Raw genomic sequence first — 72,089 nt, 5'->3', positions numbered from 1 at the left:
GGAGGCATGGTGAGCATGAAGGATGAGCTGATTGGTTCCACGGTGTTCTGGTGTCTTTCCTGGTTCATAGCCTCATACCATTTCCACGCAGGGGATTTCATTTAGGCTATATAAAAGGAGAAGAAAAACAACAGGAAGCCAGAGCAGGAACCAACACTGCTTTCTGGTGTTCTGGGCCTTGGGCCACGACAGAGCCAAGGACATCCCTGACATATGTATGTATCTGGGTGGGAAGGCTTGTGCACACGTGAGTGCAGATGCCTGAGGACTCCAGAAGGATCCCCAGGAGCGCATGCACATGGTGGGGGGCACACACAGACTTCTCCAGAGGGCAGAGGAACTGAATTTGGGTCCTCTGCAGGGACAGTATTTGCTCATGGCCACTGAGCTGTGACTCCGCCTCTGAGGGCAAGAATTACAAATGCTGGTTTTGGGGGGTCCTTGCTGTAAAAACTGCCTGAGCGGTTTCTACCCCTGTTCTCCATCCCTGAAAGGATGGGAGAGGCCGAGGAAAAGCAGGGCATGAGAAAAAAGCTGGTCTTGTAGAGGGTAGAAAGGTTAGTGAGGTAAAAGGGGACCAGAGTAGGCTCCTGGGAGGTGAGAGGCTGTGGGTCTGTAGGGCTCTGGGCTAAGCAAGGGTAACCCTGGCAGGATGTCCTAGGCATGTATTAAAATTTCCTGGGCCCCACTCCTGCTTCATTTTACCCCAGTTTCTGCCATGTTGACAGACTCCAACTGAGTGGCACCCTAGCCATAGCTATGGGAACTCTGCAAATATGCAGCCTGAGACTCCTTGCCTGCGCCTTGAAACATCACACTCAGAGGCCTGGATTCTGACATTCAGGTTCCCTAACTGAATGAGTGCTACCACCCACAAGTGTAGGAGAGCTGGCATGCCGTGGGGCAAGCTTTCCCAGATAAGTGAAGACCTAGGGTAAGTTCTTTCTACAGCTTGTCCTGCAGCTGGATCTTCAGGGATCCTTTTCAGATAAAGCGCTGATGCCCTGCACCTGGAAGGCGTGCCGAGCACAAGCCTTCGGCCACACTTATTACAAAAGCGTGTGTTAGCTCGGCTCAGGAGTGTGCTCATCACATTTGTTCACCGGCTCTCCCTGTCACATCCCCCCACATCTCACTACCCCGGATTACATGCTCCACTAATGTGATCATCTAAGTGTTCAGCCGGAGCTTCCAGCTCACTCCTGCGAAACCCCCACCCCTCTCTCTCCAAACTCTGCCCTCTCAGAGAATCGCCACCAAAGAAAAGGCGCCAAAAGCCCAGTTCTCCATTCTTGGTGACTGCAGTGGCTCCTCCCCTGGAGTTGCCAGCAGTCCAAAGACCCTGCTTTAAAGCATACTTGGGCACAAACCCAGCTTTGGAGGACATGTCACCATTCCTCACTTACAGGGTATTTAAACGCCCTGTTTCAGTTCAGACACGCGGTTTCTCCAGCCGCTTCAACTGCCTTGATTTTTGGGGACTGGAAGACTCACCCAGGAGTTGCTTTGCTCAAAATAAACCTATTTTTTTACTTTTTGAATTCAGTTTATCTGGCTTACTATGTCGGTGGAGATAGTAAGGAGGTGGTAGTAGGAGAAACCTACTATCAAGGTACAGAAAACCTATTAATAAGCTCAAACCACGGAATCTCATTTCTGGGAATCATAATTAATGTAGTTGGTAGTAAGCAGGGTCTTAGAGAGTAACCCTAGAGATCGGGTTTAGGAATTGCATTGCCCATCTAGAAAGGACCTCATTGCTGGTGTGGATCCTGGGACAGTGACTGTCTGTGGGACTCAGTTTCACAGATACTTAACTGTGGTTCATTCGGTGCAGGAGGGCCATGATTTAAATATGAAATGTCCCCCACAGGTTCTCATGTTAATAGCTTGATCTCCAACTGGTAACACTGGTAGGTGCTGGAAACTTTAGTTGGAAGGCCTAACTGCAGGAAGTTAAGTCACTGGGAGTCCCCATCCCTGCTTCCTGGCCACTATTTCTATGCCTCTACACTTGCCCTACCCTGGGTGTCTGTCTTGTGAAGGGCCCATAATGATGACGTGAAACTACTAGAGTACAAGCTGAACTTGACCTTTTCCTCCAAAAGTGTTTCTCTCACAGTGATGAAAAATCTGATTGGTTTATGGAGGGAGGTAAGACAATGGACTTGCAAAGGCTGAAGGGCTTCATCAGTTTGGAAGAAATTATAATTACAAGGATTATGGGGGAAAAATGTTTGCTTTTGAGAGCCTTAAAAGTCCTGCGAAATATAAAATGGGAAAAAGAAAGCATAATCAACAAATAGTGCTGGCATAACTGGATATCAACATGTAGAAGAATGAAAATAGATCCATATCTATCACCATGCACAAAACTTGAGTCCAAAGACCTCAACATAAAACAAACCACACTAAATCTCATAGAAGAGAAAGTGAGAAGTATACTTGAATGCACTGGCACAGGAGACCACTTCTTAAATATAACCCCAGTAGCACAGACACCGAGAACAACACTTAATAAACAGGATCTCCTGAAACTGAGAAGCTTCTGTAAAGCAAAGGACATGGCCAACAAGACAAAATGGCAGCCTACAGAAAAAGATCTTCCTCAACCCCATGTAGGACAGAGAGCTGATCTCCAAAATATACAAAGAACTCAAGAAACTGGTCATCAAAATAACAAATAATTCAATAAAAATGGGGTACACACCTAAACAGAGAACTCTCAACAAATGAATCTAAAATGGATGAAAGACACATAAGGAAATGTTCGATATCCTTAGCCATCAGAGAAATGCAAATCAAAACAACTCTGAGATTTCATCTTACACCTGTAAGAATGGCCAAGATCAAAAACACTGATGACAACTTATGCTGAAGAGGTTGTGGGGGAAAGGGAACACTTCTGCATTGCTGGTGGGAGTGCAAACTGGTATAACCCCTTTGGATGTCAGTGTGGCGATTTCTCAGAAAATTAGGAAACAACCTACCTCAAGACCCAGTAATACCACTTTTGGGTATATATCCAAAGGATGCTCAATCATGCCACAAGGACATGTGCTCAACTATGTTCATAGCAGCATTGTTTGTCATAGCCAGAACCTGAAAATAACCTAAATGCCCCTCAACTAAAGAATGGATAAGGAAATGTATATTTATACAATGGAGTACTACACAGCAAAAAAAAAAATGACATTTTGAAAGTTGCAGGCAAATAAATGGATCTAGAAAACATCATATTGAGTGAAGTAACCCAGACCAAGAAAGACAAATATAATATGTACTCACTCATACATGGCTTTTACACATAAAGCAAAGAAAAATCAGCCTACAATTCACAACCCCAGAGAACCTAGCCAACAAAGAGGACCTTAATAGAGGCATACATGGATCCAATCTACATGGGGAGTAGAAAAATGCAAGATCTCCTGAGTAAATTGGGAGTGTGGGGATCACTGGAGAGGGTAGAAGGGGAGGAGGGAGGAAGGGAGGGGAGCAGAGAAAAATGTATAGCTCAATAAAAACAAGCATAAAAGAAAATAAATCTTTTTCTCACATTAAAAAAAGCCCTGCAAAAATGAAAATGGTGACTGCAGGGAAGTTAATCATTAGGAGGCCAGAGGAGGGTCCCATGACATTTTAAAACAAGACATATTGCCAGCAGTCACAAGGTAGGTTGTACTGAAAATTGGACCGAGAATCTAATTATAAGGGGTAGACCCACAAAGAAAATGAGTGCATAGTCTCACAAGTGTTTTTATAGACTCTGACAGGTAAAGCTTGAGACTCTGACCACAGTCCATGAGCACATTTGTGTAGACAAGCCTGGAGATACTGAACTTCAGATTCCTCTTAAGCTCTCTATGGCAGAAGAGGCAGCCCTTCGCCTTTGCAGGTAGAGAGCAGCCTGCTAGAGATCATGCAAGGACATCACCCACAGTAGGGTCTGTCATCAGGGATGTTCAGAAAGCAGAACACTTGAGACCTGAGAGCCACTTTTAGTGATCAGCAGATGTGTGACCTTGGGAACCTGGGACACCAGGGAAGTGAGACCCGAAGCTATGAGAAAGGTCATGTCTTTAGCTATACAAACCACCGGGAACTGGGGCAGGGCAGTGTTGGAGGAAGAGTTCCCAGGACTCAGACATCTTCAGGAAAAGCAGAGGAGAGAGGCTGGGGGTCTACAGATGCCAGGAGAGGAAGCCTCAGAGTGTGATGGCTTCAAAGCAGCAGTTTGGGAGGATGCATAGGAATGCGTGTCATGAGAGCAGCAAGGAGTGGGGAGGACGCCAGGCCCACCCCCAGGCCTAGTGGTTCTGAAAGACCTGGATAAATCCAGGTCTCCCCAAAGAAAGCCCTGGATAAATCCAGGTTTCCCACACACACACCCCAAGCAGGAAGAAAATAGCCAAAAATCTAAGCAGGAAGAGAAGAATCAGAAATCTAGGATTAGCCAGTTCAGTGACTGTGTTTCAGGAACTAGCTGAAGATAAAGTTAGATTGTAATCTTGAGAATAATCTTAAGAAACAGGGAGTTCCCCCCTTGTGATTATCATTGGTATTTTGGAATACTGTGTTTCAGGACCTAGCTGATTATGACCCTGAGAGTGATCTTAAGAGGCAGGGAGTTGCCCCCCTGGTGATCATCACTGGTATTTTCGGAATTTTCTACACCCTTCCTGCCCCTTTCGGATCACTGGGCAATGGTTTCTTCCCTTAAAAACTCCTTCTCCCGGCCACTCGGGGTCGAACTCTTCCCCTGCATGGGTTATGAGTCTCGGCCCCAGTGCACTGGTTCCGTCTCATCTCATCATTAAACCTCGTGTGATTGCAAGGACGATCTCTCGTGAGTTACTGGTGTGTGTGGGGGGTCATGTTATCCCGAGACTTGAGTGAGAGTCTCCCCACACTGGGGGTCTTTCAGTTCAGAGGTTAAAGAAACAAGAGCAGTCACTACTTGAGAAAGCACAGGTAGGCAACATCCTGGCAGGGGGGAGGGGGAGCTATGTTTCCAGAAGAACAAGCAGGCTCAGAGGATCAAGGATGAGGATGTTCAGTATTTTGCTACTAATTAACAGTAGAAAGTTCTCATAAATAGGAAAAGGAGAGTACTGGTGGTACCCTCCTGGAAACATTGAGGGCCAAATGAGGACTAAAGAGGAGGAGTATCCTGGAAGGGAGGAATAAATGAATGAATGAATGAGTGAGTGAGTGAGTGAGTGAGTGAATGAATGAACAAATGAACAAACGAATGAATCCTAGTTTAGTTTGGAAGACCTCCCAGACAGATGGTGGGGGAAGCTGGGAGGAAGTGCTGAGAAAGAGCCTTGAGGAACATGGGGCCCAAGCTCCCTTCTTTATTCTTGCCAAGTGCACATAGACTCCGTGGCTGGGGTCTAATTCCCAGGATCAGAGAGAACAGGCAGCAGGTCCCGGATGAACTGTTGGTAGTTATGAGCTGTAGCCGACCCCAGAGGTCAGAATCCACATACTTAGACTGCCTGGGTGGCTTTGAGCTGGGCAGCCCAGACTCTCTAAGCTTGTCTTGAATGGAGAGTTAATCTCCCTTCGTGGAATTACTATGAGATGAGTAGCAAAGGCACAGGGTGTGGGGCATGAGGCGTGGGGCACCGCTCCTACCAAGCATCCCACTCCATCTGACCCAGAACCCTGACGGCAGAGTTCAGAAGATCTGCCCTGTTCTGACCCATGTCTGGACGAGTTCTCTGGACTCCGAACATTTATTTTGTTGCTTATTTATTCATTTATTTTTAAAACATGGGTATGAGGTGGTAAGTCACAGCATGTGCTGGTGTCTGTGCACACGTATGCAGAAGGCACAGGAAGCCACTGAGTATTGACCAATCGCTATTGCTCTCTACCTTACGGCCTTGAGGTGTCAGTCTGACTAAACATGAAGCTCACCATTCTGAAGAGCCTGACTGGCCAACACGCTCCCAGGATCCATCTGTACGGCACCCCCCACAGCAATCGGGTTTAGAAGTGTGCATAACCACGCCTTGCTTTTAGGTGAGATTTGAACTCAGGTCCTCTTGCTTGCAGAGCAAATGCTTTTTACCCTCAGCACCATCTCCCCAACCCCTGAATATTTTTTTTTAAATGCCTGATCTGGGAAAGGATGCCACCTACACCTGTATGAACAACACAGGGTTTCTCTGTCAGTATTGACAGGACATACGCACCAAAGGATGCCTCTGAAGAGTGTGCCCGCCCCTCCTCACTGGGGCTTGAGTAAACCAGCCGACAGAAATGATGGCGGTCACAGCTGCTGAGGCTGCTCCTTTGTACTCGATACAGGTTCCACCCAGTCACTTCCTTGTACTTGAGCTTGCTCGTGCATTCACAGCCATCAGTGGCCCCTGCAAGTGGGGGACACAATGCAAGGCCTCCAGTGAAGACCCGAAACTGCAGATGGCACCAAACCCTGTGTTACATCTACATGATGTTAGTTCCCCCTCTGTAGTTGAGTGCACATTGCAGGCCGGCTGCAAGGAAGGGTTCTTCCAGCACAGTGAGGACAAGCCTCTTTTTCCTTCTCACGGTTTCATGGATAGGATATTCGTTACCCCCATAGATCCTCACAACATCAGTATAGGGTTTTTATAAAGTAGCAAACATTTGCTGTCTTACTTAGCGTGCTTCATCACAACTCTCTGGCTGAATCGGCCGCGTCCCCTGCGCTTTGGGACAGCTAGCAGGGAAAATAAGCCCTGCCTGGCTGTGAGATCAACAGTGCACGTTCATCCAATAACTACTGAGTGGGGAACGAACGGGTGGGTAGCATATACGGCAGGGACACGTATAACTAAGGTGGGAGTCACATCCCAAGTGAGGACAGGGCTGGGTGGTGTGTGGCGTCATCACGCTGCTGAGAACATCGTATACTCTGAAACTGAAGAGCTAAAAAAAAAAATGAATAAATAAATACAGCGTTGCTTGTTCTGGAACTTTCCATCTACTGGTCAGATTGTGGTTGGGCACAGGGGAAGGAAACGCGCGTAGGTAAAATGAGAGTGTTAGAAAATATCTGTTGAGTGCCAGCTGTGTGCCAAGACTTATTTCAGACAGTTCCATCTGGAAAACAGCAACTATTGCCCCAGTTCTCAGGAGGAAGCTACTGACTTACAACAGGCGATCAAAGGACATACATGAACGCAATCCCTTGCTAGATCATAAGAAGCTGCATTAAAAGAAATCGTCCAAACAGCTGTAGTTGAGAGGATTCAGAGTTCAGGGCAAATCCAGACTTCACAATGAGACTTTCTCTCTCTCATTCTCTCTCTCTCTCTCTCTCTCTCTCTCTCTCTCTCTCTCTCTCTCTCTCTCTCTCAAACAAAAACAAAACAAAACCACACTAGGTGAGTGGTAGAGCCTAGAATGCCCCAAATTCTGGGTTTGATCCCCAGCTTTGCAAAAAGAAAGTCTGTTAAAAAAAAAAAGTAAGAGCCCCTTCATCCCCACACTAAGCAGCATGATCCAGTGGTCCAGTGGTGCTCTTGACAACTGTGGCTTCTGGGAGTACAGACTGACTGTCTCTGATCCCCAACCCCCAAATCCGAAATATCCCACAATCTGAGCACAAGCACTCCCAAACATTATGGATTAGGGGGTCAGTCTGTACAAATCGTACTTCGAGATGTTTGTAACAGCTATGATAGCTGTTGTTGACAAAGCTGTGGAATGACTGGTTCCACGGCAGTGTGTTGTCTCTCTAATGCAAGGAAGTGCTGCTCTCAGGTGCTGAAATAAAAAACACTGTTGTTTTGTCCACTCCCATTCAGAAGCCCCTGTGTTTCCCCATGGATCCTTCGGCATCGCTGGGACCCACACGCAGAAGCCCTGTGTGGAATGGAACATGACATCATGGTGAGGAACCTGAACTTTGAGAGCAGAAGCCTGGCTTCTCCTCCAGGCACTATCACTCACTGACCTCATGGCCCTTCTGTGTGACAGACTCCTCTCTGGAGAATGGGAAATCTGGGACATTGCTCAGTGGTTCTGAGGCTAAAGGTATATTTAGTGGGCCAACTCCTGTTACACAGTGCCTGAAACCTGGTATATGCAGAGTGGGCATTGAGTCTGTCAATGGGGAATCTGGTCATGCTGAGTCTGTCTGAGCTGCCAACTGGACTCCAAGCCCAAAAGGACCCATCCTGTTTCCCTGAGTCAGAAGGATTCCTCAGCGACTTCACATTCAAATCAGCTTCCTCATTCTGAATGATGAGGTCCCCAGGAGACCAGCCTCCACTTCAGGAAGGGAGAGTCAAAGGGGTGTTGGTTAAAGGGTGGGGAACCTGTAAAAACCTCCCAGAGCTGGGACAGCCAGCTCTGAGGGTTTACACAGACCAACCAACCTGCCCAGGGGCAGCCCATGGAGGGCCGGCAGAGAAGCAGAGGTGGTCTGAGGCCAGCCCATAAATATGTCATTCCCTGTTCTCAATGCTTCTCCGGGAATCCTAACTGCTCCCCTTCTGTCCCCTCCCTGACAAGATGTCCACTAGAGAGATACCCAGGTCTCTTTTCATCAGTCTCATAATGAACCCGGTCTCCATTTCTGGGAAAGGGACACACAGCCCAGAATTTTCAATTCTGACCCTTTCCACCACTGGTTTCTGCCTGACAGCTCGGGTACCTTCCCCAGTCCACGTCCTCCCTGGCCCAGACAAATGACCCTGTCCTAGGATTGGCCTGCTCGCCTCTGAGCTCCCAGGCAGGCCTTCCTGATGCCCTGACTTCACTCTGCACATCCTCCTCCTTCTTTCTCTCTCTCCCTCCTTCTCTCTGTTGTTGTCTTAAGAAGTAAGCTCTGGGCTACTGCTATAGCACCATGTCTGCCTATCTGCTGCCATGCTCCCCACCATAATGGTCTCTAACCCTCTGGAACCACCATCCCCAAATTAAAAGCCTTGGCCATGGTGCCTACCACAGTGGTAGAAAAGTGGCTAGGACACACTACGTCTGACTTCCTGACTCAAGTGAACAGCTCTTTGGCACGAGACCATCCCACCTCAGATCTCGCCCAACTTCCATTTCTAGCTCCATCCCCAGAAAGACACAGAAAGGAGCACTGGACCTCAGCTCTCTTCAAATGGCCTTAAAAGAGTAGGTACCTGACTGGCCCTGGGAGCCCAAGCATTTCCCACCCAAGGCCTCTCGACCATCTACCCATTCATATATTCACTCAACAAGAATTACTGCAGGCTGACTCATGCACTAGGCATTGATCTAGGAGCTAGAGCAGAGGCCAAAAATGGCAAGGAATCTGTGTTATTGAAACATACCTTCTAATAAGGAAAGAACAGAAGCACTGACCCCCATGGACCATGTGGTGTACCCAGTGTCTGTCAAGGTCTCTAGAGACTATAAAAACAGAGGCACTTGGGAGGCAGAGGCAGAGGAAGTCTGTGAGCCTGAGGCCAGCCTGATCTACAAAGTGAGTTCCAGGGCAGGGCAGTTGTAACACAGAGAAACTCTGTCTCGAAAACAAAACAAAACAACAACAACAACAACAAAAAAAATAAAACCAAGTGAAATTATTTGTCTTGAAACATGAAGACTTGAGTTCAAGAGTTCGAGACCCAGACCCCACATAAAAAGGCAGCATGGGCCGGGCGGTGGTGGCGCACGCCTTTAATCCCAGCACTCAGGAGGCAGAGGCAGGCGGATCTCTGAGTTCGAGGCCAGCCTGGTCTACAAGAGCTAGATCCAGGATAGGCTCTAGAAACTACAGGGAAACCCTGTCTCGAAAAACAAACAAACAAACAAACAAAAAAAAAAAGGCAGCACGGTGGCATGCATTTGTATCATCAGCACCAGGGTAGTAGAGACAGGATTTGCCTCAGGCCAATGAGAGACCTTGTCTTAAGAAATGAGGTGGATATTACCTGAGGAACAACACCCAGGGCTGAACTCTTTCCTCCATATTTACACATGGTTCACACACAAAGGCTCTTCCTTAAAGTGATGTCATTTAAAATCAAAAATCACTAGAAGATCCAGTGTCTCACAGAGGGTGTAGCAGGCTTGCCCAAGGCACTCAATGGCGGGCAAAAGATTAGATAGAATTCCAACTCACTTCTAGCATTTGGTCTTTCCTAGAAATACTAGAAATACTACAGATCCATTACATCAGAGAAATGAGTTCCATGTATGGTGGTTCCTCAAGGTTTGATGAACTTACACCCCAGTAAGTCCACCACAAACTGAGGATGTTGCAAAATGTGCCAGTTAGTTTGTCAACTTGATACAGACTAGAGTCTCCTCGGAAGAGGAAACCTGGGCGAATTGTCTCCATCAGGCTGACCTGTGGGCCTTTCTATGGGGTATTTTCTTTACTAAAGGTTAACATAGGAGAGTCTAGCCCATTGTAGGTGGTGCCATCCCTAGGTAGGTGGTCCTAGCTATATAAGAAAGCAGGCTGAGGGCTGGAGAGATGACTCAGCAATTAAGAGCACTGACTGTTCTTCCAGAGAACCGGGGTTCAATTCCCAGCACCCACATGGCAGCTCACAACTGTCTATAACTCCAGGACCCAACACCCTCACACAGACTTACATGCAGGCAAAACACCAATACATAGAATAAAAATTAAAATTAACAAAAAAGAAAGAAAGCAGGCTGAGCAAGTATGGTGAGCAAGCCAGTAAGCAGTAATGCATCAACGCCTGTCTTTGAGCTCCTGCCTTGGCTTCCGTGATAGACTGTAACCTGTAAAACAAAATAAACCCTTTCCTCCCCAAGTTGTTTTTCCTCATGATGTTTCCTCACAGCAACAGGAAGCAAACTAGGACACAAATCATCCGCACAGTCAACAGAACCTACTGAGCGTCATAGAATAGGCACACTAAAGAGTGGGAGCCATTATCCCATCATCCCAGGGGCAACCAGGAGTCGAAGCACCCCACATCATGACAGAATAAGTAACTAGGTGCCGTCAGCCCAGGAAGAGATATGGATGTAAAATCTAAAGTAGGGTTTACATGGAACAGGCATCACTCTTGCGGCATCGTGAAGTTAGGAAAAAATGCAGTCAAGCCATTGCAAGTTGGGTGTGTTTGTGTGTGCATTGTTTGCCATGACCAAGTATATAAAGTATTTGAAGAAGGTCTTTACCCTCCAAAACTAGTTAAAGTTTATGGTTTTGAGCTAATTAAGAGTAAAACACCTAAGCCAGGCGTGGTGACACGCGGCTGTAATGTCAGCACTTGGGAGTTAGAGACAAGAGGGTCAGGAGTTCAAGGTTATCCTGGACTCAAACACATTTGAGGCTAGCCTGGGCTACCCAAGCCCTTGTCTCAGTAAAACAGACCAAATAAACCAAAAAAAAAAAAAAAAAAAAAAAAAAAAAGAGTAAAACGTTTGCTATTGGTAAAGCTTACCTCATGACTTACTAAAACATAAAACAGGACCAGGGAGATGGCTCAGTGGATAAAGGAGCCTGGTGACCTGAGTCACATCGCCAGAACACAGGTAAAAGGCCAAAGAGCTGGCGAGAGATACACATCTGCAATCCCAGCACTCCTGTGGGGAGGAAGTGAAGATGGGAGGTGGAGATAGGGAGAATCATCCAAAAAGCTGGAGGGCACCGTGCCTCAGATAGAGACGCCCTGCTCAACAAAGTGCAAGGCAAAAACTGACTTTGATAGGGATGCATGCGCATGCGTGTGCGCACATACGCACACAAACACACAATTAGTTCAAAGAAAGCATAAAGGCTGGGCATGTAATCTATGGATTTGAGGTGCTGAGGCAGAAGGACCCCAAGTTTGAAGTCAGCCTAGAATAAGGGCAAGACCTTACTTCAAGAGTCCAAACACATCAAACAAAACAAAAGGAACAAAAAGTCTGTAAGGTGACCTGGTAGGGGAAGGAACCCGCCACCAAGTTGTTCCCCAAGATGGAAGGAGAGAGTTGACAACCACAGCTGACAGCTGACTTCCATATGAACTCCACGGTACTTGTGCAAATAAATAAGGAAATGTTTTTTAAAATAAAATAAAAATGTCAGATGTGGGTGGGGATGAACAGGTAGGTTAAGAGCTGGGATAGGGTGTTATCTCACCAGGAACTCTGACAATTACCTTCCAGAAGCCTCAACCTTGTCAAGTGTAAAGAGGCCACTTATCGCTGACCTCACAAGGGTCACCCAGCGCTGGATTGCTGTGTTGAGACACAACTCAGGTCCAGCACTCTGCCTGGGCATGAAGCCCCCACCTGATAGATATTTGCTATTATTATAACTGAAAATACATGAAGTGGCTTCTTCTGCGTTCTTTTCCTTCTCCCTTCCTTCCTCCCTTCTTCCTTTCTCTCAAGTTGGCATGAAAATCACTTTCCGTTTCTTCACCTCCAATTAGATATTGATCAGAGCGTCTGATTGAGAATAAGCACTTAATAAAAGTAAATAAGTTCTGACATTTTATTTTTACTCTCGAATAAAAGTGCTCGCCACCGTCCTGAAAATGAGCCGTCACATTTTATTTAACAGCAGAAAAAGATTTGTACATTTGGCCCTGCAGGAGCCCAGGAATCTATTTTCATTATAACAAACATTGATTTTGCATTAAAAAGTCTCATTATTTGAGATAATGACTGCTGGGCTCCTTAGTTATTCTTCTGGTTCCTAAATCATTAAAACTCTAACATTTAAAGAGCAAGTGGGACAAACCTCAGTGACTCCCAAATTGTCACCAATGAGTGGTTCCCTGGATACCCTCCTGACGGACAAGATTCCAGATAACTGAAGTGTAGGAAGCCAGACCATTAAGCCTAGCTTGATCTCTTGAGCTTCCACAGCCCCACATTAAAAAATGGACCTGATTCTTGAACAATCAGTTCACAAAAAGAAAAAAAACGGGGCAGGGCATTGGGGGCTCTGTTTTCCACGTTCCCGTTCAATCTGTTCTTCAAACAAATCTTAAGTTTAAAGGAACAGAAGCAGAGTCTGTCCCCCGACTGGGCGTTGGAGGCCCATCAGTGTGGTCAGGCGCTTAGTCGAGGTACCTGGCAGGGCCAACCCTCCATCCTCAGCTGGATAAATAATTGACTCCCACAGTGGGCCTCCTGGGTGTTTGCACCGCTCCTCTCTCTCTTCCAGGACATTCATGCTGCCGGAGACCTGGCTGGACATCTCATTGGCAAGCCACGAGCAGCAGGGCTGAGTTTTGCAGAATTTCAACCGCATGGGCCGATTTGGATAATGTATTCGTTCAGAAGCCAGGGCTGAGCTTTAAACAAAGCATACTCCTGCCTGCATATCAATTTCCCCAGGACGACGAAGAGGGAAAGGAAAAAACCCAGAACTACAGTGCTTTCTGCAGCGGCATCTCCACGTGGGGTTTAGCGGTGGGGATGTCCGAGCAGCCTGCGCAGTCTCCGGGTTCATTAACAGGAGCACAAGGCAGGCGGGGGAAAGGTGGGGAGTGAATCATAAAATATGAAAGGACTTCCCTGGAAATTGGCATCAATGTGATTTATTCAATCCAGATCCTGGCTCAACTATTTGAAAATAATTGAATAGTTGATACCCACTGCCACTTCTAAATGATGGGAACACGGGCTGGGCTGGAATGAAGGAGGCACCAGGAGGAATTCAAGATGCCCCAGCCTTCTGGAAGATGTGAGAGCGTTCTCCCTGGGCACCCTCTGCAGCTTCTGGTCTCATCAGCTAGGGTGTGACTCTCACTGGCTTCCTGCTTCTACCAAGTCGTGACCTCCGTGTGTAAGCACTTCACATCCTGCCGTTTGTCCTTGGCACTGTGCGCTAAACATTCTTTGTAGAAGTCATAGATGTAAAAATTTTAGATAAACCAAACATGTTCATGGTAAGAAATGCAAGCTTAGAAATATAGGGAACATGTTCCCTCTCTCCATAGACATGTATCCCTAAGACTGCTACCACTAACAGTTTAAAGTTTGACCTTCCAGAGATTTTTCTATATCACACACAGACACATGCACACACACGCACAGAGACACACATGCACATACAGACACAGACACACACACACATTCACAGACAAGCACACACAGAGACACAGACACATATACAGACATGCACACACAGACATACAGAGACACACACACACATACACAGACAAGTACATACACACACACACATACACAGACACAGAGACACAGACACATACACAGACATGCACACACAGACATACACACACACACATATAGACTTTAAAGCTTTTTTCTTTCTTTCTTTTTTTTTTTTTAATATGTCTCACTGGGCATAGTGGCACAAACCTGCAATCCCAGTACTCAGAAAGCTAAGGTAGAAAAATCTTGAAATTAGTTGGACCGTAGTGGTGCACACTTTCAATCCCAGCACTCAGGGAGGCAGAGACAGGAGGATCTCTGTGAGTTTAAGCCCAGCCTGGTCTACATAGCAAGTTCCAGGATAGCCATGACTACACAAAGAAACAGTGTCTCCAAATATAAAAAGGAAAAAGGAAAAGAAAAGAAGAACTTGAACTTAAATCCAGGCTGAGCTACAGTGAGAACCTGACCTGAAAAAAAAAGTATATATGAGCTGGGTCTGGTGGCGCACACCTGTGATCTCAGCACTCAGCAAGCAGAGGCAGGTGGATCTCTGAGTCTGAGGCCACTCTGGCCTACATAGGGAATTACAAAGACAGCCAGGGCTACAAAGAGAGACCCTGTCTCACAAAAGGAAAGGAAAGGGAGGGGAGGGGAGGGGAGGGGAGGGAAGGGGAGGGGAGGGGAGGGAAAGGGAGGAGAGGGGAGGGAAGGGGAGAGAAGGGAAGAAGGAGAAAGGGAGGGAGGGAGGGAGGGAGGGAGGGAGGGAGAGAGATAAAGAGAGAGAGAGAAAGGGAAAAAGGGAGGGAGAAAGGGAAGGAGGGAGAAAGGAAGGAAGAAGGAAGAAAGGGGAGAGAGAGGAAGAGAGAGAGAAAGGAAGGAAGGAAAGCAGGCAGATTGCATATGCATGTTTATATATCAATGGAGGATATACATATACACATAATCTACTTGCAATTTTTTTCGGTTAACAATGTGTGAATATTTTTCTAGGTCAGTATATACAAGTGTATTACCTACATATTCTGAAGATTACTTCACTTTTCCCTCTACTGCTGGGAATTAGGGTGTATCCTGTGTTTATCACAGGCATTACAACCGTACCACCATGTACGAACATATCCAGACACGTGATCAATGTGTCTCCAGAACTCCCTGCATTGACAGCACAAAATCTCCATCTGTAACCTGTAAGGAGTTTCTGTATTGTTGTAAGTATCTCAATTATCACACTTAATATTCAGACCCATCTGGTGATTGCGACTCGTGTAGCAGAAAGAAAAATAGATCTCTACGAAGTTATTCTATATGAAGCTGGGGTTGTTTGTGTGTGATCCTTTGCCTGTGGAGGCAAAGGAGCACACACTCTCTCACCCTGCACAAGGCATCAAGAACCAACCTCACCCAGGTCTAGCTTTGTGAACCCATGTTTGTGTTCATGGGATTATTTAAAGCAGTATAGGTGAGGGGTTACTTCCAGGAGCATGGCTGATTCAAAGGCATTTATGGGACTGGAGAGATGACTCAGCAGTTAAGAGCATTGACTATTCTTCCCGAAGACCCAGGTTCAATTCTCAACACCCACATGGCAGCTCACAGCTATACCAGCTCCAAGGGATCTTACACCTTCACACCAGTGCACATAAAATTAAGAAAAAAAAGTTAAATAAATCAAAGGCATCTGTGTCACCAGAAAGCCTGTTCCAGTGTAGGTCTTACTGCCTCTGAAAACTGTAGCCCTAACACTCCTATAACTTCACTGAAAGCTTCCTCTGTCTCTGTCAAACATTTTTCCCTTTTTATAAAGACGGGGCCAGATTTTGTTGAGCTTGTAAGTTTCAGGAATTTCCTGAGTCTTATGAAAGTCCCTCCCTTCAGGAGGGAATGCTTCAATTCAGAAGCAGCAGCTACATAACAGCCTTCAGAGAGAAATATTATATTCCAATTCTGTTTGGAATATAATGGGCTTGGAAAAGGATACTAATGCCAAGAAAGGATTGAATGGAGCTTAGAATATAGTTTCCGAAGGACCCGGGAGAGATGGGAATGGGCCAGGAGTTCTGGGAAGAGAAAAAGGGTAACAGTGTGGCAGAAGATAGAGGCGGTTCGGCTGATGGGTTTTCAGGACAGAATGTTACATCTTCACTCATGAAGTGTAGGGAAATTCCTTCTAGCTTTTGCTGGTTTGTGTGGAACAGCCAGTCAGCTTTAGCTACCTAGAAATGCTCCTGGAGCATCCTATCCACTGGTAAAAGCCTGGCTCTCCTGACAACCAGAGACCAGAGGACTCTCCCTGGGCAGACAGAGTCAGAGAGGTCCAACCTGGAGCTCAAGAATCACCAAATGAAGATGAGCTCCAAGATCCCCAGGCAGGTTCAGAAGTACGAAGTATAGGCAGAAAAGGACTACAGAAAGCCCTGGGGAGCCTGCAGAAGCACTAAGAGGAACACCCGCTGCAGAGACAGCGGCTCCTGCCTGGTTTCTCTCTCAGTTTTGTAGTCTTGAGCTGCACTGGTTGCTCTTTAGCACCACAGCGAGCTAACTCCTTGACGCACCCCTCCCCAACTTGTGCTACACACAGACGGTAACTGTGCCTGTCCCCGCCCAGGACGCTAACGGAAACTGCTGCATTTATGCCCTTCCCTCTCTCTGCACGTCCTTCCCCACCATCTAGGTTTGTTCCTCCGTAACAGATTCTCAACAGAATCTGTCCCCCTGCCTCCCCAGGTCTCCGTCCTGTTAACCAGCTGATCCCTCACAGTCTAGACAGCTCCCAGAGGAAGAGACCCTTGGTCAATCATCCTCCTGACCTCAGACAGGAGGCAGTTTCCAAACAGCTGACCTTGAGTTAGAAAGCCCGCTGAGCACGCTGAGCCCTGTCCCAGCCCTGACAACATCCATGTGGCGGTCCTGGGGACCTGGGCACTGGCAGGTTTATTTCAAGGAGACCATGTGTCCTCCATTTGCATATAAAGGGGAGAAGAGGAAGGTCACTGTGGCTGTTTGCCTCTCTTTTTGTTGTTGTTTCTTTTTTGATTTTTAATTTTGTTTTCCTTTTTGGTGCTTTTTGTTATGGTGGCAAGCTGCTTTTGTTTTAGTTTTTTATTTGGTCAGTTTTTTTTTCTTGTTTTGATTTTTGTGTTGTTATTTCTTTTTAATATTTATTTACTCATATATTTTTGGGTTTTCGAGACAGGATTTCTCTGTGTAACAGCCGTAGCTATCCTAGAACTTGCTCTGTAGACCAGGCTGGCCTCGAACTCACAGAGATTTGCCTGCCTCTGCCTCCCGAGTGCTGGGATTAAAAGCATATCACACACACACACACACACACACACACACACACACACACACACAAAGCATGTGCCACCACCTCCTGGCTGTTTACTTTTTTATAATATAGGCTCTCTCTATACACCCCTTGCTTACCTCAAACTCGTTATGTAGATCAGTTTGATCTCGAACTTGCAAATGATCCCCCTGCCTCTGCTTGCCCAGCTCTGGGACTAGACTAGGCACCACCATGGTAAGATGTTTTTTGGTTTTTGTTTCTAGCATTGAAATAGGACTTCCTGTGAACTCCATCCCTCACATTATAGATGAAGAAGGAACTGAGACTCACAGGTACACAGTGAGTGCTTCATTAAGTCAAGCTAAAACTGCATTTCCCAGGGTTCCCTTCAACTTGAGGGTCTGGTTAAGGTAGCCACCAGAGGCAGGTATGGAAGACCCGGAAAATGGAAGTGGAACATAACCTTGTGCTCTCAGTTTACATGGCTCAGGTGAGGCCACCCTGCTCCTGCAAGTGTAGCCCAACTGTTGGCTTACCTGTGAGCAGACTCTCCTGGATGTCCTCTCTTCTGGCTTCTCCAAACTCAGGGCCAGGTGGGTATGCAGTTCCAGGGTGAAGCAGCCAGTTCTTCTGTGTATTGTCTTACGATCTGTTGGGGCACAGGGGCAGCAGAAGGCTGACGAGAGGCCCTCTTGCATCTGCCATGGGTTCCGACAGGTCTACTTTCCTCTAGCGCCTTCTCGGCAAGCCACCCTTTCAAGTGTGTTTGTACCTCTCCTCTCTACTGTCTTCACTCACAGACCACTAGCCCTGCTGTCTCCAGGCCCAGACTTCCATCCAGCCTACAAAAGCCCTAGCAGGAAGGCCTGAGATTTCCATCTAGGGGAATCACTGCTGACATAGGGAGCTGGCTGCAGAACTGGTAGCCTGGGATTCCTGTCCCCCTGACTGACAGCACTATGCTAGAGCCAGACAGGCACCTGGAACCCCAAATCCCAGGCGCCTCTCAATGAGGTCACTACTTTATCAAGAGGTGGCTCTCATATCTATTTCTGCAAGCTGTTGGTTGAGGGAGACATATCTGGCTCTTCCCCAGACCGTGAACATTGCCCCCAGCAGGCTCTAGGGACACTTGCGTCTGCCTGCTCCGCCTACTCTCAGGGGACTACAAGACAGGCCCCTTGTCTGGAATCCATATTTCCAGAGGAGAAGCCTATATTTTTCCTGGTCTCTAGGCCCTTAACCTTGGAGCTGCCTCGTATGCGTACTGTACAGAGGACTCTATTAATCAGACGGTAAAGATGTCACACCACCAGCTCAGGCCATTGCCCACACAAGTCCCAAGCCAGCCCTTCCTCACAGTCACCGGCACTTCCAAGCTAAGCTATGACTTATTGCTGCTCGCCATGGCCAGCGTCCCTGCCGGCTACAGCAGTAAGGGATCTCCACACATGGAGGAATGGACAGGGTTCTCAGGGCCTGCTTGCCCCTTCCCCTCACTCACTTTCCTTCCTGCGGAAGGCTCCAGGGAGTCTCAGAAGGAACTTCTGAGAACAAGGTGCGAGTGAGGCTGTGGAAACAAATGGCTCTGGGTTCAAGTTTCTTGGTCACCACCCACTGGCTCTGTGACCATGAAGGAGCTTCATCCCCTCTCTGAGCTTTAGGCACTGTGGTTTGAATGAAAATGGCCACCAGAGGCCCATAGGGAGTGGCACTATTAGGAGGTATGGCCTCGCTGAAGTAATTGTGACCTTGCTGGAAGAAGTGTCGTCACTTGGGGCAGGCTTTGGGGTCTCAGATGCGCAAACCAAGGCCCAGTGTCTCACGCTCTCCTCCTGCTGCCTTTGGATCCAAATGTAGAACTCGCAGCTACCTCTCCAGCGCCATGTCTGTCTGCACACTGTCATGCTCCCCACCGTGACAATAATGGAGCAAATCTCAGCTGAATGTTTACCTTTGTAAGAGTTGCCGTGGTCAGTTCAGAGCAATAGAGCCCTAACTAAGATAAACACCTCAACTCTAAAATGAGGATCTTAATATTAACCCAATAGGTACGCTGTGAAGATTCAGAAAAGTGTCATGTATGAAGGGCAAAGTCCAGAGTCTGACACATTATAATGTGCCTTTTAAATGGAAGCCATTATTCTTGTCATCAATATCGTTATTGAGATTTCTTTTAAAAAAAATTATTATGGCCACTAACCTGTGTGCTCCATATGGGTAGGGACTGTATCTGACTTGTTCTCTCTACTACCCAGATAGGTGTTTAGCATATGATAACACTCAATGCCTAGTTGTTAAACGAATGAATAAGTGCTTAACTGCTGGGCTGGGGAGAGGGCTCAGCAGGTAAAGTGTTGCTGCACAAGCATGAGAACCCGAGTTTAGATTCCCAGCATCTATGTAAAAAACCATCACAATAGCACGTGCCTGTAATCACAGCACTGGGAGACAGAGACAGAAGGGTCCTAGGGGCTTGCTGGCCAGTCAGTCTAGCCAAGCAGTGAGCTCTAGGTTCAATGAGAGACACTTCCTCAAAAAGTAAGGTGGAGAGCAATAGAGGAAGATGTCTGATGTTGACCTCTGACCTCCACGTGTATACACGCGGGCACATTCAACCACCCACACATGCACACACGCGAATCTATAACTACAAACTGGGAAGGAAAAGGAAGGGAGGGAGGGAGAGAGGGAGGGAGGGAGGGAGGGAGGGAGGGAGGGAGAAGGAAGAAAAAAAAACAAAGAAAGAAAGCCTTCTATAAAGGCTGTTCTGTGGCCTCTTCAAAGCTTTTCTTTGACCATCTGCCAACTTCTGACCAGCAGACAAAACTGTGCTGTGATTCCTCCATGCGCCAGGGACACCCACACCTACCAGACACCAAACCACACCTCCTAGCGCTCTACCCCCCTTTGGACGGCTGTGATCCGGTTCATGTCCATCCCTCATGGCAGAACACAGATAGGGTTCAGCCTGATTCAAAAGCACGCCTTAACAGGTGAAGAAACCGAGGCACGAGAGTTTAAGTCACTTTCCTGTGATCTGAAACTTGGCTTCTACCGTACCAAATGCTTGCCATCGACAGATCATAGGCAGCTCATACACCCTGCAAGGTGGCTGCTCACATCAACGTATACTGCTGGGGCTCGGAATGAGTATCTTGCCTAAAAGCACACAGTTAATACAATCTTATAATGCCCAGCAGATTCTAAAATTGGTACAAAAGTTACATTGAGTTCAACTTAAATTGCCTCTGAGCTGCTTTGCATGTCACCCAGCACAATCATTTTTTGCCTAACTAACACTTGAGTTTGAGAATTGATGTCAGGACATAAAACCATTCTCCTACTTAGTCTGTGGGTCTTCAGTTGCCCCTTGGCCCAACAGAGGCAGGAGAAGAGGATTTGGAGTGTCTACATAATGGCAATTTCTTGGCAGTGTCTACTGGCCTTATGTATGAGCGGCTATCATTGCAGGGCAGGCTTAATGAGTAGCTTGTGTAAAGGCTCCTACAGAATGACAGGCATGCAGCAGGTGACAATGTGTTTGTGCTAGAGTTAAATCTGAAAGACTAATTCACTCCATAATATACTCCATACTGCACGGGTATCAGGGGGACCTCAGAGATGGGACAGATAGGATCAGGGCTCTTCTACTGAGATGTACAGGTCAAGAAAACGCACAATGAGCAGGTGAGCTAATAATTAGTATACAGTAAGAGTCAGGCTGGGAGAGCTGTGTGGTGGGAAGGAAACACGGTAGAGAGTGGGAGATGACCTTCAGGTCATCTCCTTTGCAGGAAGATGTCTCAAAGGAGGTGGTGACCTTTCAGCAAGGAACTGGGCTAGCCTAGGGAAATGGGTTCACATGCCAACAGAGGGATGAGGTGAAAGCTGCTAACGTCAGCGTTCAGACTGAAACCCATTCTGCTGTGACAGTTGAACAGAGTTCAGAGCCCAGCCGGTGCGCTTAGCACCAGATCTGTGGTGACAGAGCAAGGAAGGTTTAAACCAGAGAATCTGGTGTGTGTGTGTGTGTGTGTGTGTGTGTGTGTGTGTGTGTGTGTGACAGAGAGAGAGAGAGAGAGAGAGAGAAAGAGAGAGAGAGAGAGAGATTGCACGCAGAGCCAGGTAGCAATCACTCAACCACTGAGCTATATCCCCAGTCCCGCTCCTTTTGTTTTGAAATAGTTTCCTAGGCTGGTTTCCAAGTCCACCTGCAACCAAGGATGTCCCTGAACTTCTGATCCCTTTCTTTCCACCTTATGCTTTGTATCCCAGTGGAATGAGTGTGGTGTGTACATGTATGTGTGCATGCATGTGTGCATGCCTGAGTGTGTGTGTGTGTGTGTGTGTGTGTGTGCGTGCGTGCAAGGCTGTGGGTCAGTGCAGCACCAGGTGAATATGGTGATAGTGACGGAGGAGAGACTGAGGGTAGCATTGGTTAGGTGTGCGTCTAAAGCCTAGGGAACTGCCCTCCGTGTGGGCAGTGAGGTAGAAATCTAGTCAGCCCCAAGCAAAGCAGAGCAAATGAAAACAGAACAAACATCCTTCTATATCTGTCCAGCTTTGCCTTGCTCCCTCCCCTCTGGGTCCCAGCAAATGAAAACAGAATGTCCTTCTCTATCTACCCAGGTTTACCTTGTTCCCCAGGCCTCAGGGTCCCAAATATCCATGTCTTATTCCTAGTTCACAAACTGCCTGGCGGCAAGCAGGGTACTCTCGCAATCTCTGGGGGATGCCTAGGGGCCATGTCTAGCCACTTCTCCATCTTCACGTCACTTCATGCAACCTCGTAAGGTGGGAGATTCTCCTGTTTTGCAGAGGGGACCCACAGCTCACTGTGGGACAGCTTCCAGAGAAGTCCCCTTCTCACCCCAGGCTGCACTCAGCGCCACAGCTCAGACTCCCCCCCCCTCCCAGATTAAGAGGAGTCTCCCACGTGGCCAGCAGGAGGGATCCTCCAAGACTCCAGACATCCAGTTATGGGGATTGATAGCCAGCTCCCGGCATCCCATCCTGCAGCCCCCTCCCTACTGGCCTGTGCCCACCCTCCGGATACAGCAGGAGCCAGGCTGGGCACTAATTTACACTTGTTTAACTACAGCTGCCGCCCACCCGCCATGTGTCTATCCGCCATTTATTGCGCTTTCCAAAGCCCTGCCCGGCACTCAGGGGCATTTCCTGCCTGCGCTAATGGAGGAGAATAGACGCATTATATGTGAATAATGGATTATGATGATACAATTTGGGTCTCTTAGCTCTCACCGAACCTAGGCTGGCCTTGCATTATTGATAACTTACACACACCTTCCCAAGCGTGTTTATGTAAATATTTAATAGGGAAAGCAAGTTAACCCATTGGTTTCAGCCTTTTCTAGAGCACCAGAGTAAAGGCTACGAGGGGTTACTGGGGGACCTGGGGCAGATGGAGACTGTGAGTCCGATCCCTTTGGGAAAGCCGGGATGTTCCTAGGATGGTCACATAGTCACAAGGAGTTTGTGGCCTGGAAGTATGAGATTTTCCAAAAATGGAAAGCAAAAGATGGGTCATCCTGGTCCCAGAAGACATGCCTCTGGTCTAAAACGCTGCCGTGAGGGACACCCAATGCTGGACCACAGCCAGGGCAAGTCTTACTGCTGGGTAAATCAAACCACAGCCTTCCACTTTACACGTCTGGTTTCCCAGCTTTTCACCGGCTTCCCACCTGGCTTCCATGGTTCACACTCCATTTCCTTGTGGAAAGTGGTGTTTCATAGAGCTCTTGGGTTTCAACCTTCCCGTGCCCCTTGCTGGATGGACAGTTCCTTAATCTCTCCGTTCATTGGTTGTTACATCTGTACAATGGGGAAATAGTGCACTTGCCTCCAGGGTGTTCACGGGTTGGTACAGGATACCTCACCAATATATCATGTATCTGAAGGAACTGGGGCAGAGCCCAGTGTACAGTGAGGTCTGGGTGCCACCCATTATCACCTAGCTTCAATCATGAGGTCTGTGCCTTCCCCCAGGGTCTTCGTGCCACGGCACACGTTAATTGGGAGTGTTTCTCAGCAGTATGGAAAATACTTGCGCCTCCTACACTTAATCAAACACTGCAGTTATTTTGCTAATATTGTTTCTGGCAATTAAATTACTTCGTTCCCCTCTGGAGACTCACAAGGGTGGGCATATGCCACATCTGTTCATGCCGAGGGGAAAGGGTCAGACAAAATCGAGAGAGCCATGTGGCCTCCCTCCGAAGTCCACCATCAGCACCACTCCCTAGATTCCTGCTTGTTGGGACTAACGAGTCCTGGCCTTCAGCTGCTTTTCCCTCCTAGAACCTTCTAATTGAAGTTACTAGAAGCTGTGCCTAGTTTAGAGGATCAGAGGGTGGGATTTTCACCTGTTGGCCATTGACTGCAGTGTATTTAAGCCTACATGGTGTTAAAGGGGGGGGGGGGCTTTGGTATCAGTGTTTAAAGGTCTGCACGTCGGTCTGTCTCTGCGTGTGTATTCTCAACCTCCAGCCCCTTGCCCGAAGTTCCCGGACTGGGGTCTAGTGCATAGAGCACAGACGGGGCCACGGTGCGCGGCACTTGCTTTCTCATTGGTTCATGTTTCCTACCTCTCCCTTCCAGGCTGTTCCCGACAAGCCATCCTTTATGGAGCATGTATCCTTATGCTCCCAAACCTTCACACGGGCACACTCCTCTGCCTAAACACTCCTTGCCCCTGTCTTCCTAGGAGTTCCAGCACTTTCAGAATGTGGTTCATCCATCACCTCTTCCACCATGCCTTCCCTGCCTCTCTCAATTGGTCTCATTTTAACTTGAAACTGTCAGCTTGTTCTTCTGGCCAGACACCAGACTTGTAGTTCCAAAATCCCCAGAGGCAGACCCTGGGTTTGACAGTTTCTCTGTAGGTCCAGCCCCTGCTCCACACAAGCCCTGTGCTGAGTGTTATGGGAAGGCTGCAGTGCACAAGTTGGATCATGGTCTGTGCCCTCAGGATCCCACATGCAGAGGGAGAAGATGGCAGAACCCAGAGACACATGCAGGTAGATGGGTTAGGCGCTGTGAAGGAAAGAAGATGGTACTGAGCAGAGGCCATCAGAGGCAGAGGAGGCCACAGAAAGAGTGACACCCAGCTCAAAGACCCCAGAGGCGGTATGCTCAAGAAAGCACCAAGGTGTCTGCCACACAGGGAGCCAGGGACTGCAGCACACACTCCCGTAGGGAGATACGGTGTTGCTGAAGGACAATAGCTAGAAGACTGAGTGGGCTGATGGATTTAAATAAATCATCCTGTGGGTCACAGGCTACTGGGGACATGTTCTGTTCAGAGTGGAGACACTAACAAGGAAGCTATTCTTAGAACCCCAGTGAGGTGTGATGGTGACTTCTCCTGGGACTGGGGTAAGAAGATGGCAGGGGAAGGTGGGTGGCAGTGAGAGGTGTCCAGGGGAAGGCGGTGGGAGGTGATAGGAGGACAGCCAGGCATTGAGGGTATAACGAGGTGGAGGGTGGGAGCTGATCACATTTCCTGGAGGTTCACGTATTTGATATGAATGGTGAGTTGAATCTGGGTTCTGAATGAGGAACTCTGCCCATCGCAGAACTATGGCGTTACCATTCACTGGGGTGGGGAAGGTGGGAATGGGGAGGTTTGAGGATGAGGGTCCCACCGGGATGTGATATTAGACATAGAAGATTTGAGATGTCCCTGTCCCTTAGATGTCTGCCCAAGGGGGCAGTTTGGGAGAGCAACCGCACAGAGGAATATCAAGTGAGGGACGAGAGCTATGAATGGGGTGTGGCATCACCACCGTACAGACAGTTTATGACAGGTACAGGGTGTGAGACACTGGAACCTGAGTTCATATACTGCGTGAGTCTCTGGGGCAGGAGGAAACCCAGCAAAAGAGGCAGGGACAAAGTAGCCCATGGAGTCACAAGGAAACTCTTTGCTGAAACTTCAGTACCTGGGAGCTATGTAATGAAATTGCTTCCATACATACTTCAGGTATAGTTTTTTTCCTCTTATTCCGATACTAAGGAATTGGGGTTCCCATTTTATGAATCAGAAACATGAGACCCAGCAAGGAGAAGCTGCTTGGCTAAGGTTTCATGGCAAACCATTATATAATAGCAAGAGGTTCAACTTCACATCAGCCTGAACTAAGGTGTGTCTACTGAGAGCTGGGTTATGTTCGCTTGCTTGCCTTGTTTGTTCATGGTTTGTTTTTTGTTTTTCTTAAACACAGTCTCATATATCCACAGCCGGCCTTGAGCTCCCTATGTAGCTGACAGTGGCCTTGAATCGTGCCTCCACCTCACAAGTGCTGGGATTACAGGTGTGCACTACTACACCTGATGGATACAGTGCTAATGGATACAGTGATGGACTCCAAGCCAAGGCTTTACGAGTGTCAACACTGAACCACCACAGCAAGAGCCCTACACCCACGGGTGCTCTTTCTCCAGCAGAAATGTCACCTACCCACTCTGCAGATGCGAAAACAGAGGTTTAGAAGCTCATTGAAGGACCTCCTCCGAGCTGCCCAAAGAAATAGCTGACAGAAACACAAACCTGATCACCCGTCTTCCAATAGACATTTAAGACTGTCCTGAATTGCATTTGCAGAAGGGGCGACAGTTGAAAAGCAGTGGCTTTTCTTCTGGCAATGCTAGATCCCTTCCAGGAGTCACAGGCCAGGCTGGTGTCATGTAACCATTGCCTGGATCCTATGCTGGGAACGTGGAAGGAAAGGGAACCCGTTCCCACAGCCAAGCTGGGTGTTCCCAGGAAGTCCTTTCCCTTCCACCACCCCAGCATCTGCCCTGTGCCAGCTCCTGCCTGGCTGCCAGATGTGCCAGCTGCGGCTTCTTCTCCACCGAGAGCCTCATTTATTAATTAATGTGGACGCCAAGGGGGCAACTTCTCAGGCCCAGCCTCAGAGCAGATCTTGGCACATTTTTCAGACTTTGTTTAATAATTTATCATCTTTTAATCATAAAAATAATTAGCACAAGAGCGATAATCTGTGTTCTGCTGAGAGCAGACCAGCGGAGGAGGTTTTTCTTTTTTTTCTTTTCTTTCTTTCTTTCTTTTTTCTTTCTTTTTTTTTTTTTTTTTTTTTTGACAGTGCCAGAACCCAGAGAGCCACGCATTGGCAGAGATGCAAAGGAAGGCTGGCGCAGGGCCAAGTGTCCTCTCTAGAGCTGGCTCAGGGGAGCTGGCACGGCAGAGACACTGCCTGCCTTTGAGCAAGACTTTGGGGAACCTTGAGGTCTTGCCCGACTCACTACCATAACCTTGGGGAGCTTCCTCCGCTCTGCTTCTTCATTTTTTCTCATCTGTCAAATGAAAGTTACCTCAGACAACACCTCAAGATCATTTTGTTCAAAGTGTCATGAGATGGTGATACAGGAAATATAAATACAGTCATTTGCGGTAATGAGGTGACCAAGCAGGAGAGTCCATAAGAGCCATGTGACCCCCCACCCCATGGCCAGCAAGAAAAAATGCTCCCTTCTTGGTACCCACAGATGTTCGAAGGTCCCTGGCACAAGCATGAGCTGTGCGGCTTGGAACAAGTCTCCCTCCCTGTGCCTCGGTTTACCCAAAGGGAGGTATTGTCATTCATGGCATACAGGTATTCCAGAGAAGACCCAATGGAAAATATAAAGTCTTCCCTTGGAGACACTGGTCCCATTATTCCCTAAACATAACGGTCATTTTAATGTGTCCATTACGTGGATTCTAGGCCATGGAGAAGGCAGCTACATGCTTGGTGTCCTATACACCTGAAAAAGAATGGACAATTTCAAAGACTCGTCAGGTCCAGGGACCTATGTTGAGAGGCCCAACCTGTACAGGCAGGCACACCCTCCCCCAGGGTGATGGTAAAGTTGGGGTGAGGGGAGCTCCAAACAGGACCACAGCAGATCATGGGGGTGATTTTGGGTTCTTCTGCAGGTTCAAATGCAAGCCCCTGACCTCCAGACACCTCGATCTCTTCACGTATAATTTGGGATACCCATTTTATCTTAAGGATCCCCAGAAGCAGACCCTAAGGCAAACATTTCGGAGTCAAATACCATGTCACCATCAAAACCTGAGAGGTTTCCTCTCTGTCCTTTCCAGATAGTGTCCACTGGCCCATGGTCTAGGACATAGCAGAGATGTCTCTCAGAGCTATCTCCTCTGAAGGAGAGGAAGCTGCGTTCTTGGTACCCAGCTTTTTCCCATCACTCTGACAGCCAGAGAGGCTCCTGAGGGATTGCTCATGTGCAGAGCTGGTATCTAGGGCCCTCTGCACCCTGAGCTGCTCTAAGGATGAGGTAGGGCCTGAGGTGCTAAGGAAGGATCCCCAGTGGGCCCTCCCTGAAGTCCACCGTGAGCTGCTTTCGCTCGCATCTTCACAGACATCCACCTGCCCATCCTTCCTGGTTTCCACTCATGGCTGAGCTCCCAGGCACTCAGTCCCAACAGGGTGGCTCCTCCTCCGGCCCAGCTCTACCTGTCTAGTCAAAACCACACCCACACTGGCTCCTCCCTGGCCTCCTTTCCTGCTCCCTTCCCAGCTGTCTTCCACAAGCTCTGACCTGGCAGTCCTTGCTTCCTGGGCTCCATTCTTGGCCTGCCATGGGAGTCGGGACCTCCTCTGGCCGTCACCTAGGCAGTCAGGGCTTCTCTGGTCCACTATGTTGCCTCATGGTCTATGGTTCTTGATTATTGCTGCCTTGCTCCCTACGCAATACAGACGTCAGTGCAGCTGGACCCCGCCTTTTATCTCCCACCTCCCAGGGCCTATTTTGGGCAGCTGATTCTAAGGCCCTTCTGAAGAGCTATATAAGAAAGCAGATCTTCCCAGAAGACCACTGGTGTGAACACGGTTCAGTCAGCAACTGAGATCAGGGCTCAGATTAGTCAGGGTCAGGGCTCAGTCTGTTCAGTCAAGACCACAGTCAGGACTCACATCTAAGTTCCAGCTCAGGAGTCATTCTGAGGAATTGAGGCAAAACCCAGGGTCAGGTTTCAGGTTGTACCTGGCCAAGGTCCAGAGGCTGCTATAACCCAGGACCCTGCTGTGTCCAATGGCTTTTCTGACAGTTCATCCCAGGCCATGACACCTACCCTTGGTCCCCTACTCTGGTGTCTGTAGAAACCTCCAAACCATTCCTCCCTATGGGGGTGCCTGCATTCCTTTTCACGTGTACACCCTCCTGGCCAGGCGGCAGGGATTCCCAAGTCCATCTGTCTGCTGAGCTGTCGTGGGAACCGAGCTCAGCAAATGGGCCCGAGCCGTCTCCCTCCGGAGCCTGCCTCCAGACTGTTGGCGTTCACGGCTCTGCCTCGCAGCCTCCGAGCTGGGCTCGTGCTGCTGAGCCCAAACACCGTCCACTGCTCAGTTCCAGTCAGCACCAAGCACTACCCAGATGGGCAGAGACCGCACGAGCCTGCCTGCCTCCTGCCTCAGGCACTGCTCGCTCCCTGCCAGAGGCCCAGGGAGATGCCCAGTCCCCAAGACCACAGCCTTGGGACAAGGCGGGGCCAGAGGAGGGCGGGGAACCAACCATCAGCCAGCTCTAGGGACTCATATATCATTTAACCAGAGTCCCTGCAACCCCGACCCTGGCCCTGGTAAGGGCCAGCCTATCTCCCATGATGGGGGGCTGCCTGCCACTCCCCACAGGACTGTTCAGGGGACTTGTGGAACCCAGATGGACACCATGGTCAGTGTATGCTCCCAGGGCAATTGGCTAGACAGCTGAACTGGTCAAATCTTGGTTTCAGTACCAGGATTACCACTTCACACTGTATGACCTGCGACAAGCTATCCCACTTCCTCATGTATTAGGAGACTTACCAGGACCTTACAGTGGGTCAAACCCCAAGTAGTCCCAGACTATCTCAAGCACTGAATCAACCTCTCCCCTCTGGCTGAAGAGACCAAGCTGAGCCTCTGTCCCTGGTGACTGGGTTCAGAAACAGAAAGGTAGCAGCACAAGCCTTTATCAAGAGCCCACCCTGAAATTCTACTATTGATGTTCAAATCCCAGCCCTGGCACTAACGAACAAACAAATTGCTTAACATCATGGTGCCAACTTGCTCGTCCATCAGTGGGAATGATGCTGGTACCCACCTCCTGAGGCTCTGAGGTTTTAATCACTATTCATGTGAAACACTTAGAACAATGCCTGGCGCTTAGTAACTATTGCCCACATATTTGCAAGTGGTTTTATTATTATACTTATCATTTCCTGCTCAGCTCCTCTCTTCTGCAAACTAGAAAATAAAATCAGATACATGACAAATATTTCCAAGGCCCCTACTCAGAGCTACATCTAGGAGGCCTGTCAAATCACCAGAGTCTGAGTAAGGCTCCCAGCAACAATTTGTCCAAGAAAACTCTGAGAGCAAGTGGAGTCTTCAAGGCCTGCACACCAGGCTTGCCCTCTTCCGTCTGCCATCATCAGCCCTCAGCAGGCTGGAGGACAGGGTGCACCCTAGGGAAGGGACAGGATGCTGGGATAAGTGGTCCAGAAAGCCTCACCAGGACCCCCCCCCCAAGGGATACAAAGTGACCTTGGGGTCACTATAGGAACAGGAAAAAAAATGAGAAAAAAAAAAGAAGCCAGACTCAGTAAGTACCCTGCTCCAAGCTGTGTCACCGAGATGCTCCGGATGGACAGAAGCCCTGGGTGTGAGAGCCAGTGATTCCTGGAGAGCCAGACATCCCAGCCTGAGCCACGGGGAGGCAGACAGGCCCAGCCCAGTGGACAGAAGAAGCAAGCTAAGGAAGTGTCAAAGCCTATATACAGCTACCAGCTTAATGTGGACACCATGCCTGACTGGATTAACCAAACATGGCAATATAATTTATGAAAAAAATCATAAGATGGTTAGTGATAAAGGTTACTAATTACTAACACCCATGGCATAGGGAGAAGCCATATGGCATGATGGTTGAGGCTGAGGACTCTGAGCTCAGGCCACCTGGGTTTGACCTCCACTTCAATACTTAATGGTGTTTCCCCTTGAGCAAAGCGCTTAGCCTCTCTGAACAAAGGTTCCCTCGATAAATGGGAACGATGGGACAAGAGTTCCCACTTGGCAGCTGTTAAGAGAATGACATAATCCTTACATAAACAGTCTCAGAAGAGGGCCTGGTGCACAGTAAGAACCAGCAAATGGACGACATACTGTTTTGCCCTCACTCTGGATCAGATAAGGGGCATCATGTAACAATCTTCACAACAATCTAAGGATGGAGCTGCTGTCACACTGGTTCTTTCTGGTTTTGAGACAGCTCTTGCTGTGCAGCCCAGGCTAATCTCAGCTCTGACTCTTCCTGCCTCTGCCTCCTGGTTTGACTGATGAGAAATGCCTGAATCCCATAGCTCTTACATGGCTGAACTGAAATTCAGAATTACCTGGCTGGAGTAGAAACTCTCCTTCCTTTGTTTGCTTCTGTGTGTTCTTATGGGGTCTTGTTATACAGGCCAATCTGTAGTCGCCCCCCCCGAACTGCACCCCTCCCTAGTGCTGGAATTACAGGCTTGCGTCACATCCAACAAGGATTTAACTAATCTAGTGTCAAAATGCCAACAGGACCCAGGAAAGAAAAAAGAATCAGCCTAAATACAGTAGAGATGTGGCGTCCGATAGAGGACTGGAGCACTTTGCTTCTACAGAGCCACTGAAGGTCCCAAACACTGAGCGACAGCTCTCCCCCAACTAAGTACATCCACTGGCAATGGAGCCTGGAGCCAGCCAGCTTCAGAGAACACTGGCTCCAACCTTCAACCCCTAGGACCTTGTGTCAGTGACCAAAGGATCCCTAGATTATTAGCTTCTTGCTACCACCACCCTTACAGCGTCCTTCAATTCTTCCTTCTCTCCTCCCCATATCCCTAAACCATCTGTTTCTCCATGCTGTTCTTGGGTCTCAAGTCCTGGTGCCCCAGGCAAAGCCATGCCACTGAGTACTGCTCCTCTCCTCCACCTCACTGTAGATGACATGTGCATTCTGCCATCCTGACTAGCCCCTTCAGTCCAGATGCTGGGGACTCGGTACCTGGCTCAAGTCTTCCCTTCTCTTTGGGTGAATTCAGCACCCACAGGAACCACCCACATAACACCCCAACTTCCCAGGTCCTTGACCCCATTTCCAATGACTTTGTCCCCTCTCCCCGCAGCCATGCAATCCCTGCTTGTCACAAGCCTTGCTATTACCCTAAGCTGCTCTCCCCACACCAGAATCATGCCAGTCACCACCTCTCCATCCCTACAAGCTGGCATCAGGACCAAGACTTCTGCTGACCTCTTTAGCGTTCTCTGGATCCATCAACTCTCTTTCTTTTATCAAGTACTCTCCAAGGTCGAACATATTACCAATACTCGTGGCATCTCCCCCGACTCTCACCCCGTCTTTTCTTACCCATGTATCAAAGCCCTGGTCTCGAGTGACCCTATCATCCTGCTTTCTGCATGCCAAACAAAAACGTACAACTTCACAATCACCGACTTTCCCATCACCTGCCTCTTTGGCACAAATGCCCCCAGCTCCTCCAACCTTTGAGATGCCTCCATCCCTCTCTCCCTTTACCTGATGATCTCACTCACCACTTCACAGAGAAATGGGGGTCATCAGAACAGAATCCAGCCTACAACCTGCCCATACCACACCCACCCACCCATCCACAGATGGAATGGGTCCCACCTCCCAGGCCCCCTGGGCTTTGCAGCCCCTCCTCTCCCACCTGTTCAGAACCACTCACTCTGCATTGTGCCGCCTCCCTCCGGTCTTTATCTACTCCCTCTAAATGATGTTCAGACATTCAAGTCTCCCCTGGCAGAACAAGCCCTCCTATACACCACATCCCCCACTGGTTATACCTCTCTCTCTCTCTCTCTCTCTCTCTCTGTCTCTCTCTCTCTCTCTCTCTCTCTCTCTCTCTCTCTCTCTCTCTCTCTCTCTCTCTCTCTCTCTCTCTCTCTCTCTTCCTTCCACAACCAAACTGACCCAAAAGTTTTATGTATTGATGTCTTTTGTATGAGTGAAGGGTTAGAACTGTGTACACTGGAACCAGCACATCTGAATTCTAGCTCCATTCCTTCCCATCTGTGTGACCCCAGGCAAATTAATAACCTCTCTGAGCTCAGTTTCTCTTGTCTCTTCCTCAGAGAGTCCTCGTAAGGAGTTGCACATAGGCAGAACATGGAGCAGAGCCCACCTGTAGCAAGGGCTCACCTGGAGCCACCTTTACTAGCTGTCAGTACTAATGCTTTGATTGCTTCCACTTATTTCTACCTTAAGCCTGCTTGTCCTTCCTGGGGAATTCACCCTCCTGCCCCAGACCTAGGTCTGAGACTTTGCCATGGATGGCTCATGAGTGCCACTGCTTTGGATAATATCTGACATGACATATGACATATGACATGGGGTCTGTGTGATAGAGGCCCATCCCCAGGCTGGCAGGACCTACAGAATGGGCCCTGTAAGAGACTCCAAGGTCACTAGGAACATACGTTGTGAGGTGATTTGGGGACTCTGGCTTGTCCACTTACTCTCTTATTTCTTGGTCATGAGGTGAATGGTTTGTTTTGCCGCACAGTCCTGGACTGGTGTCATCTAGCCCTTCCATCAGAGATTCAAAACAGTCACTCCACTCTGTCTTTGACTGGAACCTGCAAAAACTGTTAAGTCAAAATCATTCTCCTTTATCCTTTTTAAGTTAATTGTCTTTTAAGTTAATTTTCCTTTATAACTTAATTGTCTCTATTTTGTAACAGTGATTGGAACCTAACTAAGATACCCCCTAACTATGCCCAAGTTAACGCTCTCCTGTGGCCTTATGTTAATATTCTACTCAGCATTGCCCTGAGGTATGTCCAGAACCAGCCTTGAAGGCTGCTGAGAGGGCACCATGGTGAAGACACTGGCCACCAAACCTGACAACCTGAGTTTGGTCCTAGAACCCATTTAGTGGGAGAAGGGAACTAATTCCCATAAGCTGCCCTCTGATCTTTCTCTCTCTGTCTCTGTCTCTCTGTCTCTCTGTCTCTCTGTCTCTCTGTCTCTGTCTCTGTCTCTCTCTCTCTTTCTCTCCCCCTCTCTCTCTCCCTCCCTATTCTGGTCACTTTCTCCCAGTCTTCATGCTGGACTATTTTTCTGACTCTAATTGCCACCCAGCACCGACGATGATCTTTTAAAGCCCTGGTTGCGTTCCACCGCTCAGCCCTGATCTCGTCTATTCTGACTCTCCTTAGGCTCCACATGATAGCAAGCTGTCCGTCACACGTATCACCTCATGACAAGAATATGTGTGAGCTGGAGAAGACAACCACAGGGCAGGACTGGAAGCAAGGGAGTTCCCTTTATAACAATCCTTCCTCACAGGAACTAAGCGAGCCCACCGGAGCTCCATTCAGCCGCTGGTCACCAGGCCCCTCCTCTTAAAGGTCTCATCACTCAACACTGTCGCTTGGGAAGCAATTTCCAACAGATAAAACTGTGGGAGACACCTGAGCCATCCAAATGACAGCAACCCCTAGGGAACAGGCCTGCAGATGGGGCCTTCTGCAAGGAGCACCAGCGGTGCCCACTGTCATGGCCACGGCATCAGCCTCTGTCCACGAGTGTTTCTTTAGGTATGCACAACTGGAGAGAGGGTCTCAGGACCATCTGCAGCTGAGGATAGGGAAGAAAAGATTGTCACAGGTAGATAGCCTTTAGGTCAATTGGATCACATTTCTCTACCCTCAGAGATGGCCTATCTATGTTAACATACGAAGAGAGACCCTCTTGGATCTTATACATGTGTGGGACTAGTCATTCACCTGTGTGTACATGCACACAGGAACAGAGCTTAACCTCAGGCGTCTTCCTCAACCTCTCTCCACTGTATTTAAAATAGGGTCTCTCATAGAACCTGGAGTTCACCAATTCCACTAGACTCCCTGGCCAGGTCCCCCAGGGACCATCCTGTCTCCACCTCCCAGGACTGAATGACAGGTATATGCCCTTGCACCTGACTTTTTTTTTTTCTTTTTCTTTTTCTGGTTTTTCAAGACAGGGTTTCTCTGTAGCTTTGGAGCCTGTCCTGTAGACCAGGCTGGCCTAGAACTCACAGAGATTCGCCTACCTCTGCCTCCCAAGTGCTGAGATTAAAGGCGTGCGCCATGACCGCCAGACTGCATAGGCTTTTTATGTGGTTGTGGGGAAAATTCAAACTCAGATATTCACGCTTCTGCAGCAAGCACTTGACCCACTGAGCAATCTCCCCAGCCTGTCCCTGGCTTTCCTTAACCCTTCACCTCCCAGCTGTATTTGTTTACACATCCTCTTCCTCCACACTTCTCTAGAAAGTTCACTGTACTGCCGCCACCAGCGTTCCTTTGTAGGCTTTTAACGTTGTCGTCTTCCCAGGCTTTAGTGATTCCCTTCTGTTCCGGCAGTGGTACCTTCCAAAAGCCACTTTCCCCTTCCTTGTTCTAATCCTAAGACTCCTGTGGGCTGGACAAGCAATATGGAGCCTAGCAAAACTACCCCCAAAGTAGAAGAGGGCAAGGGGCAGGGGGTACCCTCATGTGACACACACGTGCCTGTTCTACGGCACTCTATCTTGATGGCTCTTCATCCTGGCCTGGGTATCAGTGCTGTCAGGGGTGCCAAGTTCTAGACAAATGGTAGACCATTTTACCCCCAATATCTCTTTGTCACATGTCAGCAGAAGCTAGCCAGGTCAGCCTGAATACCTCCATGTGGTCCCTGCCATGGATCACCCAGGCAGCACCCAGAACCATCCAGGAAATCCCAGGCAGGCTTGGACTGAAGATGTGGTTTAACAAGAAAGTCCTCTGTCACACCCAGGACAGCTGTAAATGTCAGGTGACAGAAAGATCAGCATGAAACATTACAATGCAGAGCCCAGTTCCAGAGCAGAAGAGAGAGAGAGAGAGGGGGGGGGGGGCTGTGTGTGGATGAGAGAGGGAGCGCAGACTGGCTGACCTGAACTGAGGGAAGGTGCTGAGCATCCCAGGCACAGCCCTGAGGGGCCACTGTCCAGAAGTCTAGAGCAGACGCTGTGGCTGTCACTGTGGTCTGGTATGTGGGTTTCTCTCCCGTCTATCTCCTGAACCTCTGAAGTGTTCTGACCCATGGACGGGTCTGTGGTCTGATTTGTGGTCTCCCAGTGTGGTCTGCCACAGATCCACAAGAGGACCAGACGTCCAGAATCAAGCCAGGCCCAGGATCATCAGATTACTGGGGCTGGGATACACAGCCCCTTCAGCAGCCTTTGGGGTGGAGGGGGGCGTTGGCGGCTCCTGTGAGTTATGGCTTTTATTATACAGAAAACAGGCACATTAACTTCAGGTCCTTTGAAAAATGTGGTCCTGTAGCCAGAGTCTGTGTCTGTCCTGACGCACGGTGGCACCAGGCCAGGGAAGTGCAAGGATGAAATAAACATTTAGAGAGGCAACTGCATTTGCAGATCTAAGAATTGAGTTATATGCACTTCTGACAGCTTCCTGAATCACAGCCCACGTCTCCGCCTGGCGAAACTGGGACCTGGCCCTTTAACTAGACTCCATTTCACATAATTAAAGACTCACAAAATTAAATGGCCTGCATGGAAAGTGGCTTTCAGTGGACTAAATGCCGGGAGCAATCTCCTCGCCGGCGTGGAGAAGTGACACCGGCGTGCAGATCGATATCATCTCTGTTATTAATATCAAAAGCACATTACTTTGTTTTTGCCTGGCTCCCCTCCAAGCCTCCGGCCCTGCCGCGGAGCAGCCATTTGCTCGGGCCATAATTTACTTTGGTGAGTTTTTAAGGTATTGTTTTGTCAGGACCAATCACCGTGACGTTATAAATGGCTGGGAGGACCTGCACTCTCCCTCCATGGCATATGCAGCAAAATTAATTTTTAAAAGTTTCACGTCAATTACTCCTGTCCTTGAGTTATGCAAGGGGACAAAGGAGCAGAGACGTAAGGATATGAGTGATCTCGAACCGATGAGGTAACGACACACAGAGGGCCGAGGCTGCAGACCGGAGCAGACATGACACTATCTTTAATTGATGCATTGAATTAAACAATGCTAAAGCCAAATAAATATTGACCACTTAGCAAAAGAACCATTGATTTTTATGATGGACAACAAGGCCATCCTGCACTCTGCTGCTGGGGGTTTGGAGTTGGGGGGTCTTGTGGATTCCAGAGCACACCCTAAGCTGGATGATGGGGGAAGAGACCGTAACACTTAAGTAGAACTCTGCAACAATGGTGTGAATGCTCTCCATGCTTCTTGGCCTGTCTGACTCAAACTCCCTTGCTCTGATCAAACCGTGCTGTGATGCTCATTCTGCAGACCTTTGGAATGTCCCTGCCTCCTCCCTCTGCAGCTCTCACAGTGAGGTCAGAGGCCCTGAGCATCCTCCCACCAGAATCTCCACCTACCTCCTCCTTGTCCCAGAACACAACCACACGGTCCACCTCAGTCCATCACACGTAACCCATCGTTCACCTCCTTTCCTGCCTGAAAATCGGGGGAACACAGGATGGGGAACACAGAATTCTGTGCTGAAAGAAAGAGCTAGATCCTCCACCTACACTAACCCAAGATGCGCCAGCTTCTGTTCTAGATGACATGCCACGTAGATACGGCCTCCCAGAAACTCGACAGACAGATGTTACAGTCAGACTAGAAGAGGGACTTCCAGGAGGGCGCACTTAAGAGCCAGCGGGCATTCAGCTCGAATTCTTTCATCGTCACACTTGCTGTGCCTGTGCACCTCTCCCCAAACCTCCACTCTACCCTACCCTCTCTCCCCACCCCTCCCTGCTGCCTGTGCACCTCTACTCCAAGCCTCCACCCTACCTTACCCTCTCTCCCTACCCCTCCCTGCTGCCTGTGCACCTCTACCCCAAACCTCCACCCTACCCTACCCTCTCTCCTCACCCCTCCCTGCTGTCTGTGCACCTCTACCCTAAGCCTCTACCCACCCCTCCCCGGAGCACAGACTCCAAGGATCCAAGGCTGTATGTCTTTTCTGCTGTATTCTATCCCTTCCTGGCTCTTGCACACAGCGGTTCTCTTGAGAACCTACTTGTAGAACGAATGGATACTATGAACAAGACATTAGGGGTGAAGTTTTACATTGCCTTTTGAGAGGAACAGGCCATTTGGCACCAATTACCTCAGAGTCACCTGTCCAAGTGCTGTAGCCTAGAGGGATGAAGCAAGACCAGGGTAAGCGACAGCCTTGTTCAAGCCAGAGTAGACATTCGCTGTCTGGGTTGAAGGTTAGCAATGGCAGAATCTATATGATCTTCAACGAACCCCCCGACCACACAGGGCACCAAGATGTCTAAGTGAAGCAGATATGGACTTCACCAGAGTTGGAGCAAGGGTCTTCGTCTCAGTCTGTACTTTGACGTCAGAGTAAAGGTAGAGGTTCCATTGCCTGTACCTCAGCAGCTGATGTGTCCCTCAGCCATGTAGAGTTCTCTTCCTAAATGCACTGTGATACCCTTTATATCAGTGTGGACACCAAGTCTCAAAGAAGTGCCAAGGAGCTGGACATCTTTACCAAACAGTTGTGTGAAATGCAGATTTCGGTTGTTTACTTGTTTCTCCTTCTCCATCCTGGCCATCCCCGTGATTTAGTATGGGGATCTTGGGATACTGTTTTCAGCATTTACCCAGAGGTTGCCAAGATCTTGCAGCCCTAGCCAATCTCTGCCATGCACAAGAGGCAGCCATTGTAAGAACAGGTCACAGCCTGGTACTCAGGGTGGGCTGGGCAGGAGATGCACACCCCCTGCAGGGCGAACAGCGGGCCTCAGTCCACACTGGGCTTTGATACAATGAGGAGAAGGGCAGCTGAGTTGGGTGGCAAAATTCACTATTCCCCTATCGATAAGTATTTGCTGAAGCAACAGGCAAGACTTGGACCAGAGCTGTCTCAGCAAACAAGGCCGCGCCCTTGACCTCAGCTGCCGTGTGTCTGGTCACACCACCCCCGAGACGTCAGGTTAGTCCTTAGATGGGATAAAGAGACAGGACACTGTTTCAATCTTCTTGAACTTTTATTTGCACGTGTCTCAGACAAGGAAATGAGCTTTTAAATACACTTCTAGCTTCATAGGAAAAGACGCATAATTCAACATCAATAGATTAATTAAGAAAAAGAAAACAACAAGCAGGCATCGGAAGCATCTGTGACAAACAGATTTACAGTCGCAAGCGAACATGTACAGGAACCAAGCATCCTGCAAGTGTACATTTTCAAACACAAGTATTTACAAGATGCATTTTAGCAACTAGGATCTTTTTTTTTTTTTTAACAAACACTTGTCTCAAGATAATACAGGACTGGCTCTTGAGAGATATCTATTCAAATTTGACTCTCACTGGCTACTGATTTTTAGAAAACACTGAGGAACACCCTCCATGGGTCAGGAGTCCCAGAAAATGTGGATTTGCTGGAGCGTCACCAGGAAGAACAGTGTGATACTTCTAATCTCGCTTGTTCAAAGGGCGCTTGTTAACTTGGTGCTTCAGCCAGTGACTCAGGTGCTTAAATAGCTCACATCAACCCAGAAAGCATTTGTCAGGCTTCACCCCCAGAGCAGGCTAGGGAAGGCCTGTGGTCTCTGAGACACACCAGAGTGAGATGTTAGCGTCTGAAGGACACTTGGCCTAGTGGAGGGAAGGACCAGAGACACACTATGTGTGCCCATGGCTGGAACTGGTAATGAGTGAGAATGTGAATTCAAACTGCGTAGGAGAGGATCAAGGGATCCCCAGAAGGGTGTGTAGGATCTGGGACCTCAGGAATGAGCAGGAACTTTGTAAAAAGCATGGGTAGAGGCATTCCTGGAAAGAGATGTGTATGTGTGAGGAACTACAGGTGCTAGAGAAGACTGTGGTGTCAGACTGGTGACTGGCACATTTCTTTTCAAGTGTGTGTGTGTGAGTGTGTGTGTGTGTGTGTGGTGTGTGTGTGTGTGTGTGTGTGTGTGTATGCATGCACAGATGTGTATGGGAAGCTAGGGACAACCTTGAGTATCATCCTCAAGAACACCGTCCACCTCCTTTGAGACAGTGTCATGAACCCAGAACTCTCTTATTTGGCTAGACTGACCAGTCAGCTAGTCCCAAGAAGCCCCCTCCCTGTCCGTCTCTCCAGCTCATGCACCACGCCCAACTTGTGTGAGTCAGCTCTAAAGCTTGAACTCTGGTCTTCATGCTCGCATGGGAGCATTTCATTAACTAAGCCATTCCCTGTCCCCAGAGCTCTCGATGGTCTCTTGGCTCTCAGTACTAAAGGCAGCGAAACGGATAAATCAAGTTAGAATCCTCCCCAGACCCAAGCCCCCCAAGAGCTGCTATTGTACTTACAGGGAAATTTAAAGCCTGCCCACGATCCCTGTCTGTTGGATCCCTACTCACCTCTAGGCCCCAGCGTCCTGCTGCTCCTGGGGTTGGTAAGGTTCACTCTCACCCCAGGGCCCTTGCACTTCTTGCTCACCGGGTATGGGATGTTTTTCAGCCAGGCAGTCCTTGGAGTACCTTCACCACACACAAATCCTCCTGCAGATGTCCCCTCTCGCAGCCTGCAAACCGAACCAAGGCATCCCCTGATGCCTCATGTTTTACTGACATCAAGGCCTGTGTCACTCTCTAAAATGACCAGGTTTATCCATTCTGTTGGGGTAACCTCTGTGAAGACAATAGGCCAGTCAGCTGGGGTCACTGCTATGTTCCCAGCACCCCAAAAGAGCGCCCTGGAGAGGCCAAGCGCTCAGAAAGTATTTGTTGGATGAATCGACAAATGAATGAGTGGAAGAATGAATACAAGAATCAAAGAAAAAACCGGGAGACACCTTCGGGTGTCTGGAACGCTCGAGAGGCAAGGAAAACTGAAGAGGAGGCTGCTCTGCCTGTCAAGCCTGCTTGTGTGCAGGAAGATGACAGGGAGGGACTGGAGGGCACTGGACGATATCCAAGTGGCTCCAACTCATCATCCCATGCCAAACTGCTCTCTACGCCATGGTGCTGGCAGGAGGCTAATGGGGAAAAGAGGAGAAAATGTGGGTGTGGTTGATAGAAACCTTAGGGATCGGTGGAGCGCAGCAGCCTATAGCCCCTCCTCTCTTGCCCACCTTGGCATTGAAGGGAAGGACAAGTTCAAGACTGAAGCCAGGATGAATTCAGGACAACCCAGATCAGGCTAAAATGCTCACATCCCAACCAGCTCTGCTCTGGCTTACCCAGAGAACAATTCCTATCAATTGTCTGATAAAGCTCTACTCTGTCCTCACAGGTCATTTGGGAAATATAGTCTTCTAGAAGCTTCTTCTGAGCCTCCTGCCAGCTCTTGCCAAGCTGGCTTTACAGGTCGCCCCTCAGCCTCTATGCCAGTCACTCTTGACCCTAGCTTCTGGAATCAGCCCAGTCAATCACTGTGCCCCCTCCTTCGATCTGTTTATACATCCGTAAAATGGGGAAAATAACATACACCTCTCAAGGATGCTATGAGGCTTCCTTGTGAGTCTACGCAGCTGGTGAGTGATGGATATTTAATAAATTCTAGACAGGATGGTGATGAAGATTCAGAAAAACTTCTGAATCGCCCCCAAATGCCTGGCAGGTGGTTAGGTGGGCGCTGGTGAGGAAACAAAACAACAAAACAAAACATGGGACTTGGAATCCAAAATCCTGGCTCTGACATGGCGGCTGTCATTGAAACAGGTGCCACACACCCTCGGCCTCCTCCCTCCTGCAGGACCGGATTCTGAAAACTGTCCTCGGAGGACCACGGGGATGGAGTGCCTTCAGCCATCTTGGCAATGAAGAAAGAATGACTAGACGTCAAACACCTGTCAAATGCGTCAGTGTTAGATCGGACTTCAGATGATCCGGCCATTAGGGGAATGTGGGGAGGATGAGACGCAGCAATCGGGACAGCTCGCTGCATGCAGGCATGCAGGCATGCAGGCATGCAGGCTCACCCTCAGCAGCATCCACCCAGGGCCCGCTCTGTCCCAGTCTGCGAGACAGACAAGTGAGCCCTTGGCCCTGTTGATATTACTAATAGTTAATGCACGTAGAGCGTTGACTGCCTGACCTGGGCCTTTATGTTCCTCGCACTTCCCAAAAACCCAGGTAGAACTGACATCTGTCTCCCACAGTGGCTGCCAAGATTCTGTGACTTAATGCGCTAGGAGTGTGAAGCAGAGGTTCTGGTGTCTCGCATGCGGTCAATAAATGGGAGCCCTAATTCTATTTATTAGCTCGAGAGGTAACACCAGGCGTTTAGAGCCTTGAGTGTTTGATCTTGTTTAATCATTTAATCCAGGGTGACAAGCGCTAAGACACGACACGCGGAACCGCCTATAAACTTAAAAGCCCTGCGTATGTGAGGTGTTGGTGTTTCACAGGGGCTGGCCGATGAGGACGGGGGGGGGGGGGGGGTAGGCATGTAGCGGTCCTCAGGACACTGGATCATCCAGGAACACTTCTGGTAGGTGAGTAGGGCAAGAGAGGCCAGCATTAGAGGGCAGGAGGAACCACCCTTTCTGAAAACCAGTCTGCTGCCATGGCTGCAGAAGCCCCGACTCAAACAGGGCAATTTAAAAACATGTAAAAAGGCATAAAGCAAGAGCAGCTGTGCACAGCTGCCGCCAAACGCTCCATCGCTGCCTTGCTGTGGACTCTAAATGACAATAAACCTTCCACCCCTTATAAATTAAGCAGACTTTCAAAAAAAACCATATCTCCTCCTGCAACTTTTTATGGCTGTTTGGCAACTTTAATCATTTTGCAAAATGCAATTCCTGGCCATAAATTCTCTCCCAAGTACAGATTTAGGGAGATCTAGAGGACTGCGGCGGGTTGATAGGTAAGTTTTAATCTGACAAGGCCAAAAAGTCTATTAGATTTATAGGGAGGCAGCAGATACCCTGTAATTACACCAGGCTCGACCTCCCGGGAATCTCGAATGTGTGGGGGCAGGGGGGTGAAGAGAGAGAGTGGGAAGGAAGCAGCTGGGGCAGCTGCAAGGGCAGGTCAGAAGCCCCATGGTTCAGCTCCCTGGCCTGGCCTTTCCAGCCCAGGCCGTGGTCACTTCCTGCACGGGCTCTCACTCTGGGTTCCAGGTCAATGAAGCCGGTAATTGACGCTCGCACACACGCATGCAGTATCCGCTGTGCCTGTGGCTAGAGCCTGTTATGAAGAGCCAAGCGCTCTGAAGGAGGTCACAGATCCCTGAGCAGGGTGCGGAGTGAATGAAAGGCACTGGGTTTCATTCAATTACACATTCAACAAGCACGCTGCCCACTTTTGTGCCTTGTGTCACATGCTGTCTCATACAGCAGGACAGAGCCGTAGACCGTGTGGAGGTTGTGTATTGCACAAGGCATCCTAAGGGGCATGGGATACAGGCTCCAGGTCTGGCCACTCCAGAGAGTATGCCCAGGGGCACGACACTGATGGCCCAATGCTAAGGTGCCGATTGATGTCTCTGTAGCCCCAACTTTGGCTCTAATTGGATGTAGGGGGAGCTTGGTCTAATAGGAACCCCAGAAACAAACTGGCAGTCTGTGGGCCAGCACAGAGTCTGCAAATATAGAAATGTCACAAGTGCCTTCGCTCCCTTGTCTTCTTCCCCTTCCCTTTCTTTTCTTCCCCTCCCCTTCCTTCCCCTTCCCTTTCTTTCTCTCCCCACTCCTTCCTTGCCTTTTTCCTTCTTTCCTTCCTCTCCTCTCCCCTTCCATTTTCTTCCTTTTCCATGTGTTATTATTTTTCATTATCTCATATCCAGAGACTAAATTTACATTTTGCTTGGCTCTAGTATGAGCTCCAGATCCTCGGGAGAGGGCTAAGGGTGGTGAAGCAGGAAGTAAAGATGGCATGGGACAGACGTAATAGCATCCATCCTACGAGCCCCTGGTCATACAACGGGCAACACAACTGCCCAAGATGCCAGAGTCCTAATCCTGGAGACTGAGAATCTGCTACATCACTTGACCCACGGGGAATAAGGCTGTGAGTAGAGTTAGTTACTAACCAGCCGACTTTACAACAGAGCGCTTGTCCTGGGCTGCCCGTGTGGCCCAGGGTTATCATGTGTCTTGGCAAAAAGGAATTGGAAGAGAGAAGATTCAAGTCAGAGTGATGTCCCATGAGACAGGTGTGGCCAGTCATGGCTGGCTATAGAGATACAGGAAGGGGCCCAGAGCCAGGGACACTGGGCCAGCAGGAAATAGAGCCACCCCTTGATTGAGTTTAGCCCAGTGAAAGCTATCTCAGACTTCTGATCCTGATTGCAAGATGGGAAGTATGTGCTGAGGTTATCAAGCATTACCGCAGCCATAAAGAACCAATGATATTGAAGCTGAGGCCTGAGACACCAACAGACAAGTGTTTCAGGTAGAGAACCACGCCCGGTGTTATTCTCCGTGGTTCTCATTTTGCCCCAAGTGCGCCATAGTTACGTGTACCCGCATGAAAGTCACGTGACCATTCGGGGGACATGAGAGCATTCAGGGGTATGAAGGTGGTCTCCCTGTGGGTACAGAGTACAGACAGACAAGGCTGCCAGAGGAAGCCAAATCCAAGCTGGGTTATTTAGCAGTGTTAGTGACCAGACCTGGACATGTCCTGAGTGTCTTTTGTGACTAGTCTTCACCAGCACCTCTGGGTGTTGGATCCCATGGAGGCCATGACCCAGTCCACAGTGGCCCTGCTTCCCCCTGGTCAGGGTGGGGGCTCCTTGAGCGCCACACTCTTCATTGGTACAGTGATGGTAGTCACTGCTCATCCTGTATTGTTCTGTAGGTTAGATGAGAAAGGTCACAAAACACGGAGACAGCGAGCAATTGCCGCGACAGTGAGCAGTTACTGCCATCAGTATTAGATATGATGGTCACTCAACACCTCAGCTCCCTGGTATTCATACCTTAATACTACCCCCTCCCATATTTGTGGGCAGAACCTGTCACTTACCTCTAATAAACCTGGAAAGGTGACAACATTCTTCCGCGCTTCCTGGTTACTCTACAATGAATAAGCTCTGTCTTAGGTGCAGGCACTTGCTTGATGTAGTCAGCAGCCACGCTGAAGAAAACCCCCAGGCCAGTGACTATGGGTCCCTCGATGGACAGTCAACAAGAATGAGGCCCTGGAAGGAAACAAAAGTCAGCTGACTGTAGAGGATTCTTGAAAGCAGACACCCACCACTGTCATTACTTCTGCCATCACCACCAGCGTCACCACCGCCGCCACCACCGCAATCACTACCACCACCTGTCATCCAGGCCTCCTGATGGATGATCCCAGCTGACCTTTGATGGAACTACGTGAGACCCTCAGAAGAGGACCCAGACAAGCCATCAGCCCACCAATGTGGTGAGAAACGTATTATTTAAAGCTGCCAATTCTGAGGTCTGGTCTTAGAATTCACACAGAATAGACAATGAACCCATCCACTAAATGCTGTTTCCCATTTTACACGTGGAAACTAAGGGTTGAAAACAGGTGGTTCTAAAGTCACACAGCTAGTTACCGGCACAATGGGAGTCCAACCCAAGACTCTCCCATTCTAAAACCCTTCCTTGTTACTGACCCCCTACCAAGCTGCTTTTCTCCCCAGAACAGTCAGCCCATGCATCGCCAGACTTTTAGGGGCCATGCTCTCCCTCCTGTATCTTCTCAGCCTCCCATAACCCCTTTCTCTCCTCCTGCTCCCTTCCGCAGCCACACCCCACCACAGACCAGCCCCCACCTGCCCATGCTTCTGTCCTCAGGGCCTCCTCTCTTGGTTCATTCCTGACCCCAAGTGGAAATCTACATAGCTTTGTTCCTCCTGGCCAGACCTGAGATGCCCAGGCTGCTCTCCCCTAATGCCACCAGAGAGGCTGGGTTATCCCACAGGGCTAAAGGCAAACTCTCAGGCAGGGCCTCCAACTCTCAGAGACAGTCGATGACAGATGTCCCAAGCCACATCATCCCGAAGGCAGAACTAGCAGAAATGCCACCCTGTGCTGCTCTAGCCTATGAGCCATCCTCTGGCCCTGCCGGCCTTCCCCTGAAGGAAAGGGGGGTTTCTTTAGAGACGGAAGAGAATAAAATATAGATAAGCATTAGTCAAATGAAATTAATGCTTCCAATATTGTTTTAGGCTTGCTCATATGCATCAAGCGTTTATGAAGTTGCCGTTTATCACGTGAGAATATTGCAGTTATATATTAGCTGACTGTCTGGTGGCCACTACAATGGCTCTCCCTGGACCCCAGGTCGCCCTTCACAGGCAAAGTCAGCCTTCGTGACATCCATCTCTTTCCTCTGCTGACACGTCCCCAGATACTGATAAAAGGCCTTGCCCCCAACAACATATGAATATTTAAATGACAGTTAATTATTCAGCATATAATGATATGATTAGCATCCGCTTTATTGCTGGCTGTGGGCCCAGCCAAGTCTTGCCCCACACTGAGGGGGGTGGTGAAGAAATGCCAAAATGCAAGCGAAACCCAGGTCTGTAGCATCTGCCGGGACCCGTTTGGTATTTGGGGGAAATGACCCTCAGGACAGCCCCAGATGCTCTGTGTCAGGCTGCATGTGGGGTCTAGGAAGGAAATCCAGCCAGCAGGGCCGACGCACGCACACTGCTCAGGGTCTGCCAGGAGCTCACATTCACCCTGCCAAGCACTCTGTGAAAGCACCACTGGATTCTGAAGCCCTGTGAAGCCTCGTCTGTGACAACCTTTCTCTTAGGAACAAGGAAAATGAAATTTCAGGTGAATTGGCACAAGCAAGGTCACTCGGTGTGTGAAGGACCCGGGATTTGAACCCCACTCCTGAGAGCTTGCTCTACCAGCTACAAGCAAAGCCTGTGCACCAGACAGGAAGCACTGAGATGGTGGTGCAGGTGAAAGCCCTCAAGACAGTGAGGCTGAGCTTGGATGGAGATGAGATGGGAGTGGCTTCTGCAAGACAGCATTAGAGCTGGGCACTGGGGAATAAATGAACTCAGGGTGCTGAGGGGCGGGGCATCCAGACTTCAAAGAAGCAAAAGGTATGGGGTGCAGAGGTGAGGTGAGAGGCACCTGAAGAGAATACACACATAAGGACTGGGGAGGAGAAGTGCTTATGGGAAGGTTAGAAGGAGTCAGGCAGGAGATAACTCGGTGGTAGCGTGGGCTCGCCGCCTGTAGGATGCTTGGTATACAGGTGATGATGGCATCACCTTTAATCCCAGCACTTTTGACATCCACACATGTACTGTGCACCAGGACTGTGTCAAAATTTATTATTCATTTATTTTTGGTTTATTACTATTAACTTTCCTTCCTCCCTACCTTCCCCTCCTCCCCCTTCCCTTCCTTGCTTTCCTTTCTTCCTTTTTTCTTTTTTGAGACAGGTTCACTATGTAGCCCAGACTGGCCTACAACACTTGACCCTTTCCCCTCAGCCTCCCGAAGGCTTAGATTACAGCATGTGATACCAGGCCTAGATTTTTGAACTTCCTGGATATGCAACTTGAAAACACGACATAGATTTAATGAGATCACCTATAATATGCCAACCCTTTGAGGAGCTTCTTTGAAAAATATCATTTATTACTGTGTGCATGTGACATATGTGGAGGCACATCTGTATAAAAGAGGGCTACTGATTTTTTTAGTTAGCTTGTATCCTGTTACATTACTGAAGGTGTTCATGAGTTATAGGAGTTCCCTGGTAGAATTTCTGGGGTCACCTATGTATACTGTCATATCTCCTTTTGTTGTCTTATTGCTCTAGCTAGAACTTCAAGAACTATATTGAATAGATATGGAGAGAGTGGGCAACTTGTCTTGTTCCTGATTTCAGTGGGATCTATTTGAGTTTCTCTCCATTTAGTTTGATGTTGGCTATTAGCTTGCTGTATATTGCCTTTATTATGTTTAGGTATATTCCTTGTATCCTGCTCTCTCCAAGACTTTTATCTTGAAGGGGTGTTGTGTACTCACTCATAAGTAGCTTTTAGACATAAAGCAAAGAAAAAACAGCCCACAGCCCACAACTCCAGAGAACCTAGACAACAAGGACCCTAAGAGAGACATACATGGATCTACATAGAAAGGAGAAACAGACAAGATCTCCTGAGTAAATTGGGAGTGCGGGGGTCACGGGAGAGGGTAGAAGGGAAGAGGGGAGGAAGGAAGGGAGCGTAGAAAAATATATAGCTCAATAAAAACAATAAAAAAGAAGTATGAGCTATATTTTTATTGAAAGATATGATAAAAACAGAAGCAGTACAATAAAAACATAATAAATGCACAAAAAAGAACAAATGTAAAACATAAAAACGTATTACCTGATTAGACTCTAGTTCAAATGTGTGAACACACATGTTCCTATGTGTGAGGCTGCAGATGTGCACATACATGTTCATAAGCATGAGGCTGCACATGTGCACACATACACCACACACACCCATATGTGTGAAGCTGCAGATATGCACATACATGTTCATAAGTACGAGGTTGCACATGTGTGCAGGTGCCTGTGGAGGCCACAAAAGGGCATCTATCCCCTGGAAGCTGCAATTACAGGTGGCTGCGAGCTGCCTGACACGGGCACTGGGAGCTGAACTTAGGTCCCCTAAAAGAACAGAAAGCGCTCCTAAGCCAGAGCCATTTCTCCAGTCCCAGCCACCAGTATTTTTTTAGACAGGGTCTCTTACTGGCCTGGAGCTGAAGTAGGCTAAGCTGGCTGTCCAGCAAGCTCCAGGGATCTATCTGTCACCCTATTCCTGGCATTACAAACTGTCTCCACCTCACCCACCTTTTATTAAGTAGGTACTGGAGATCGAACTCAGGCCCTCATGCTTTCATGGCAAGTGCTGAGTCATGCCTCCAGCCCAGAGTTCAAATTATTTACTTTAAACAAAAGATGAAAACTGACGTTTTAGAATTGCTGTTGATTTTCTCGTGTGCAACAGAGATACTGTGACTATAAAGGATGGCCTCATTCTTGGGAGGAGCATTGCGAGATCCGAGTCACAGTATCCAAAGGCTCTTGCAAACACTCTACCGGAAAGAGACCGCTGCAACAATGTGGCAAACAGTTTCCACAGACAACTCTCCACACAGGCTTTATGGGCATTAATGACACTGTTCTTCCAGACTTGTCTATGGGTTTGAAAACTTCCAGAATTAAAAGTCAGGGGTGAAGGAAGAAAGTGCAAGACCCAGACTGGAGGAAGCAGGTTCAGCCAGCTGCAAGGACCCCGCCCAGCCAATGCAGCCCAGGCCACCCATGGCCAAGGGCTGAGTCACCATTGCAAGTTGTCCTTCCGGCAATGGCTGCAAACAGAAGAGGGCGGAGGGTCAGGGGCCCAGCTGTAGCCCCACTTCCCCCAAGACCCCCCTCTTGAAAAGGTCAGCTCCCCAGACATCAAGAAGGGCCCTGTCCTGGAGAAGGCTGGAGCCAGAAGTGTTCTGTGGGGCTCACTAGGAGGTGACCACATGGACACTTGTCCCTTGGGACAAAAACACTCTTGTTTTTGCAGCTTGAGCTTTAGGTCCCTGGTACAAGAGTTTCCTTTGCTCCCTCTTCTACATGCTTCAATGCACCAACCAGCTACTCCTGCCTGCAGGAAGATGGGAGAAGAACTGTCTGGACCATGTGTGCTTGGGGCTCAGATCACAGGAACATCCAGGCTGTGAGGGCAGGGCCAGGTTCCCAAGTGGAATAAGCTAAAAACTACGGACTTTAGTTCTGTTCCAAAGATTTCCCAATGGCATTAATATCTCACTGGCTGAGAGGCCTAAGGTCAAGGAGACTCATTACATATGCTGGTCCAACTGCCTCGCTCCCAGACCCTCTTCCTTTCACGGCCCTTCTCCACAGCTCCAGCATAGGACGAGAATGCTTCAGGAAGATCTGCTAAGAGCTGTCTTTTAGTTTGCTAGGGTCTGAATCCAGGATGTCCCCCACAGGCTCATGTTTTAAATACTTGGTCCCTGGCTTGCAGAATTGTTTTTAGGGCACAGGAACCTTTCAGAAGGGGAAATCTGGTTGGTGAGAGTATTAATGTCACTAAAGTCAAGTCCATAATGGTTATACCCACTCCTGGTTCCAGGCTAGCTGACTCTGCTTCCTGGTCTACCACCACACCAACACCAGCCACTTCACACTCCTACTATCCAGGGCGGAGCTGCCCACACCAGCCACTTCACACTCCTACTATCTAGGGCAGAGCTGCCCACACCAGCCAGTTCACACTCCCAGCACACAGGCAAAGCTGCCCTGACATGTCTTTCCCCCAAATCTCCAGGATCCCTGAGCCAACACACAAGTCTTTCCTCCTGATGCTCTTTCCCCCAGGTATTTTTGTCTCAGCAACACAAAAGTCACCCTGGGCAGATGCAGTCCCGACAGCTAAGGGCTTCATCTGTTCCCAAGAGTAAGACCCAGAAGCCAACCCCAGCCTCACTGTGCATCATGTGTATGTGCACACATTTATTTATAACCATATATTTCTGTTTGAATGTATGCATATGTATCTGTAGATATATTTATATAACTATACATATAGATGCTCTGCATGGCTAACTTGAGTTAAAGTTAACCATATAGGAAATTCTATCGCATTCTCTTCCCCTTAATCTCTTTATGATCATTATATACGTAGGATATCATGTTTATTTTCTATATTCATTTATGTGTGATGCATGCATGCATGCATGCATGTGTGTGTGTGTTCATGTGTACCACACGAGGAGGTCAGAAGACACCTTGCAGGAGTTGGCTTTCTCTTTCCACCACATGAGTTTTAGGGACTGGACTCAGGCTTAGTGGCAAGTACCCTTACCCACTGAGACATCTCAATGGTCCAGGAGGCCGTTCTTATGATCTGTACCCAGAACAACCAGAGCACATAAGAGTCCTGACCATATCAAGACCACAGCCATGGAGCATCCTGCCACAGGATGCACCCGTGGCACCCGTCAGAGAGCATTTATGAAACTGCATGTGTCCCCAGGACTGAGGCACGAGGGTACAGAAGATCTCTACGCCTCAGCGTGAGCATGTGTGTATGTGTGTGTGTGTATGTATGCCAGCACCCCGAGCAGCTCTGTGTTCTGTGAAGGGGAGGGGACGGGAGCACCTCATTTTCCTGGGTTGGCAGTTTTGTGGTTCCCTGCCTCTGGGAGTCAGACGCTCGCTACACGCTCTGGTGTTCCTTACAGCCGTTTTGCCTGCAGCGGTCACACAGTTGAAAACTGCGGGTCCGTGTGCCTGCTAGGAGAGTCTGCAAAGGCAAACAAGTAGGACTCATGGCCATTTTGCAATTCCTGCTCATTAGACATGTCTGGGGCCTTGCGAGTGAGCTCTGAGGATAAATAAGTATAAATATTATATTTGCCTCCAGGTTATCTTTAAAAATGTATTTCCTTCTCCTTCTACCTATCTCCCAGCCCCCACCCAGAGCTGTCAGAGCCTCCCAAAAGCTCCTGGGTGTCAGAAATGCCACCCAGAGTGTCCACGGTCCTTAGTGAGTGGCTTGCTTTTTCCTAAACTGTCTCCATGGCCCTGCTCATGGGTGGCCAGAGGCAGCAGGGTACCCTGCGATCTTCTTGGTGCCCCTGGAGCAAGAAGAAAAGGGGTGACTGACACCTGGTACTGAGTATCTAAGCTTCACAAACACTATAAAGAGGTGACAAGGAGCCTTGTCCTCACTAGCTGTGCCTGGATGACATGAACAGGACCACACAGGAACTGAGGGCACAGCAAAGGTCAAGATGTACTCCCACCTGGCATGGTGCCACTTTGCGAAAAATTCTGAGGTCCCCACAATGGGGCTAAGGAGATTCGGGCCATCTTCAGTGTATGGACCACTTTGTTAAGAGAGCAAAACCAGGACCAGGCTGTATCTCCGCTGGTAGCATGTTTACTTAACATGCACAGAGCCCTGGGGTTGGTCTCAGCGGCACCAAAATTGGGAGTGACCATGCACACACAATCCCAGCACTCTAAAGGACTGACATCAAGGTCACCCTAGGCTACAGTAGTGAATTTGAGGCCAGCCTGGGCTATATGACTCTGTCTCAAAAGGAGAGGGAGAGGGAGGGAAGGAAGGAAGGAGGGAGGGAGGGAGGGAGGGAGGGAGGGAGGGAGGGAGGGAGGGAGGGAGGGAGGGAGGGAGAGAGGAGAGAGAGAGAGAGAGAGAGAGAGAGAGAGAGAGAGAGAGCACCAGCCCTACTCATAGAAGTCAAAGAAAAGAGGGTGTTGGGAAATACACACCTTCCTCCATGCTCCGAGCTGCCTGAGAGGGAAACTGGGCAGCAAGTATTTTTAGGCAGCTGCATCTGCATTCTGATGATTTCCCAGGCTGAGAGTCACTGAGGTGAGGTGGAAAAAATGGGGGGGATGAGGTGTGGGCCCAGCTCAAGCTTCAGAGGGGTAGTAAAGCCAGAAACTGCACTGCTTCCTGTCTCTTCTATGAGAACTCACCCCCTTCTTCAGGGTTCCTATAAGAGTCCACTCTTTCTGCCTACATCAGTGGTCCAGGAGAAAATATGGCTTGGAACAATGTCTTCTTCAGGCTGGGAAGGCTCGGTCCCACTTCATGGGGCAGTATCTCCTCACTGGCACAGCTCCCAGCTAGTGTCTTCAAAATGTGCCCCATCTGCCACTGCCATCTCAGATGTGGGAGACCATGGGCTGTGCTCATCATCCAGCCAGAACAGCGGGTCATGGGTTACCCTCCTCCCCCTTCTCCACCCCCCCCCCCCCGTCCCGCGGGAGAGACTGCCTTCCTTCCCTCTCACCCACTCACCCATCTTGAACTCGGCAGGTAGTGTCGCTAGGGCAGGGGAGGTTACACAGCAGCACGATAAATGTCACCCCAAGTTGCATGGCAATAACAACTACCATTTGTTTGCTACCTACAACCAGTTTAAACCAGTCCTAACAATACTGTTCTCAGTGTTTGGTTTATTGCAGGTCTGGGCGATGACGTAGACGGAAGTCTAGAGGACACTTAAGAAAGAAACAGATAACGGGACGAGGTGGCACACGCCTTTAATCCCTAGCTCTCAGGAGACAGAGGCACGCAGGTCTCTGTGAGTTCGAGGACAGCCTGTTTTAATAGAGAGTTCTAGAACAGCCAGGGCTACATAGTAAAACCCTGCTTCAAAAGAAAGAAAGAAAGGAAAGGAAAGGAAACCGACACAATAAGAAGATGAAAGATGATTGGTCACTCAAGCCTTAGATGTACCCACATGATTGGTCCAGTCACTGATACAGTGCTGCCATTTTACCAAGAGGGGAGGAGACATCACCCACCTTCTGAGGGCAGTAGGGTGAAATATCTCTCTCTCTCTCTCTCTTTCTCTCTCTCTCTCTCTCTCTCTCTCTCTCTCTCTCTCTCTCTCCTTCCCTCCCTCCCTCCCTCTCCCTCTCTCTCCCTCTCTTCCTCCCTCCCTCTCTTTTTCTCTCAGCATGTATGTATGTGTACATGATACGTGTACGTGTGTGTGGGAGGCCACGGGCAAACACTGGGTATCTTCCTCCATCACTCTCCATCTCATTTTCTGAGACAGGATCTGGAACTCAGATTCAGCTGGACTGACTGACTGACTGGGCAGCAAGCCCCGGAGATCCTTCACTCCAGGGCCCCAGGGCTGGGGTTACAGACAGAGAGCACCAGAGCGGTTTTCACAGGAGCCTTGGTGGTGTAAACTTGGGTCCGCATGCCCACATAGCAAGCCCTTTACCAGTGAGTCACTGCCCCAGCCCAGAGAAGACGCCTGCAGGTGAGGCGTTCCCGGCTTCTTGCTTCTTTTCCACAAGACATTTAAATGGCCTTTGATCATCTCAACCTCTTTTAGTTTGAGGCTCTGTTTGACAACGGAGCACCCTTTATACTGCATCCCGTCCTCTCCACACCTCAATGTTCTCATCTGTAAAATGGGAGTCACTGAAAGATTGTTCTGAGGACTAAAGGAAATAGAACTTGCCTTGCACAGGGTTAGCAACCAATATAATTAGAAATCACTCCTGTTTATCCAAACTTCCTCTCTCTACTCAACTGCCATTTCTCCCAAGCACTTTAGCCCAGGCCTGCAATGACCGAGAAGGAAAAGTTGCCAGGAGTCTGACAAAAAGAGCAAACACCACAAAGAACAGCTTAAGATGCAACCCCTTCCAGCCTAAGATGCAATCGTGTGATGGATCTACGTCGATCAGGTGGTCACCCTGGTTCAGTCACCTGTAAATAGGTGTGCAATCCAGCCAGGCCTGTGATTGCTTGTTCCAGTGAGGGCAGAAGTGGTACTGTGACATCTTAAGCACCTCCTCTGAGGAAACTTGGTGATTTTTGCTTCCTTCTCCTCAGCCTCCTGCTCTGGAGACAATTCTACTTAGAGGCCAGGCGTATGCTACAGGAACCCAAGCTACCGGGGAAGGCCCTGGAAACAGTCCCAGGAGAGTTCCTTGCCCAGAACTACTATTTGCCAATAAGCATCTGTTGCTGGCCAGTGTCACCTGGTAGGTGACACCCAAGCAGGATATACAGGCCAGCTGCAAGTTCACACAACACCAGCCCCAGCCATGATCTGACTACAACATCAGGAGAGACCCCAAGTGAGAATCCCCAGCCAAGTCCAGCTCGCTCCAGAAGCAGGAGCGAGAAGAAGAAACAGCTGGCCTGAGGCCTTCAGCATGGGGTCAGTCTATGAGCAGTAAATAACCAAAGTACTGTTGATATTACTTACTGTTATGCCTCTTTGTGGTCTCATTGCTCTGGCTTGTTACGACTGGAGGTGTGTCCCAAGGACAGCAAACACGCTGGAGCATCTGCGTTCTATTACTCTGGAATCCAGCAGACTCCTGTAGTTACAATGTAGCGCTCTTGGGTCTCAGCCCATCTTGCTCATTTAGACCCTGTGTTGAGAGAAAGAATCTGATTGAGAAAGTCACCTTGAACAAGAATGAAGGTCACATGTACCCAGGACTATATGGAGTTGGGGTGTGGGGGTTATTACCTAAGAAGGGATCTGGAGTCTAAATAAAATAGTAGGGGCTCCTGCAGGCACATCTTGGTGGTGGTGTCTTTTATGATGATTTGTCGGTTTGGTTTTCTTCATGGGTCACACGGTGTCAAATGTCTACCGGACCTCCATTCTAGCATCTCTGCAGCTGATATTATAAAACAGCAGGGGACAAAAAAGGCAGCACAGGGGAGAGGGGGCCTATTTGTCCTAGAATTTCAGGTTATAGTCCATTACTGCAGAAAAACATCACAGCCGCAACCAAGAGCAGAGAGAATCCGTGTTTGCTCACTCTCTGGTTGCTTCTCAGTTAGCCTTCTGTTATATAATCCAGGGCCCAGCTCATGACATGGTGCCCATACTGGGGTCTTCCCACCTCGGCTAACAATCAACAGTCCCCGACAGACATGCCCACACTCCAACCTGATCTAAGGAATTATTATTCATTCTGACTTTTTCCCCATGCCTTCCTAGGCTGTAGGAAGTTGACAGTTAAAACTGACCGTCACCAGCTCCAACACCCTCTGTTTTACATATACTGAAAAATAACCAGACTCCTCCAAACGTCCTGGGGTTCACCCTGCTCTGTAACCAGGGGCAAGAGTTGCTTTAATCAGGCAGGCCTAAGTCATAGGTTTCTTGGGGAATCTAGAGCTTCCTTCAGAAGTGTAAATGAATATCATATGTGTGTGCAGAGAGTTCCTAAGGATATAAATACAGCTCTCCCCCGCACTCATCAAAAAGAGTGGGGAGTCCAGAAACTTCCAAAGGGAAGAGGCCATGTTCTGGACAATAGACATTGTACTCTAGTCAGCGGAGGACACAGCACCTAGGCAAAAGCAAACAAGTTATCTCCTTAACCCGAGGCTTCCCTAGTCTCTCCGGGGAAGGGTAAACTTCTCCAAGATGAATGGTCTGGCTTCTTCTACGCTTCATTACACACCTGTGTCACACCAGATCACAGTAACCAGGCCAATGTCCCTACCTACAAGAGGTGGCTGCAGAAGAGGTGGCTGCAGCCTTGGCTACCTGGATACTTCTGCAGCACTAGTGATAGCCACAATATTAACAACTTGAGAGACTCACCCCAGCTCCTCAGGATGAGATGTGGAGAGGTTCTTTCCCAAGCCCCGTGGGTAACCTTTCTACATCTAGCTATTTCTCTACCCGCCAAAACCTCATTTCCTTTACCATTTCCACTTAGAACTGGTTGTCTCTTCATCTGGACCATCTGTAGCTCAAGACTGATGGGAGGACCTAAGGATAGACATGCTTAGTGCCCCCGCGGCCACTGGCTGGCAGGAGGCAGCCATTTTGGTGGGGGTGGGGATCAGTGAACATCACAAATTATAAACTCCATCTTGGCCTCACAGTCATTCATGGAGGCCGATGGTGCTGGCCCAGGGCCAGGAGAGCGAGAGGCTTATTTCTGTTCCATTATAGCTTGAGTCCATATGCAAACCAGAGGACTGTGTCTATAAATAAGATATTATAGTTAAATCAATATTGATTATTAGGAGTTAGTGTTATATTTAAAGCCATAAAACGGAATAAATATTATGGTAAAAGTGTCCTAAATCTCATGGGTAAATTCACTGTGTAAGGCAAAGAGACAGGCCTTGGATTGATGGAGTTGTGACCCTATGTCCCACTCACTTCAAAAAGCTATCAAGCAGATGACTGTCCCTTGTAGGTGCGGGGAGGGGCAAAAGTGATTCAGGGATAGTGCCTATGTCCATCAGCCCACTGCTCAGTTATATTCTTAACATACTAATTTAGGACCTGGTGAGGACAGTCAGTAGATCACAATGATCACCTAAAATGTACTAGACCTTAGTTTCTAAATTTAAAAATAAGTAGACAGGTAGGTAGGCAGGCAGGCAAACAAACAGGCAGATACTAGTTTACTCTGACAGTAATTTGTATTTGCCAAATTTATTTTTATGTTTTATTTAGTCTGTCTGTATGTGTGAATGAGATGGGGGTCACACATGACGCGGGTCACGTGCAGAGGTCAGAGGACAATGCTGTGGAGCTGGTCCTCTCCTTCCACCTTCTCGCGGGTTCTGGAGATTAAATGCAGCCTATCAGACTTGCTCCATGAGCACCTTTGCCCATTGGGCCATCTTGCTGCCACCCTGATTTATTTCTTTTTTTAATTTTTAAAATTAACTTTATGATTTAAAAAACTTGTAAATACAAAACCTAAAAAAAATTCCAAATTTAGTCTTCTAAAGTAAACTTTTTTTCTCCTCGCTTAAAAATGCTGATTTTTGCATCCATAGAAGCTACAGAAAGGTAGAGGCAAAAGAACAAGAAGCTAAAACTTACACAGAATCCTGCTCCTTGGAGGTAGGCAGTGTTCGTCAGCATTCAGTCACTGCAGCCAATACCTAAAGTGACCGATCGGCATATGAAGAAGAGCGGTATATGTTGGCCTGTGGCTTTGGTGGTCTCAGTTTGTGGCTGGCTTATTTCAGCCTGTGGTTTCAGTGAACTCTGTTTGTGACTGGTCGGCCCTGTCACTTTAAGGCCTGTGGAGAAGCAGTCTATGGGGGAGCAGAATGTGGAATGTGAGGCCGAGCAAAACACTTCAACTCGAAGCTAGAAACAAAAAGAGAGGATGTCGCTTGGGTCAACACCCCCTCAGTGACATGTGACTTAAAGGCTCCCACAGGGCTCCACCATGAAGACTTTCCGCCATCTCCCAGCACCAAGCTAAAGAACAACTTTTTATTTCTTTTGAGACAGAGGTGTTCAGGTAACCTCGGCTGTTTGGAACGTGTTATGTGGCCAAGGATAACCTTGAACTTGATCCTCATGATCCCATGTTCCAAGTATTGGGGCCACAGATGTGTGCCACCATGCCCGGCTCTAAAAAACAACTTTGAGGGACTTTGAGAAACATCTCAAGCCCAACTACAACAACCACTACTAGCATTTTGGTGGAAATCCTTCCAGATGTTTTTTCTGTGGAAAGCGTGGACACGTGAATGTGATTATAATTCTTTAATCAGAGTTGGAGCAACCAGGTGGACCGCCAATCTAAATAGATTAATTCCGCAAGGTATATAAATCTGCATTTGAGGGCTGGAGAGATGGCTCAGCAACTAAGAACACTTGTTGCTCTTCCAGAGGAGCCAGGTTCAAATCCTAGCATGCACATTGTGGCTCACCATGGGCAGTAACTCCGGTCTCAGGGCATTTAGTGCCCTCTTTTAACTTCTGAAGGGACCAGGCACATACACGGTCTATACACATACATGAAGGTAAAGCAATCACAAAATAATAAAGTATTTTTTTCAAAATTAGTAAAATAAAATATACTTGTGGTTTCCTGAATGAGAATGGCCCCCATAGGCTCATATATTTGAATGCTCGGTTCCTAGTTGATAAAACTGCTTTTAGGACCTATTAGGAGGTATGGCTTTATTGGACGAGGTATATCACTGGGAGGTAGGCTTTGAGGTTTTCAAAAGCCCACATCAGGCCCAGTCTCCCTCCTTCTCTCCTTCCCTCTCTCTGCCTCCAGCTTGAAGATGTAAGTTCTCAGCTACTGCTCCAGAACTATGCCTGCCTGCCTGCCGCCACGCTCCCTGCCATGATGATCACGAACTAACCCTCTCAAACTGTAAGCAAGCCTCCAACTAAACATTTTTTTTTCTCTAAGTTGCCTTGGACACGGTGCCTCCTTACAACAACAGAACAGCAACGAAGGCAGCAGTACTCCAGCGATTATTTCTTTTTTAAAATTTATTTAGCTCTGTTTTACTTGCATTGGTGTGAAGGTACCAGATCCCCTGGAACTGGAGCTACAGACAGTTGTGAGCTGCCATGTGGGTGTTGGGAATTGAACCCGGGTCCTCTGGAAGAGCTGCTAGTGCTCTTAACCACTGAGTCAACTCTCTGGCCCCCAGCAATCCCTTCTAACCATGTATTTAGATTATTTCAGGGCTAGACAGGAACTAAGAAGTCCTACGTTCTGCCATCTGCAAGATGGAGACCCAGAAACATCTCCTCCCTGAAGGCTTCCCAGGTCCCTGATGGCAACCAGCTGTCTTCCTTTACCTCTCTCCCAGTTCCCACAGCCCTCTGTTTGCCCTTAGAGCACTTATGTTACCCTTTCTGGTATTACCACAAATAACCTGTGCATGGTGGGGATACATACATGTTCACGTGTGTGCAGTTGCATACATGTGCGTAACGGCCAGAGGTCAACTTCAGGGGTCACTTCCACAGAAGCTACCTACCTTGCTTTTCCACACAAGCTGTCTCACTAGCCTGAGGCTCACCAACTAGGCTGAACTGAGGGACTAACGACAGCCAGGGATGAGCCTGTCTCTATCTTCCCAACACTGAGATTTTAAGAGTGAGCCACCACATGCAGCTTTTCTCCCGGGTATTGAGGACCCAGACCCATTTCCTCATGCTAGCACACCACGCATGCCCCCAAATGCACTATCTCCCCGGACCTACAAGAAGCTTTTAACATGACACAAAGCCATGACTGCACCCCGCAGGATAATTTAAAGAGCGTGGAGGAGAAATGAAGAAAAAGTCATGCATACACAATGACAAAAGGCAGAACCTCCTCTGCGCTCAACCATCAGCTGGCTAACCCTTGCTATGAGTAACTGGATAGAACTCAGCATTCACAGTGGCCATGTACAGGTGCCAGCATGTCTGTCCTCTGCAGATGTGAGCACTGTGCTCCTGGCCAGGAGACATGGGCACTAAACTTGGATGTTTCCTTGTGCTTTTCATTGGCTGGTGCACCTGGCTATTGTTAGGTCGCGATTATTCCTGGGTCCCTATGCGATTCTATATTGGGCATCCCAAGCTGGCCACCCGCGGGCCAAATGCATCCTGCAGCTTTGTTTGGCCCAAGCTGGTATTTTTGTTTTAGCTGACTTTAGTTGCCAACATGCAAAATTCAGATGTCACATAAAATTCCAGACTTCTGACTTTTCTTAAAAACTGAGAAGGTCTAGCAATATCAGGCTTAGCGTCCTACAGTGTGTCAGCCTTGGCTGGAGCTGCCACAGCTATCTTACTTACACACACACACACACACACAAACGAGCATACACACCCTTCATGTCTGGTCCCTAAGGTATCTGTTCTCCCAAATGTCTGCTCACTGAATTTGATCACTGTGGGCAGCAGGTAGCTGAATGGGACACAGGAGAACAATAGCTAGAAGATTCTGGAAAACCACTCTCCTCCAACCCTACCTGTGGAGGATTTGCTTTCTTCCACAAAAGTGTAATTCTTTTGCCCCGTGGCCTCCAGAGGAATACATCCATCATTCCCATGGGCCTGAGCAGTAGGTCTGGGTAAAAAACCTTCAAAGCTTAAGTAAAAGCCAAGTACAAACGCCAGACCTTTGTCCTCTTATGCTGTGCTGTGAGTCACAGCCCAGTGCAATGGAACTAACTTGTCACTTACAGGGGAGAAAGTGAAGTCCAAAGATGTGAAATGAATTACCCAGGGTCACACAACCTAACAGGCTGCCCATATGGAACTCGTTTGATCAGACCATCTGATTGATCCCAAGCCCACTGCTTTCCTGCCTAGAGACAACTGGAACTCAGTTAGGCTAAGGGTCCAGCCTGGAGGGCATCGTGTAGTCTCTCAGCCTTGGAGACTCTGTCGGAGCACTTACTGACTGCCTATCACAGGGCAATAGGGATGGGGACTTTGGCTCTGAGGGCAAAGGCTAGATAAGGCTAGGGAGGTGACTTGACCTCTCCTGGATTGCTCAATTCATGATGGCTCCCAACCAGTGGCATATTCCAGGCCGGGTTGCCTCTAGGCCAGACCTCTCTGTGATAGACTGTCAGAATAGGAGCAGGGGAGGAGCTGAAGTTCTTGACCAGGAGCCTCTCTTCTCCAGGAAGGAAGCACGGAGACTGAAGAGGGGCAGACTTTACTCGAATCCCCCCCACACACTTTGGTCCCCACTCTCTGTGATCCCTCCCCAGCACCTGTCCTCTCCATCAACACACCAGCGGACTCTACCTCCCAACAGGCCTTGCCCCTTCACACCCTTCCTGCCCCTTTCTACCACCCTCATCCTAGCCACCAGATGCACTGGACTCCATGCCCCTGCCTCCACACACAAGCTCTGACCACCTGTTCCCCACACAGCAGGGACAGTGAGCTCTCTAAGTCATACATCAGAATTCACGTCCCCCTCTGGACATGCCATGGCTGTTGTACTCATGGACTCGCTGCAGCGATGGCGGCCTGCACAAGATGAGTCAACATTCCAACAGGCATGATGACAGATAAGAGTCACTGGGTTACTTGCATTTATGCTGTTTTTTTTTTAAAAAAATGTTTTTAAAGGAGGTGATATGAAGACAACAAGGCATAGATATGTTAGAGTTATGCAAGAAGAGCAGGTAGAAATTTTAGAAGTGGATATGATCAAAACATATTGTGTAGCTGGGCCTGGTGGCATATGCCTTCAATTCCTGCATTTGGGAGGCAGAGGCAGAGGCAGAGGCAGGTGGATCTCTGTGAATTTGAGACCTGGTCTACATAGCAAGTTCCAGACCAATGAGGGCTACATAATGAGACCCTGTATACAACTGTCAAAGAAAATAACCTGACGTGCTCCAAAGGCTTCTCTTCACCTTGCAATCGAACATAAAATGCTGCACCTCTGCTGGCCCTCACCTCTTGAAATGCATGATCTACTGGCCACCCTCATGCACACCGTGGGCCACTTCAATGAACAGCCGCTTCACACTCCTTGAGCACACTACCCCATCCCCACCTCAGGCGGCACCAATTGTTCCCTCTCCTTGAAACATCCTAGAAGGTAAGGCTCCTTATTTTTGTCATGCAGGTCTCAGCTAAAATGTCCCCTCCTCAGAGAGCCCCTGCCGACCCTCAGGAGCTCACCTCTGGCCACTCACACTCATGCCATTCACATTTAGTTTCTCTACAAGTCTATCTGAAATGATCTTAATTAAATATTTGCCTTTTTGTCAATGGAGAATCCAAGCCTCTGAAAGCTGAGACACGGTCTGCCTTGTTCAATATTATTGTCCCCAGTGAGCAGCTCAGAATAACACACAATAAATAGTTGTCAAATTAATTAATTAATCAGTTATCCAAGCGAGGGATGATCAGGGCACATATGAAGGCATTTGCACTAAGAGCAGGGCGGAAATCTGGGAGATGGTGCAAGAACTGGGATCAATAGGCCAGTTACAGAGAGTAGGGGAAGAGCCGAAGGCCGGGGTCTGAACAGCTTGGTGGGCATCTGCGGGAAAAGGCCAATAATCAGCTGAGGGTGCAAAGCCGATGCTGTTAATGAAGGAGCTACTATGTGATGCTCAGGAATACGTGTATTTAGGAATTCGGGAAAATGTGGGAGAATAAATGGGACTGGGAACTGTGACCTTCCTCTAGCTGTGATGAAAGTAGGGGCTCGGATGGCTACCATGGCTACCGAAACACCCCTGAATCTAACTGGACAGATTACCAGGACCAGAAGGGGACCCTGTGTGAGTTACTTTTCTTGTTGTGACAAAGGCAATTAAAGCAAGCTCACAGCTTGAGGGGATTCAGTCCGCAAGCCTTCCTGGTAGGAAGGCAAGGCAACAGAAGCATGAAGTGGCTGGTCACACTGCATCCACAGTCAGGAAGCTAAGAGAAAAGAAAGCCAATGCTCAATTCACCTTCTCCTTTTTTTTTCTAGTCCAGGACCCCACCCCATGAAATGGTGCCAACTCTATTCAGAATGGTCCTCCCTCCCCACCTGACCCTCTCTGGAAACACTCACAGGCACACCAATGCCAACTCTATTCAGAATGGTCTTCCCTCCCCACCTGACCCTCTCTGGAAACACAGGCACACCAATGCCAACTCTATTCAGAATGGTCCTCCCTCCCCACCTGACCCTCTCTGGAAACACAGGCACACCAATGCCAACTCTATTCAGAATGGTCCTCCCTCCCCACCTGACCCTCTCTGGAAACACAGGCACACCAATGCCAACTCTATTCAGAATGGTCTTCCTTCCCCACCTGACCCTCTCTGGAAACACAGGCACACCAATGCCAACTCTATTCAGAATGGTCTTCCTTCCCCACCTGACCCTCTCTGGAAACACTCACAGGCACACCAAGAGTTGTTTCTTCTGAGTCATTCCAAATGCAATGTTACATTGGCAATGGTAACTAATCATCATAGCAGCTAAGGGTCTGGAAAGATGGGGAGGGAGCAGACAGCATGTGGCTGAGGAGCAAAGCCTTTTGGGAGACAGGCAGATCTGAGAACACTGCCCTTGCAATTTGGAGCCACAAGGACCTAAGAGCCGGCTCAGTGATGGGCTCTAGACAGACACCAGAGTGGAGTGGATTGAGGACTGGATGTAAGGAAAGGACACAGGCACAATGGTGGAGCAGAAACTCAATCTAGCGAGGAGGGAAGGTCAGAGATATAGTGTTAGCCAGAGAGGACAAACGGTCCAAGAATGATTGGTAGGTAACCCAAACCTTTGAATAGCCATGAGTCTATAGCATGGCTTAAGTTCGTTTCCCCCCAAAGGGATGCTAATGACAATGCAAGGCATTCTAGGTACCCAGCCATGTCCACAGCATGAATACCACCCGAGAAGAGGACACCTTAAACCAGGTACCAAAACCTCCACCAGCAGGGAAGAGTGAAGGAAGAAGGACTGCGGGGCAATGCATTGAGTGATGGAGAAAGTAATGATAACCCTCTGAGTGCTGGAGGGGACGAAATGGAGAAGGGACAGCATAGGGCTCTGCTTTAACGGTGTGTGTGCATGTGTGTCGGGAAGGCTGTCTGTCTGTGTCTGTGGTGTATGCACATGTGTATGTGTAGATGCACTTGCCCAGACACGTATGTGAGGAAGCCAGGGGTCAGCACTAAGTGTCTTCCTCTATTACTCCCCACAATTCTTTTTACACGAAGCCTGGAGCTGGCGGCTTCAGTTCAAACCAGCTGCCAGCAAACCCCGGGAAGCCATCCATCCATTCCACACCCTCAATACGGAGTTTACGGACACCATACTGCTGTGCTTGGCTTTTACATGAGTGCCAATAAAACTTTATTTACTAGGACAGGAAGTGGGCTGGCTTTGACTCAAGGTCCAGAGTTGGCAGACCTCTGCTTTACAGCCAAAGTCCCTGTCCCTTGTGCCAGGGAAAGAAGAAATCCCAGGCTTTCAGATCCAAGCCAGAGGCCTGACCACTGTGGCTGTAAACTCACTAAAAGGGAAAGCTCCCAACTCACTGAACAAGCAAATAATAAACGAGTTTTGAAAATAATTAAAATTGAAAATTGATTGTCTGGGCCAGAGCAGATTTATGCAATGGGCCCCTGCTCCGCCGGGAGTGGAGGGAGAGCTTCTAAGCTCTGTGTTGAACAAGCTAAGCATTTTTTCAGATTATTCCCAGCATAATTTGCCAAAGGGAATAGGCTCCATTTATTATTTCCTTAAAAAAATCAATGAGCTGAAACATTCCCTCTAGACCTATAATATTTATTTCAATGTTCTGTCAATAAATATAACAAGGTTAGCTTTCTATCAGGTTAGTTGGAAGAATCATTTGAGGGAACTTCTATTTGTTAAGCTCGATTACAGAAAGCAATCAATAAAGGAAAATTCCCTGGTCACTATAGGCAAGAAATATAGAACTCAGAGGAACCATCCCAGAGAGGAGATTGATGCTGCTGCCTCCAGTCATTCCCTCCTTCCCCCCAAAGGTAGGAAATGTGGGTGCAGCATTGAGTTATAGAGTGTCAAGCCAGAGCAGTGCACACATGGTGAAACTGGGAACCAGCAGGTAGAAGGGATCATTCAGTCACAGAGAGACAGGAAACAGAGCCAAGTATCCCAGTACACACTTGCAGTCCCAACACTGAGGCTGCAATGAATTCGAGACCAGCTGAGACCCTGTCACAGAGAAACAAGATAGACAAACAAGAAGAACTAAAATCCAACTAAGTATTCTAATCTCAGTTTTCATCCAAGTCTTGAGTCAGGCTGGAGGCTGGGATAGGGACCCACACATATGGAATGATTGTCTCTTAGACTTGAATTCACTTTCATTGCATCTGACTTTCTAAAAGACTCATCTAGTAGAACGGCTCCAGACTGGTGTTAAAATGGCAGGGGGAAAATGTCTTTTGTGACTAGGAGATTCTCAGGTGCTTAAAGAGTTTACCCTTTGATCCTCACCCTCCAACACACACACACACACACACACACACACACACACACACACACAGGGGCAGCAGCCGCTGTGGCTAAGATGATGGGAATATCTTCTTTCCTAGAGTCTCCTGGCTTGGGCTAGATGACTCGACTATCCCTAAACCTTCCATGACATGAGCCATGGCAAATAAAAGGTTTGGGCTCAGAGACCTGGACCCTCTGGCTCACATTCCCCATTTATATAGCTGGGTAGAGTCTTTTCCACCTTCCAAGCTCCTTCCTCCTCTCAGTAGAATGAAAAAAAAAATCTTGACACCTTACCTATGGGATGCACAGAATGCAAAGAGAGCACGGCACCATTAGAAAGATGAAATAGCTATTAGTATTAATGACTGGATTACTAGTATTACTGGCACTTATTGAATGCATTCTATATGCTGATAATTGAACTAAGCATGTTTCATGTCTTAATTAAATTCTCGCTACAATTCACTGAGACAGATGATGTAAACATCCATCTGTGAAAGATAGAGCATTCAACAAATGATGGAACCAACATCATTTGTCCATAGAGAGATGGACAAACAGGTCCATAAACAGATGACTAAAGAAAATATGGAATATATACACAATGTAAAATTATATAGCCACAAGGAAAATCAAAAGTATGTTATTTGAAGGGATGGGGGAAGAATTGGAGATCATCGTGTTAAATGAAATAAACGAGGCACAGAAAGGAAAATATCACATTTTCCTCTAATATGCAGAATCTAGAATTTTTTTTAAGAATTAAAAGCAGAAGGGAGCTATTTGAGAAGAGGAAAGACACCAGCAGAAAAGAGGAGGAGGAACAGGAGAAGGGGAGTAGGGTAAATAAAATCAAAGCAACAATAAAGAAGCTAATTTAAAAAAAAAAAAAAACAAGGCTTGAAGATGTTTTTAAATGCCCAAGTCACAAAGGGAAAGACAGCAAAGATTTATATCCAGATGATTTAACTCCAAACCCTGTACTCACACAGGGCAACCGGAAAGACTCTATGATTATCCTAGGCTGAAAGGAGGGGTCTTCCCTATCTGTACTCACCCACCCAATCACCTATCGCCACCTGACTCATAAACAGTGGGTTCAGTTGGCAAAGTGCATGTCATATTAGCATGAAGACGTGTTTGGTCCCAAAACCCACATAAGAGTTGGACGTGGTGGCAGTGTGCCTGTGACCTCAATTCTGGGGCAGTGAAGACAGAGGAATCCCAAGCCAACCTCATCAAATAGGTGAGCTCCTGGTGACAGTCAGTGAGAGACTATCTCAAAAAATAACAGGGAGAGTATCTAAGAAAGACATCTGATGTCAATCTCTGGCCTCCACACATATACACACACACATGCATGCCTGCACACATATACCCCCCCACACACACACACAAGTGGGGTCCCAGCAGGCTTCGGGGCCTTCATCTCTCACCTCTGAGACCCATACCTTGAATAGCCAAAGGAGGCTTCAACGAGGCAAGAACCTTTTGAAGACTCTCTGAAAACACACTTTGTCAGTAAGAGGACTTGAACTTTGACTACCTTAACACCCTACAAGGAGACTAAATTTTCCTACACAGAAAACGGGAGCAACCCTTCTGAACCAGCACTCAGGATGGACATTGCCGGAAAAGAACTTAACTCAAAGAACTGAGCATTTATTTATTGAGTTCCTACTGTGGTGGCATCATTTTAAACTATAAAACAAACAAACACATTTAACAGCATGACTAACAGACTCCTAAGTGTCCCCAGTACACTTACCCCTTAGGTGGCCCAGAACACACTTACTGAATCTCTACTAAGCTCAGGGGATTCGTGATCAGGCCCAGAGCACTCTGAAACACCCCTGGCATGGCCTTTAGTGCTTGCTACATTTTTAATGACTGAATTAGTTGATTTCCTTGTCACTCTAACCAAAAAGCAACTGGATGGAGGAAGAAATTATCTCGGTTCATCGCTGGAGGCGACAGTCCATCCTGGCGAGGAACGCGTGGCAGTAGGCACAGCTGTAGGCGGCGGCAGAAGTGTGAGGCTGTTTGTTCATATTTGTGCAGAGCAGGAAACAGAACTGGGACAGGAAGTGGTGGCAGGCTATAAACTTCAAATACAGCCCTGGAGATGCCCCTCTAGCTAGTCCCGCCTCCCAAAGGCTCTGCACAGCAGCACTATGAGCTGGAGAAACAAGGCTCGAGAGCAGCGGTTCTCAACCTGTGGGCTACAAACCCCTTGGGGGTCAAACGACCCTCCAATAGGGGCTGCACATCAGATATTTACACTATGATTCACAACAGCAGCAAAATCACAGTTATGAACCAGCAACAGATTAAGATTAATTTTATGGTGGGGGCCACCATAATATGAGGAACTGGATTAAAGGGTCACAGCATTAGGAAGGTTGAGAACCATGGCTCTAAAGAATGTGTCTCAGCAGCAACATACAAAAAAGCTATGGAACAATAGATATAACATCACAGATGATTTGGGTCTAACCAGTCCCCAAGTACAAATAACAGTGCCATCATTCTGGACCTCCAGCTAACCGGGGGAAAGAACTGTCATCTTAAAGAGTTCTCTTCCATCCCACTCCCAGGTATCTCTCCTGCTGAGTAATTCTGGACACTTTAAAGATTTAATTGATCCCCACAAATCAATGTGACCACCGCTCAACACAACGGCAATCAACCAAACACCACAGTGTCAGGGTTTTGCAGAAGGGCAACTCTGAGTGTCTCAAACAGGACTAGAATTTCTTTGCTCTGCTAAAGAGAATAACTCAGTTAAGCTTCTCTAGAGAGTTCTCGCTCCAGGGCTTCTGAGCTTCAAAGCTCAAGAGTCACAGATACATCCTTCTCCAAGGAAAAAGCTATCAGCAAGAAGTCTAAGGCAGGCTGGTTCTAGAGCCAATGACTGCCCCTGCATGGGACAATGACTGCATGTGCCAAAGCAATCCTGAGCAAACAGATCTAAGTGGGAAAAGGGAACTCCTGTCTTACTGTTTCTGTTCCCCCAAAGTCTCCTTCTGCCTCTCTCTCCATTTCTATTGCTAGTACCACACAGGTCCAACTCATAACCGTCTCTTATCTTGGTTATTATAATTACCTTCTCCCTCGACTCCCTAAGTCCACTTGAGCGCTATTAGTCTACTTTTTTTAAATATTTATTTATTATGTATACAATATTCTATCTGTGTGTATGCCTGCAGGCTAGAAGAGGGCATTACAGATGGTTGTGAGGCACCATGTGGTTGCTGGGAATTGAACTCAGGACCTTTGGAAGAGCAGGCAATGCTCTTAACCTCTGAGCCATCTCTCCAGCCCCCTATTAGTCTACTCTTCACCCAGTCACAGGGCCATCTGTTAAAATCGACTCGTGTAGCACACGAGCTTGAAGCGAATTCCATTGCCAGAGGAAAAAATTCACAATCCTACTGCCTTACTGTGTTCTGACCTTGAGACATGAACTCCAAAGCAAGAGACAGTCCCAGAGAAGCACAGGTAATGTAGGGTGTGCAAAAACATCACAGGGAAAGCAGAAGAGTACTAGACAACATCTTCTTTATCTCGTCATGCAGCTGCACACCTAGCTACTCTCTTCATAGACTGGTCTACTAGCACAAAGAACCCAAGGCAGGTAGGTAAATATCTTGAAGGTTCAATGGAGTCTTTATTGTTTCTCCTGGTGGAAAGGTCCCGCCTCTTGGGACTAGGATCTCTAATGCCACAAAAACTTAAGATTTGATGCAGGAGGCAATAGCTCCCCAATTTGGTCCCTGAAAGTGAGTTTGAGAGAACCCAAACTCCTTCAGCCCTTGGCTCCCAGACCCATGTATTCTGTTCCTTGTGACAGGACACCATGTAAGGGCCGTTAAAGATCTGGATTATGTTAAGATGGGAGGACCTACCTTCAATGTAAGTGGTTCCATACCATGGACTGAGGACCTGTGCTGAACAGAAGGAGAAAGGAAGTTGAGCATAGTGCTCATTCCTCCCTGCTTCCTGACAGGGGATGCAGCATGACCTCACATGGCCTGTGGGTACATCACAGCCCACAGCCTCATACTCCTGCCATGCATTCCCTACCACAATGAACCTCCCTTCAAGTCGCTTTGGTCAGGTATTTTGTCACAGTGATGAGAAGAGACAGCAAAACACCCATAGAGCCATCTACACCCCGATGACTCCCTTTCTCTGTCCACTCCATTTTATCTTTCCCAGTCTGCAGCCCAATGAATGATCAAAGCAATGGGCCACTGACCTACAGTCTTTTTTAGAAACTCATCTCTGAATGTTTCTTCCCTCCATAAAAAAATTGATAGTCAAACTACATAACTTAAAACACTTCCTTGAAACATTTAGTCTTGAGAGTCCACTATTATACGCGCGGACCCATCCAAGAACTAATTCAGGGATTTCCTTCCACCTTTAGGCCATGGGACTCTCCTGATAAGGGGACAGATCTGAACTGAACGGAAGGTATTGGCTCAACAAAGTTGGCTGACACAGACAGCTAAGCCTCTTGGACCCATCTGTTCTTAAGCTTCAGAATCTGTCCCAATCTGAGTCTAGAATACCATTCCCACCACAACAGATTGCTGATATATCTCCTCGGTCAAGGACTTAGTTATGCTAATACCTAGCTCAAAGTGGGAATCTCTGGCCAAAAAGTCACTTGATCATGTCAACGGAAAAGACATGGTCAGGTGCTCAGTCTTTGCTAGAGTCCAGTAATACTCTAGAACTAGTTTGAAAGTGTTGAGTACTCTATGCTACAGTGGGCATAGCCTTCTTACAAAACTCCGGGTGTTTCCTCTTGAGTCTCTTCATGGAGCTCGCCAGACTCTACTAGAGACACCTCCAACACTATTGTATTTACCTTGTCACCTGAGCTGAGAAGACAGAGATGTTACACTGAACCACAGCTCAGACTTGCATCCCTACCCTCTCTTCACCCAGACCCACTCAAAACCAGCCACATCCTGGGCTATTATTTATTCAACAAATTGGTTAGAACACTATTATTTCCAAAGGAGAATCTATTGCCTCACAAATCCCAAGAGGACCAACCAAGCACTACAGCTCTTCCTTCATGGCTGGAAACTCAACTGGCAAGACACTGAGAGTGTCACCAATGTGCTGACGCCTGAATCTTACTGGGTTTATTTTCTACCTCTTGTTGTGCGTATCTCTTACGAGGGTAGCCAAGTTCTTGCCACATCCTGTTCACTGGGCTTGAGGAGAATGATGCCATCAGTACAGTGGCCCAGCATGGTGGATCTGGAGTGTCAAGACAATCAAAGGCCCTTTAGACTGCAATGTAATGGAAGAAAATCAACACAGCCCTGAGGCAAGACAGCAAATATATATTGCTGTCTTCCCCATGTGAATACAAACCGCTTCTAATCCTTTTTCCTGATGTGAACTGAAAAGATCAAACGCTGCACATCAGATGCTGGAGGCAACAGTGATCTACTCTAGTGAAGACACCAAATCCAGCATAGGGCAGCTTACAGCTGGGGCTGTCATTTATTTTCCACCGTCCATGAGCTGGCTACTTTCATGACAGCTTGACACAAGCTACAGTTATCTGTGGGGAGGGAACTTCAACTGAGAAAATGCCTCTCTAAGATCAGGCTGTAGGCAAGCCTATGGGGCATTTTCTTAATTAGTGATTGATGGGGGAGGGCACAGGCCATTGTGAATGGTGCCATCCCTGGGCTGGAGGTCCTGGGTTCTATAAAAGAGCAGGCAGAGCAAGCCTCAAGGAGCAAGCCAGCAAGCAGTACCAATCCATGGTCTCTGCATCAGCTCCCGCCTCCAGGTTCATGCCCTGTCTTCCGTCTGTGATGGACTGTCACCTGCAAGTGTAGCAAAATAAACCCGCTTCTCCCCGGGACGCTATTGGTCATGGTCTTTCGCCACACAGTAGAAACCGTAATTGAGACAGTCTACCATCATAATCTTAGAATAACCTGGCTCTTTCAGGAGTCCAGTCAATGACTTGTGTGGAATGTGAAGTCCCGCTGAAAAATGACAGGGGAAATGCCTATTAAAGTGCCACTTCTAAGTGCTTGCTCGAAGGGACTTGGCCTCCCCTACCATGGAGGGACTCAGTCTGAAAAGTACCTCAGGTCTGAGAGTGAGAGAAGAGTCGTCCCTGTCTGTTAGAAAGGCTGCCACGAGCCCCGGTTTTTTTATCCACCTCCTCTAGCTCCTTCTTGATGACAGAAGTCATGCAAGGCCCTGGTTGGCTGCCCAAGTTCAGCCCCTTAGCTATCAGCATGGGACCCTTGGGTGCAAGGTTTCTTAGATGCCGCTTGGCTCTACTGCTTGACGTGGTGACCAATGGCACCTTTCGTCCGTCTGCCAACTGTTGGCCTTGGCTGTTCTAAAGCCCATCACTGCCCCTCTCATCGGGGATCCCAGCTCCCTTTCGATACCTTCGAAAATACTGAATAGGGTACCCCTTGCTACTTTAGTGACACTTTAGGTCCTCGGAACCCTTCCCGAAAACACAGTCCACTGCTGCCCAGTCTCATGCCTCTGACTGAGTCACCAATAGGCATCCATAGTCACCAAGGCAAATTCAGTACCATCCTTAATTTACTGCAGGCACGATCCCCACGGGACATACCAGGAGCACTTTAACCCTGGCAGTAATGTCCGTGTAGACATAGGATCCTGGCTCTTAGGAAAGTATTCTTATGTCAGTAGCTGACACCCTGATCCCTGCTTAGGCTCCCACTGCTACACAGAGGCAGTGCAGGCAGTTCTTGCGAACAGTTATGTCTTCCTACAGTCACATCTGGACTTCCTGGATCAAGCCACTCTGACACTCAGCCCAACTCAAGTTTGTTTCTCTACTTCTACATTTACCTTGAGAGTCCTATGTGGGGTTGGGGAGATGGCTCAGTGGTCAAGGCGCTTCCTGTGAGGGCAAAGGGACTAGGACTTAGATCCCCAGAACTCATGGAAAATGGAAAATGATGGGTGAAGGTGATGTCCAACTTGCCATCTGAGCCTTGAAGGCAGGAGGCTCCTCAGAGCAAGGTAGCTAGCAAGACTAGCCATAACGGGAGGGGAGTGGAGAAAAATGTATAGCTCAATAAAAACAATAAAAAAAAAAGACTAGCCACGCCAGTGAGCCCAGGGTTTGACTGAGAGACCATGCCTCAGTGAATAAGGTAGAAGAACAGATGAGGATGATTTCCGTTATCAACCTCGGACTCCATATGCATGTGCACACCTGTGCACACACACCTATACACACGCGAGTCCACAAACATGTGAACACACACACATGCCCACGTGAAAAGGAGAAACAATAACAAAGACTCATATTGCTAGGGGACAGTTCTGGGTCTAGTGACCCATACCTGTGACTCTGGAACTAGGGAGGCGCAGGCAGAAGGATCAGAAATTCCAGGTTCTCCTTGGTTCTG

The 72,089-nt window shown here is 48.3% G+C and overlaps 1 long non-coding RNA gene across 1 annotated transcript; it reads right to left on the bottom strand.

The window, feature by feature from the left end:
- Positions 1 to 38,434: 38,434 nt before the first annotated feature.
- Positions 38,435 to 54,303, bottom strand: LOC119816867. The gene is made up of 3 exons (XR_005285839.1): positions 54,141 to 54,303; positions 44,377 to 44,551; positions 38,435 to 39,983 (listed from the first exon to the last, which is right to left on the bottom strand). It is a non-coding gene; the product is annotated as an uncharacterized LOC119816867 (long non-coding RNA).
- Between the last annotated feature and the right edge of the window lie 17,786 nt (positions 54,304 to 72,089).

This window comes from Arvicola amphibius, chromosome 6 (genome assembly GCF_903992535.2).
Source record: "Arvicola amphibius chromosome 6, mArvAmp1.2, whole genome shotgun sequence".
NCBI lineage: Eukaryota > Metazoa > Chordata > Mammalia > Rodentia > Cricetidae > Arvicola > Arvicola amphibius.
Note: the sequence above shows the minus strand (reverse complement) of the source record. Positions and strands in the feature narration are given on the sequence as shown.